Below are 69,800 nucleotides of genomic sequence, written 5' to 3'. Positions count from 1 at the left end.
GAAGGCCGAAGTTCCGTCGTCAAGAAGAAGATCCAGGGGAAGTATTGTTAGAATTGAGTTTCATTGGAGTATTACCCCACTTTGCTAACGATCATCGTGAATTCAAGGTGATTGCCGATACGGGGTCTACAATTAATATCATGTCATACGTGACGTACAAGCAATTATTTCATGACAAATGTTCTTTATGTTCGTTGACTAAATCCAATGCGGTCATCACACTTGGCAACAATACTAAGTGTCTGGCACTTGGTGTACTTCGTGATGTGATGGTTAGTGTGAAAGGTGTTTTCCTTGAAGTACCATTCACCATTTTTGATATGCCTACGGATGAAGATGTTCTATTGTTAGTCGGGAGTGGATTCATTGCAACCGCAGATTGTAAAATAGACCCGGGTGCAGGTTCTATCACTTTTGAAGGAGGAAACGGAACTTTTAGATTTTGTAATTCTGAAAATATGCGTTTTCCTTCGACATATATAGTTGAGAGAGAATTTGATGAGTGTTATTGTATGATGCTTGGGATACAAGAGGTTAACACAAATGAAGTAGTTAGTGAAGAAATGGTAGAGGATACTATAGACATGGACGAAATCTATCAAAGTGTTGAGTGTGGGGGTATTCGCTTCGATTAACGCTTAGACTCCGAGTTAAGCGAAGATGAACGAGCTGAAATTGTGTATGACTCCATGAAATGAAAGTATAAGGAGTTCAAGAAAGCTAGGAGCGACCACAAGTTAACCGAGAAGATGTTGTTTGTGACAACCCGGAAATTTCTGACCAAATTTAAACTTTATCTTTATATTTTTCCGACACGAAAAGCAAAGTTTGTTAAGTTGAATCTCAAGAAGTGTAAACTGTATTCATACATTCATTTAACCTTGACCAAACCCTGACGATTCACGAACCATTATAATTGAATTGGAAAATATACGTATATATATATATATATATATATATATATATATATATATATATATATATATATATATATATATATATGTATATATATATATGTATATATATATATTTTACAAAAATATAATATTAACTTAGTCGTAAAACGTTTTGGATTTAAAATAGTATTATTATAATATATGTTGGTAAATAACGAGACGTCGATTTATAGAAGCAAATGACCAAAACACTCAAATGAATAAGTTACACTTTGAGTGGGATAATTTTTCATTGATTTGAGCCTTGTTATTGATAAAGGTACATTACATGAAACGTAAAGTACCAGTTTTCTAAGCGTACGAAAATAAGTTCGAAAAAACGGAACCGGTACTTAAGTCGAGGGTCAACGTACTACACATCGGTGTAAAAATTACAAACCAACTATGCACGAGAATATAATATAATATTTAATTAATTCTAAAGATTAAATATATTATATATTAAATAATATAAATATATATACTATACTAAATCTAAGAGTGTCGGCAAGGAGAAAATAAAAGATCATGAGCTGTATATGATTGCCATGCGATCGCATGGCCATATAACCTCAAAACCATGCGATCACATGGGAGGGGTAGGTGGCAGAGATGTTATATAACGAAATCGATTGTTGCCCGAATTCATTCATCCATCTCCCTCTGATCTCTATTATACTCTCTAATGTTTATTTAATTTATTATTATTATTATTATTATTATTATTATTATTATTATTATTATTATTATTATTAAAGATTATTATTATTAATCTTATGATATTAATATTAGTAGTATTATTAGTATTAAATATTTTACATAAAATATTACGACGAGGTCATTATTTTAAAACGAGTTTTATGAGCGGGATAGAGCTAAGGAAATTATGGGTTATAACTATGGAGGTTATGGGTATGGTTCATGGGTATTGTTCGTGAGGTCAACCTAGTGTTTATCATCTCCGTTGCGTCTATGTACTTTCCTGCAATATTGAATCACAATATTGATACGTGATCATTCATATCTTATCTTTTATATATTAATAGTGTATCCATGTCTAGTGCTCGAGTATATAAGTTTATGCATGCTTGTATGCTTTAATTTTGTAGTTAGATAGTTTATGATGAATCACGAATTTGATACATATGCTACTGATATAAAGTATATGATATGCATGTTTTTGGAAAGCTGGCGAAAAATTATTAACTTTTCATTTAGAAATCGCGTGATTTCGATGAACGGATTAAAAGATATGGTCAACTGAATTATGGTTAACGTTAATTGAAATTGTGTTTGAAACTGTAAATTAATATTTAAACAACTTGTCTATGAGATTGATAAATTGGATTTTCAAATATTACTAATCGAGTAAATAAGTTTCTATATAAAGCACGTCTCGTTTTGTTGAACAATGCGCAAAGTTGACTGTCTTATCATGTTTTAAAGCTTTATAAACAATATAATCTGATTTTACAAGTATTGAAAAGCTATGTGAAATAATAAAATATTTTTGATTGCCATGATAATTCAAATATAATATAGCTCCTGAAATAAATAATATTTTGAGTTTGATAAACTATAAACTCATCAAGACTTATACTATGATAATAAACATGCATAGATTTAAATATCATATTGGGTCAGGTTGACTGTAGAGATGACTTTTGTTAACTTTTACGTGTCAGTCTCGAGCATTAGGATTGTGATACACTATGATCCGACCTAGCTTGTTAGACATTTATTGACCAACATATGTTCTCTAGGTTGAGATCTATGGTTACTTTGCATTCTGAGTTTCAGTCACATTTCGATGAATGACCTTATGTGCTGCTAAGGTGAGTTTCATTTGCTCCCTTTTTAATTGCTTTTGCAATCAATATTTTTGGGCTGAGAATACATGCAATATATTTAAATGCAATGGATACAAGTACATACTTAATTCTACACTGAGTTTGAACCGCAAATCCCTTAACTTTGGTAACTAGTAGCTGCCAGTACATAGGATGTGAACTGGTGGGCGCGAATAATAGTATATGGATCCATAGGGCTTGACATCCCCGTCCGAGCTAGAGCGCTAGCCTTTTAACTGACGTATGTTATTTGAGTTTATGACACGTTGGTTTGCGTGTATTAAAATGAATAGGGTAATTATCATTATAACGTTAAAATTTAGTTACCAGGGTGCTCTGTTACGTAGAATCTTTTGATAAACATTTCTGGATGAAACAACTGAAATCTTGTGATCCACCTTTATATACAGATTATGTGCAATATTAAAACTATGAACTCACCAACCTTTGTGTTGACACTTTTAAGCATGTTTATTCTCAGGTTCCTAGAAGTGTTCCGATGTTTGCTTATACGTTATACAAGCTATGTGCATGGAGTCATACATGCTTTATTCGAGAAAACTTTGCATTCACAAAATCATCACCATGTATCTTATTTTGACTGCATTGTCAACGGATGTAGTATTGTAAACTATTATTTACGGTGATTGTCTATATGTACAAATCATCAGATGTCAAAGACCTTGGAATTAGATATTCATTTATGGTGTGCCTTTTCAAAAGAATGCAATGTTTACAAAACGTATCATATAGAGGTCAAAACCTCACTATGAAATCAATGAATGATGTATTCCTCCAAATAGATTCGGACAGGTCATCACAGTTGGTATCAGAGCTTGAGGTCATAGGGAACCAGAATTTGCATTAGTGTGTTTAACTGGTAATTGTTAGGATGCATTAGTGAGTCTGGACTATGACCGTATCTGTTTTTACCGAGTTTTGCTTGTCATTTCTTGTCAGAAATTACATGCTTATCATTCTTAAGTCTAGACACGTCTTACTGCATTTACTGCATAGATAGTGTACCGACAAAATTCATATCTTAGCATATCTGTTACTGTAAACTTTTTCTGACATCTTCCAAAAATTTCTCCGTAATTTACGGGATTTTGGTATTATATATACATATGTAAATTATGTATTGAAGAGTACCAATCTAAATTCTATAATCTATTTCATATCAAAAAACATCTCTCTAATTATACAAGATGGATCCCGTATCTAGTTCAAATTCTTTAAACTCTGACAGCTATTCCGATATGGATATTCACCTTAACTCCGAAGACAGTGTAACCGAAATGGATCAACCAATCAGCCATCACCTATTCTGGATGAATTGGGGATGGGTTCGTAGCTTACTTAATCATTGGGGATAAGAAGAAGGCGATCCCTTCCATCCACCACATTGCCCTCTTGGCGAAGAACCTAAAGCACTTACCGGCAAACCTGTTCGTAATATCATTTTCTCTCTCATCTCCAGAGTATCTAGTCATGATTATATACTCTCTCAAATTCTGGATCTTATTCATCCGCTCGTCCGAACTGCCAATCATCCCGGTGTAGTAGAAGAAGTCAACGAGCTTCGCGCTCGAGTATTGGCTTTGGAGAATATGATGCAGAACTTACAAGCATCACAAACCCCACAACCACCAACTGCACCACCAACATCAACACCAACAGTACCATTACCACCACCAACCATAACCGCGTCGTAAACTTCAACTTTACAATCCGTCCCACGAACACCAGTGTCATATGCACCATAGATACCAAGGAGTACCAACAACAATAACCGATGAAGTATTGATTCATAACTTCATTGGAGAAATATTCTGCGGCGATTATGTAATCTCTAAAGTCTTAGAGATTATCTATTCTAGCTGTAACCGTAAATCAGATGAGTGGACTGAAATGATAGAAGGAAGAGTAGAAACCCTGACCGAAATGGTGCACGATTTACAAGCTAGACTTGTTTTACCAGCAGCATCAATAGTACCGTCAGTATCACCAACACCGGCAAAACCTGTAGCACTACAAGTTCCGTCAATTTCATAATCACCAACATCATCACAAATCAACAACGCATATATTGTATCAACGAGTTACGAATTATTAACTCATTCCCTCTGAAGAAATTATATGTATATTTTATATATATATGAATTTTGAGATCAAAATAAATCTTTTTGTACTAAGCTATTACGTGTGAATCTTAACTAGTAGGTACTACTCGGTTAATTCATATTACTAATATGCTATAATGTACATCCTTCGTTAATGACTTAACCATCGTTAACTACAATATCTGTTTCAACTCAATGAATTCCATTTCATAATAAACTTAGTGTATTAATCAACTACATGTTTGATTTTACACTTTTATCTTCGATGTACTTGAAACTTTCTAGAAAACATCATTTATATCTTATGAAGTTCATAAGAATTCCACGAGCACTAACATCATTCACCGAGGAAATATCAATAAAAATGAATAACGAAGTATTGATTCATAATTTCATTTACGTTGAAGAGATAATCCACGAAGATTACGAAATTTCTAAAGTTTTAGAGATTATTCATTTCTAGTTCCAGCTGAAAATTAAATGAACTTAATATGATATTAACTCATTAAATCTGTATTACATTTGAAGAAAATATACATACTAATATTTTCATAAAAATTGTGATAAAATTCTCTTGTACAAAATATTATTTGTGAAACTTTTAACGGGTAGGTAATACCCAAAAGATATATAAATTCACAAATAATATGTTACATTCTTCGAATCTGATTCATCAATCATCAACTATATTCACTACTTTCACAACAATATACATTCTTTCATAGAAATCAAAAAAACCATTCGCATCCAAATTTAATTACATATTCTGATTTTGAAAAATCAGAATCCAAGCCCAGATTTAGCAGAAAACATCGCTCTTAGATTCTTACATCTTTCAAATGCCATACTTTGAATTCAAAACTGTACTAGAACATCATATGTATACATATAACATTCATCTCTTAGAATTATGAGCTTTTATTCTGAAATTCTGAAAAGCAACCAGTCTACGAATCAATACCATGAATGTTGAAAAAGCTGATGAAGCAGCAAAAACTGTAAACGACTTTAACAGCCAAAAGTTTGATGATAAAGAATTGTGTGTTGGCAAAGCTCAGAAAAATAGAAGGTTTAGAACTGGAAAACGGATTGAGCAAACCATGAAGGAGGCTGTGGAAAAATCACAAAGACTAAACCTGCCTTCAAAGAATCCAAATGATTCAGTATCTACTGAAGTCATTAACAAATACCTTACTCCTGACTCTAAACCTTTACGGATAAATCTTCTTTATCATCTTTCGATATTAGAAATTCTAAGATATCATCGTATCTTTCATTATAAATATCCTCGATATTTCTGGAGATATCCTCATAACTATTCTGAAATCATTTATCTCCTCGCGTTATCCGTATTACATCATAAAGGAAACTATTTAGTTTCTATATTCTGTAAACCTTCGAGTTCAAATTATGAATGTTTTTAAAGAAGTGTTGGGAATTGAAGCATGAGTTAGTATAATATAACGACACTTGATCAACGTGGTTATATTACAGTAAGTCATGCTGAGTTTCTAATGAAACATGATGATTCAAAGACTATAACGTCATCATGTGCCATGATACATGACTCTTACATACTATCTAATCTATAAACATATCAAGAACATATTCTTAATAATCATGTATTTCCTTTGAATTCTGGTAATTTGACAAGTCAGATTGTGCTATTACCATTTCTTTCATAGAACATTAGTCATGTTCATCCGAAACTTCATACCTACAAATTCTGAACCATTGCTTGCTTCACACGAGGGTTGAGAAGAGAAGATAAAAGCATGAAGCTTCGAAGTAGCAATGGGGGTATAAATCACAGCAAATTGGAGAGATTATTAACTGTGGATGTCAATGATTATAGAAAGACAGAAGCAGAGACATCGAAATATAAGGGAATATATAAAACCCAACAACAACTCAGAAATTACAAACCGTATATATCGATGCATATAGCAATATAAAGACACGGGAGAACTAAAAACACTATAAAACCAAGAGTATAATAGAAGTAAATAGATTCTTCAGGCGGCAGATGGAAAAGAAGAATGACAGATATGAAAGTTAGGAATATATCAAGAAGCATAACTGGATGAAGCATATTGACGAATGCTTTAAAGTATGAGTTGATAGAGAAAGAATAGAAAGTATGAGTTGTGGAAATATGGAAACGAAGGGGGTGGATTTATAGTAAAATATCCGACAGAGCAATCGAGACAGATTATCGCATTTAATTAAAGAGATTTTAACTTCCTTTTTCACCGAATAATCAAATCTTATAGATTATGAAGATTTTCTTTAAATCCTTTGAACTCCGAAAATCAACACTATCTACGTCAAAAGATATGACGAAATTTTTTTTTCCCATTTCAATTTTCTGTGATAGCTTCACTCGTACTCTTCAACAAATCAAATTGTTTTGTCAATATTATTCAATGATGATAGAACTCTAATTTTCAGCTCGTATGCGTCATGAAAACATACTTATTGTCGGCCATGACCATCCCAATCAAATTTCGGGACAAAATTTCTTTAACGGGTAGGTACTGTGACAACCCGGAAATTTCTGACCAAATTTAAACTTTATCATTATATTTTTCCGACACGATAAGCAAAGTTTGTTAAGTTGAATCTCAAGAAGTGTAAACTGTATTCATACATTCATTTAACCTTGACCAAACCCTGACGATTCACGAAGCATTATAATTGAATTGGAAAATATACGTATATATATATATATATATATATATATATATATATATATATATATATATATATATATATATATATTATTTTTTTTACAAAAATATAATATTAACTTAGTCGTAAAACGTTTTAGATTTAAAATAGTATTATTATAATATATATTGGTAAATAATGAGACGTCGATTTATAGAAGCAAATGACCAAAACACTCAAATGAATAAGTTACACTTTGAGTGGGATAATTTTTCATTGATTTGAGCCTTGTTATTGATAAATGTACATTACACGAAACGTAAAGTACCAGTTTCCTAAGGGTACGAAAATACGTTCGAAAAACCAAAACCGGTACTTAAGTCGAGGGTCAACGTACTACACATCGGTGTAAAAATTACAAACCAACTATGCACGAGAATATAATATAATATTTAATTAATTCTAAAGATTAAATATATTATATATTAAATAATATAAATATATATACTATACTAAATCTAAGAGTGTCGGCAAGGAGAAAATAAAAGATCATGAGCTGTATATGATTGCCATGCGATCGCATGGCCATATAACCTCAAAACCATGCGATCGCATGGGAGGGGTAGGTGGCAGAGATGTTATATAACGAAATCGATTGTTGCCCGAATTCATTCATCCATCTCCCTCTGATCTCTATTATACTCTCTAATGTTTATTTAATTTATTATTATTATTATTATTATTATTATTATTATTATTAAAGATTATTATTATTAATCTTATGATATTAATATTAGTAGTATTATTAGTATTAAATATTTTACATAAAATATTACGACGAGGTCATTATTTCAAAACGAGTTTTATGAGCGGGATAGAGCTAAGGAAATTATGGGTTATAGCTATGGAGGTTATGGGTATGGTTCATGGGTATTGTTCGTGAGGTTAACCTAGTGTTTATCATCTTCGTTGCGTCTACGTACTTTCCTGCAATATTGAATCACAATATTGATACGTTAGCATTTATATCTTATGTTTTATATATTAATAGTGTATCCATGTCTAGTGCTCGAGTATATAGGTTTATGCAGGCTTGTATGCTTTAATTTTGTAATTAGATAGTTTATGATGAATCACGAATTTGATACATATGCTACTGATATAAAGTATATGATATGCATGTTTTTGGAAAGCTGGCGAAAAATTATTAACTTTTCATTTAGAAATCGCGTGATTTCGATGAACGAATTAAAAGATCTGGTCAACTGAATTATAGTTAACGTTAATTGAAATTGTGTTTGAAACTGTAAATTAATATTTAAACAACTTGTCTATGAGATTGATAAATTAGATTTTCAAATATTACTAATCGAGTAAATAAGTTTCTATATAAAGCACGTCTCGTTTTGTTGAACAATGCTCAAAGTTGATTGTCTTATCATGTTTTAAAGCTTTATAAATACTATAATCTGATTTTACAAGTGTTGGAAAGCCATGTGAAATAATAAAATATTTTCGATTGCCATGATAATTCAAATATAATATAGCTCCTGAAATAAATAATATTTTGAGTTTGATAAACTATAAACTCATCAAGACTTATACTATGATAATAAACATGTATAGATTTAAATATCATATTGGGTCAGATTGACTGTAGAGATGACTTTTGTTAACTTTTGCGTGTCAGTCTCGAGCATTATGTGATGACCCGAAAATTTCTGATCAAATTTAAACTTAATCTTTAACGTTTCCGACACGTTAAGCAAAGTCTATGAAGTTGAATCTCAAAATCTTGAACTATTCAATTACCCCTCGATTGTTCTCAATGATTCGCGAACAATTATATGTAAATAGATACATATACTATAACTTGAAAACGTAACAAAGTGTTAAGTAAACGATACTGTGCATTAAACATATTGGTTTGATTATCTGATTGATATATTTAACTATGAAGTTAAAAGATTATGCTAAACGATTGAATTAAAAGATATTTACTGAGTCCCTTAAGGATTATGATATTATTACGGGTCTCTGTTGTAAGGTCCACGTTGATTTGGGAAATCATTCATGTTTAACGGTATTCGGAATTAATGGTAAAGTATTTGTTTAAATGACGTAATTTGGACACATACAATAATAAGGAATATTAACTGTTAGAATTGAATCTATGAACAACTTGCAACGTATATTTAGAACGTGTTTAAGTATATTGAATATATATTTATGAATATATAGCTTCAGGTTATTTGAAAACAATAATAACATTCGGTTATTGATTCAATTGATATTTAGTTATGTTAATTAGAACGTTTGAGAAATAAACGATGACACATAAATGAATTACATGAATTTAAGTTTAAATGTACAAACAATATGCGATATAACAATTTCAAATGATTTTAAAATGTATTTTAATAAATAGCGTGACAATGATTTATAGAAGTAAATGACCAAAACACTCGAAAGTTTAAGATACACTTTGAGTGATATAATTTAGGGATAATTTAAGGCTATATTTTGACAAAGGTACGTGTCCCAAAATATAAATTACAAGTTTTCTCAGCGTACGAAGGGACACTCGAAAAACCGGAACCGGGACATAAGTCGAGTGACGACGTACGACTTATCGGAACAAAAATTTCAAGTCAACTATGCACGAGAATATAATATAATATATAATTAATTAATATAAATTATATATATTATATATTAATAAATAAATATGTCGACAAACAAGAAAACAAAAGTTTGTGAGCTGGATCAGAGGGCCATGCGATCGCATGGCCTTGAAGCACAAATACCATGAGATCGCATGGGGTACTTTTTTAGGCCAAGTCTTTATAAAGCGACCGAATTCAGTTTTTGTGATATATATTTCTTTCATCTTACACTCCGTATAACTTATTTATATTATTATTATTATTATTATTATTATTAAGATTAATATTATTATTAATCTTATTATTATTAGTATTATTAATATTAATTAGTATTAGTATTATACATAAAATACTACGACGAGATTATGAGCGTGTCACTTTCAAAATGGTTTTCAAGCGGGATAGAGCTAAGGAAATTATGGGTTCTTGCCAAGGAGGTTATGGGTAATGTTCGGGGGTATATTTATGAATCAAACCTAGTATTTATCATCTCCGTTACGTCTACGTACTTTCCTACAATATTGAATCTCAATACTGATACGTAAGCACTCATAATTTATCTTTTATATATTAATTGTGTATCCATGTCTAGTGCTCGAGTATATATATTTATACATGCTTGTATGCTAAATTTCGTCGCTAAACAGTTTATAATGAATCACGAATTAAATACATATATTACTGGTAAAAGGTATATGATATACATGTTTTTGGAAAGCTGGCGAAAAATCAATGACTTTTCATTTAGATATCGAATAGTTTCGATGAACGGATTAAAAGATATGATCAACTGAATTATGATTGATGATAATTGAAATTGCTTTTGAATCTGCAATTAAGATTTAAACAACTTGTTTACAAGATTGATAAAATAGATTTTTAAATATTACCAGCCGAGTAAATGAATCCTTATATAAGGTACATCTCGTTTGTTGAACTATTGTCAAAATTGACTTTTTGAAACAACTTTGGATAACTTTTGTATGTCGATATCGAGCATTAGGATTATGATACACTATGACCTGACCTAGCTTGATAGACATTTATTGACCAACATATGTTCTCTAGGTTGAGATCTACGATTATTTGATATTCAGAGTTTCAGTCACATTTGGGTGAACGGCTTTATATTCTACTGAGGTGAGTTCCATTGCTCCCTTTTTAATTGCTTTTGCAATATATTTTTGGGCTGAGAATACATGCAATTTATTTTAAACGCAATGGATACAAGTACATACTTAATTCTACACTGAGTTTAAACCGAAAATCCCTTAGCTTTGGTAACTAGTAACTGCCAGTATATAGGATGTGGACTGGTGGGAGCGAATAACAGTATATGGATCCATAGGGCTTGACATCCCCGTCCGAGCTAGAGCGCTAGCCTTTTAACGGACGTGTGTTATTTGAGTTTAGGACACGTTGGTTTGCGTGTATTAAAACGAATGGGTATTTATCATTATAACGTTAAAGTTTAGTTACCAGGGTGCTCTGTTATGTAGAATCTATTGATAAACGTTTCTGGATGAAACAACTGAAATCTTGTGGTCCACTTTTATATACAGATTATGCGAAACACTAAAACTATGAACTCACCAACCTTTGTGTTGACACTTGTTAGCATGTTTATTCTCAGGTTCCCTAGAAGTCTTTCGCTGTTTGCTTATATGCTAGACAAGCTATGTGCATGGAGTCTTACATGACATATTTTTCAAGGAAACGTTGCATTCACCAAATCATCACTATGTATCTTATTTTGACTGCATTTTCAACGGAAGTACTATTGTAAACTATTATTTACGGTGATTGTCTATATGTAGAAATCATCAGATGTCGAAAACCTTTGATTTAAATATTCATTTATGGTGTGCCTTTTCAAAAGAATGCAACGTTTACAAAACGTATCATATAGAGGTCAAATACCTCGCAATGAAATCAATGAATGACGTGTTCGTCCATATAGATTTGGAGCGATCGTCACAGTTGGTATCAGAGCGTTAGTCCTAGTGAACCAGGTCTTGCATTAGTGTGTCTAACTGATAGTTGTTAGGATACATTCGTAAGTCTGGACTTCGACTGTGTCTGCATGTCAAAAGTTTTGCTTATTATTTCTTGTCGAAAATTACCTGTTTATCAAACTTAAGTCTTGAGACGTGTTTTTGCATTTATTGCATACACGGTGTATAGACAAACCATATCCTATCATATCTACTACAGTGGATCTTATTTGGCGCTTTTCGAATTTCCCTCCGTAAATTACAGAATCTTTTTTACTATATATACGTATGCGAGAAGACGGAGATATCATCCAATATTCAACCCTCAATTCATATCGAGAATCATTTCATAACTTTCTGTGATCACGAAAGATGGCCTCTTCGAATATACCAAGTTCCTCCAGCTCCGAAGACAGCGTGACGGGAGCGCACCGACCGATCAACTACCGTGATTTCTTTAGAAAATGGGGATGGGTTCGCGAAATACTTACCCTATGGAGAAATGAAGAAGGTACTCCATACCATGAGCCGAATTTACCGCCTAACGTCGGAGTACTCAATCCGCTTACCGGCGAACCTGTTCGCAACACCGTTTTCACTCTTTTCGCAAGGATTTTCCGCCTCGAAGGTCGACTCGATGTAGTTAAAGATAGTATTCGTCCTCTACTCCCGAATTCTAATCTGATAGGATTATTGGGCCCGATAGATCTATCTTTAGGATTCGCGTCAATTAGGGTGTCTGTTCCCTAATTCTTAGATTACCATACTAAAAGAGGCATATTCGATTTCGATCATTCAGCCATATAATGTAGTTTCAATTACTTGTGTCTATTTCGTCAAACATTTATAAAAGCGCATGTATTCTCAGTTCCAAAAATATATATTGCAAAAGCATTTAAAAGGGGAGTAATGGAACTCACTATACGATATTTTGTAGTAAAAATATGCATACGACGATACTGAACAATGCATAGTTGGCCTAGGATTCACGAACCTATATCATTTATATATACATTAATACATATACTCGTAATCGAACGAATTTATATTTTATTAGTGATATACTTGTTATTTAAATGATTTATGTTATTCCATTAATAACTTAAATATATTTATTTTATATATTTAAAAAATTAATTTTGTTATGTTATAAGTATTAAATATATTTTCATATATATATATATATATATATATATATATATATATATATATATATATATATATATATATATATATATATATATATATATATATCGTTGGTTTATTAAAATTATAATAATACTAAAATAATATTAGCAATGATAAAAATAATAATAATAATAATGATAATAGAGTTAAAAGTGATACTTTTAATAAAAATTTTAATTTTAATGATAATGAATACTAATAATAATAACTTTAAAAATAATGATTTTACTAATAATAATAATGATACTAATATTTATATTATTAACTATAATGATAATAATACTATCATTACTACTACTAATAATAATAATAATAATAATAATAATAATAATAATAATAATAATAATAATAATAATAATAATAATAATAATAATAATAATAATAATAATAATAATAATAATGAGTAATAAGTAAACTACCTCAAAGAAGTAGCCATAAAAAAAATGCCCAAGTCCGGGTTTAAACCCACGACCTCTCATTACGCCCAATCACCCCTTACCAAAGCACTGCTTCTCCTTTTCTGATTTAATTCCCTTATAATTTTTATTTAACCCATCTTTCCGAATTATTTAAAGCCCAACTCAACAATAGCTTAATTGGCCCAACTAGAATCCGGCGGCCCAACTAAACTGGATTATAGCAGTTCATTTTTAAAATGATCTAGTAGCCCGATAATTAATCCAAGATAATAATTATTCAAGCCCAAGATTGTTGGCCCAAGTTGTTGAGTTAAATAAAAAAAATTACTGCAGGCTGGGATTGAATCTCCGACCTCTCGTTACAAACAACCACCCTGAACCGTCCCTCTGTCTTTGTTTTTCTGATTAACATTACGACATAATTGTATCTAAACCGTATTTTTCTGTTTTCATTTTCTTTCACAACCCACTCGACATCCGTTCTCATCTTCATTATCAATTATCATAATCATCATCATAATCATGATTCATCTTATCATTGAATCACAATCATAACTATAATCATTGAATCATAATCATCATCTTCATCGTGTATCCTCGTCATCATCAAACAATCACCTCCGTCACCATCATCATCTACTTCGTTATCAAACTACTCCATCACTCATCGTTATCACCACACCATTTCGTGATTGTTTTAAACAGAAACAGACGTGTCAACAGCAAACTTTGAATAGTTCACTGTTCATCATCTTCTCAACATCACTTTCTTCGTGTGAGATTTGTAACGGTTCGAAAAGAAAAAAATAACCGAAGCTGAGCTACAGGTTTTGAGGGTTGGTTCAAATAGAAACAAACAATCATCGTTACTGTTTATTGTCATCAACAATGGTCTCGTTTTGTTGCAGGTTGAAAACGAACAAAATAGAAAAAGAATATAGCGAGTGATGTTCGGTTTGTTTACAACAAAAACAGAAAACTAATCGTGGTAATTGTGGTGGTTTGAAAGGAGGACAATGGTGGTTTATTGCAATCAGAAACGAGTAGCAAAAGGTGATCGAGGAAGATGGTGTCGGTTGTATTAATGGAGGTTCACGGTGACAACAAAACAGAAATAGTTTCGAATAAAGGGTGATTGAGGGGGTTTGCGACTGTTTTGTTCATCATACAGGATCATCAAAAAAATATATGTTGATGATGGTGGTTGTTTATGGTGGCAACAATGGTGGTTATGGGGTGGTAGAAGACGGTGGGTGGCGGTGAAGATCAATGGTGATGGAAGGTGGAGTGGAGAGGATTGAAGTTTGTGTGTTTCTTTAACTCTCGCATATAAACATATACATATATGTATATATAATACAGTTTTGTGAATGAAAGCAATCAAACATACACAGTACTCTAAATAGTATAGCAGCCTGCACTTTGGAGTTTTCTACCGACAGTTTATCCCGGATGGCTATATCGTGTCCATTGCTAAACAGTTAGCGTATAAAAGTGTTTCTAAAAATTCCAAAAATTTAAATTAACTATATTTATTTATTTTGGTCATTATGGTGTAAAATTCGATCCTTAATTTGTTAAATAAAAACTACATCAACTGTCCATCTCAATTCTGGGTAAAATATAAAAAGTGCTAAAATTTAATAACTAGATCCTAAATACATTTTAGTAAGCCTAAAATTTATAGAACTCATTTTCGGATCACCGTTTATTTTAAAATAATATAAGTTTGAATTTTAACTTGTGTAATATCTATCGAATGACGATTGAGTGTTACTGTCGTTTACTAAATGAATTAGAAACCATTTATATTCGAATTACATTATATTTAATATGTTTTAATAATAATTTAATTATTTCGTAGATTATAATTAGTTCAAATCATCAATTCATATAACACTTTATTCAATATTTCTAATTATTATTTATATACCTATATATACATATATACATATTCATATTATTCAATATTTCTAATTATTATTTATATACCTATATATACATATATACATATTCATTTACAAACAATTGTTCGTGAATCGTCGCGAATGGTCAAAAGGGCAATGCATTCATGTAAACTGTTCCAAAGTTTTCGAGACTCAACATTACAGACTTTGCTTATCGTGTTGGAAATATATAAAGATTAAGTTTAAATTTGATCGGAAATTTCCGGGTCGTTTTAAATTTGATCAGAAATTTCCGGGTCGTTACAGTGGACTCGCGTAGTTGCTTAGAAGACGTGCTTTTGGATTTGATTAGGATTGGGTAGCGTATCCCCAATCACCATGCTCGGTCTTTATTTTGTGTTAAAACTCACGTGGTCGAAAACTTGTATTTTGTACGAAAGTGGTAAAACGGTCGATGTGGGCCCGGTGTCTTAAAATTCGTTTTATTATTGGAACGTGTTAGTTTTATCTAATATTATATGTTATGAAAAGCGTTTCGTCTAAATGTGTCGGAAAGTGGGAGATCTTTAAATGAAAATTGGAAAATTTGGACAGCAAGCTGTCAGGCCTTGTGCGCGGCGCGCACATAGGGGGCTGCGCGCCGTGCACCCTACTGCTATAAAAAAAAAAAAAATTTGCTGCGTATTCGGTTGGATAACGGGTTGGGTCGTTACGCGCCACTGGATAGATGATCCGGTGTTTAGATTATATATATGCTTACTATAATCTAAATCATAGTAAACTCGTTAATTGTTATAGTCTAGATTATATATAGAGGCCTATTCCTCGCCATAACTGGACAATTCTCTTCTTTTTATGGGAATTAGAGAGTCAGCTAAATGCACATGTAAGCCCTTTTGACCCTTTAGGAGGAAAGCGAGTTAGCTGGTACGGGCGGACCCAGAAAGAAGAGAGGAGGTTTTCACCACCAGTCAAGAAAGGAAAAAGTTGGTTCAGCATGGCAAGCGTAATCTCTCGCCTAGATCGAGATCCTTGGAAAGAAGATCTCAATGCGACCTCTTCGTTATCATATCAAAGCTGCTTTCCACTCTTTTCCCGGGCGGAGCTTCTTTAAACGCAGCAGGCCCCGCGAGTAGTCAAACAAATGAGAGGTTGTCGACGAAGGGGTCAAAGGTTGCGCTTGCGACAATCCGAAGGTTGCGCAAGACCCCTTCAATCTCGCCCGCGTGTTAGCTTGCTTGTACTATCGTTCGCCTGCCTGACCTGCTTTCTGGCTAGCTTCTTTATGGCAAGCAATATAAAGTTATATATATATATATATATATATATATATATATATATATATATATATATATATATATATATATATATATATATATATATATATATATATATATATATATATATATATAGTGGTACGATCAAGAGGGAAGTAACCAATCGGGGGGAAGCGGGGGGAAGCAAAATTTGTTTTTTTTCGTTTTTTGAAAAAACTTTGTTCACGAACATTATAGATTGGATGAAAATAAGAACATTTAGAAAAGACACTTCGTGATAAATGTTATTATTTTGGCGGAAAAACGCTCGAAGAAGTAATATATAACAATTATTGTGTTTTTCGAGCGTATGTTGAGGTTGTAAACATTAGGGTTTAGATATTAGGGTTTATAGGGTTTAAATATTAGGGTTTAGAAATTTAGGGTTTAGGGGGCTAAATTTTACTTCACAAAACATGAAAAAAACGTTAACATTCTTCACGAACAATATTATCTTGAATGTTATTTTTGTCGATCGTTTTCCCGCCAAAATAATAACATTCATCACGAAGTGTCTTTTCTAAATGTTCTTATTTTCATCCAATCTATAATGTTCGTGAACAAAGTTTTTTCAAAAAACGGAAAAAAAAAATTTGCTTCTCCCCGCTTCCCCTCGATTGGTTACTTCCCAATTGATCCTGCCCATATATATATATATATGTATGTATGTATGTATATATATATATATATATATGTATGTATGTATGTATGTATAATATTTTACATATAAATAAATACATATGTTTATATTTATATTTAAATTTATGAGTCAATTTATTAATGAAAATATGTAGTTTTATATTTACAATATTCAATTTTCAATTAATGCTTAACGATAATATGAAAAAAAAAATAAAAAAAAATTCAATGTCCTAATTATTAATAGAAATTAAGATTAAGATTTAAGTACAAATTTCCCTTTAAAATAATCAGATTCAGAAACTTAAACGCATCACTTCCTTTTCCCGTATTCAATAGCTAGCTGCCTAGGTCACTATAAATCTCCGATCACCTTTTCCGGCCTCTTTTTTTTTTTTTTTCATCTAAAAATACGCTTTGTACATCTATATATATCGCCGTTCATAAAAAAAAATATATCTTTATCTATTGCTCCGCATCCTTCAGTTCAATTCACGTATTTGTCTCTATATCTCGACATTCAGCTCTCGAATCGACACATTATTCGCGCAAACGCTTGATTCAACAGTAACGTTATTATCTTCTTCGTGAGTTCGTTTCATATTTATTTAATTAGACTGAATTTGCTTTCAGTTTTCTGTTTCCTAGGGTTTTGATTTGGTTCCGTTAATTGACCTAATATATTGTTCTAGGGTTTTAAAATTCGCCTTGTTGATATAGTTGTGAAAATTAGATAAGTTTTAATATTAATTTAGTACCAAGTACCATAGAGATTGAAATTCGTGACTTCTAATAAACAATTACCTTCAGTGTCCGATTGTATACAATTTATAGATATATTATCTATTATCTATATCTATAAGTTTTTAAGGGTAATAGTGAAACAGTGAAGTGTTCTGTAGTGTGAAATTTTGTAGGGCATGTCATCATACAGACCATTCCCCCCACCACCATTGCCTTCACAATCGAATTTTGGACCGCCACCACCTCCGCTGACTAATCACACGTCAGTTCCACCTCCACCGCTAGCTCCACCGCTACAACCTAATCAGTATTCTCAAAACTGGGGATATTCAAATTCGAGTTTTCAACAGGGTGGTTATGCAGCTCCACCAGGTAATCCTGTTCCCAGTCAACAACAATTTACTTCGTATCCACCGCCACCACCACCACCCGAGTCTGCATATCCGCCACCACCACCTCCTTCCCAGTCTGCACCACCAGGACAAATGTATTTTCCGTCTTCTCAGTATTCTCAGTTACACCAGCCACCTCCACCACCTCCTCCTTCCTCTCCCCCGAGTTCGTCTGTTCCACCCCCACCTCCTCCTCCATCACAACCGTCATCACCGCCTCCTCCTTCGTCTGTTTCAGTAAATAATCAATCAAAGGAAAGCAGACACGATAGCTATAAGAGGTCTTCTAAAGACACTGAGAGTTCTAAATGGCGTAATCCATCACTTTCCCATCATGTGGGCCCTTCTAAACATCATTCTAAGCCTTCTAATTTACCTCCTATGCCAGCTAGAAAATCAAATGGCCCTCCAGGCAGGGTTGAAACCGAAGAAGAAAGAAGGTTGCGTAAGAAGAGAGAAATGGAGAAGCAAAGGCAAGATGAAAAAAACAGACAGCAATTGAAGGAATCTCAGAATAGGATTCTCCAAAAGACCCAAGTGATATCTTCAGGGATCAAGCCACATGGTTCAATTAGTGGCTCCCATATGGGTGATAGGAGGGCTACCCCATTCTTGACTGGTGAAAGGATAGAAAATCGGTTGAAGAAGCCGACTACATTCATTTGCAAGTTGAAGTGAGTATGCCATAATACCAAGTTAGATTATCTATCTATTTATGTCATATGTACTATATTATCTCTTGTTGAGCATTATTGGTGATTTTGGCTATTATAATGTTTTCTCCCAATTAAGGTTTTTTTCTTAACTCTATCTACTTCGTGATAGAACCTGTTTTAGTCTGTGTGTATATGACCCTGAATGTTGTTTAAATTTTCTGTTTCTTGAAGATTCCGGGATGAGTTACCAGATCCAACATCTCAACCGAAACTTATGTCTATAAGGAGAGATAAAGACCGGTATGCGTTCTTTTATTCTGGATTTGTTTTCATTGCTATGTGTTTTAGCATCTAAGTTATATTAGAAAGTATGTGCGTACAACCATAAGCCCCTGACCTGTGTTTTGTACATAACTCTTCCAGCTGTCCATATTGTGATGGTAAAGACTAGATGGTGGATGCCTATGGTTGAGACATGAGACTATCGCATATATAGAACTGAAAAATAATATATTTACTAGCTTTTATTTTTAACTCTCTTTATTGGATGTGAGAAATGTTTGAAATTCAGTTTTTTTGGAAAAGGCTCTTCTTAGGATCGACCCACCCGACAAACTTTCACTTCTATGGGTCTGAAATTGGGGTACTGATGAGAAGCTGAGGCAGTATAACTAAATTGGTGTTTCGAACATTAATCTGACTAAACACCTGTGGATAGTTGGATCATTATTTCTATTGCCATATAGCATTTACTAAACTATGTTGTTATTAGTAGGTCATGTAATAATTTTGATCAAGCGTTATGATATTAGTAGTTTCCGAGGTTGAAAGGTATGTATGTTTGCTTGGAGGGGGAGCGGAAACAAGAGTAATATATACATCATTTGAAATAATGCCACCTATAAAATGTGGTGTTATTGAGTTATAAGTGCCATGATAGTAGACATTTGAAGTATAAATATTACAATAATAAACACTTTACAATGTTCGAACAATACTTGGAAAACTCAGCGGTTCTTGTATTTGCACTACAGCATAGAGCCATAGACGCAACACCACCTTTTAAAATTAGTTGGGTAACTACAAACCATTGCTCACCATACACTTTTCAAGTAACTTGGACATATACCTAAATTTTTCTTTATCTACTTACTTGCCATCTACTGTAACATCTATGGTTTATACTTTAAGTTATTTTAGGTCTTACATATGATAAATTGCAGAGCTGCTAAATATGCTGTCACGTCACTGGAAAAGGTGCACAAGCCTCAATTGCATGTTGAGCCAGACCTTGGGATACCGCTTGACCTACTAGATCTCAGTGTATACAAGTAATAGTTCTTTTATTACTTTTAAATTAGTTTTTCATTGCATTGTAATGTTGATAATTAACACCTGGAACTCTTTTCTGCCTGGTTAGTGCTCCCAAGGGTGAAATGCTACGTATTGCTCCTGAAGACGAGAAATTATTGCAGGAGGATGTTACTTTGACACCAATTAAAAAAGATGGTTTTAAGAGAAAGGAACGTCCCACAGATAAAGGGATGTCTTGGCTGGTCAAGACACAATACATATCTCCTCTTAGCACAGATGCAACAAGACAGGTGAACACAAAGCTTATGTCTTATAGTATTATTTACTCATTTTCATAGGGGACATTCTGGATTCTGGATACCTTTTTATTAACAAATTGATCCTTTCGAATTATGAATACTCTGACATGTCAAATAGGTTAAGTTGCCAAATGGTTGTGCAGCTTGGGTTGGAAGTCATCTATCATATGCAATATATTTAAGTGCATAAGACCTTCTAAATCAATCATTCGAGTTTGGTTTAGCAATTTTATCAGAATAAACCCTAAATATACGGCAATGATATTATTTATATTAAATAATAATAATAATAATAGCATATTTTATGTATGCGTGTAAGTTAACCTCTTTGAAGTTGCGTAAGTTGGCGGTGTCCACCACTGACCACAACACACTAATATTTAACTAATGCTAGTGTAACATTATTAGTTAGATTGTTTAATTGGAAACTGAAAGACTTTGAAGAACTTTACTTGATTTATTAAACGGGAGATTAAAGATTTTCAATTTGTATAATAAATGTTGAAAATGCTTACTATGCTTTACTGTACCACCATATTGGTATGAACCTAAATGAACCTTCCAGAGCAACCCGAAATGAACCTACCCATCATTGTACCAAGTTTTGGAGGTGCCGCTAACTGTGATCACGTACTGAAACGAACCCCCTTCCATGTGACTATTGTCCGTTGCCACCGCTACCGATGTGAAAATGGCAATTATGTGTTTGTTCCGTTGAACTAATAGTCATATTTCTTCAATGCTACTTGCAGTCTTTGACCGAAAAACAAGCAAAAGAACTACGGGAAAAACGTGGAAACGCGCTCCTGGACAACCTCAATAGTAGGTATATATCTGATTCTATCTCTTTGTGAATAAATTGTAGGGTGTATATATTGTGTGACATTTTTTGCCACTTAAATCAGGGAAAAGAAAATTAAGGACATCAAGGCTTCATTTGAGGCTTGCAAGAAACATCCAGTTCATGCAACCAACAAAAATCTGCACCCTGTTGAGATTTTGCCATTATTTCCAGATTTTGAAAGGTATTCACTACAATTTTATGTCAACCCCTAAAGTATTGTGTATGGCATCTAACTGTGTTTAGTATTGAATTTTTGGTAATATGCATCTTCACTATGCATAAACTGAGTGCATCGGTATTGATGTTTTTCTACGTTGATTATTAATATATGTGATTAGTATGACTTTAGGTTCAATTGCTATGAGCAGCTCAAAATATTTGAACATGCAAGTGTTGCACCTTTAGTTGTTTCACTGCAACAGTGTAACTGGACAGTATGTTTTATCAATGCAAGCAGAAGCATTGTATGATTCTATCTCACTAGATGGGATTGGCTAGAAGTGTAATCAACTAAATCATTCAGTTCCTTTTCTGTTTGCTAATAATTGCTGATGTGTGCAGATGGGAAGATCAAATTGTTGTTGCAACCTTTGACGGTCCTCCTACGGTCGATTCAGAAAGCTACAACAAAATGGACAAATCTGTTAGGGATGCTTATGAATCTCAGGTTTGATCTGCTTTGACAATGCTCTGCATATCTGGTACAAGTCGTGTTATAATTAAGTCAAAAGAGGTAGATGTGATGGTTTTGTTTCCTAGTCCTTCTGCATAAAAGGGAAGTAAGGAATCAAAGATTTAGATAGCTGAATCATTGAACTCTTAAAACATTTAGGGTGGTAGTAGAGGTGGAACATCTTCACCCAGTTATTTATAGACAGGTCAATATAGCTAAAAGGTTCAGACATGTTGAAAGTCAACCACCTGGTCAAGTTATAATGTGTGCGGTCTAAAACAGTTTATTTAAAGATTTAGTTTGATATTTTAACAGTATTGTTTTTCTGATGACAATCAACACACAATTATTAAACTGTAAATGCTATTTATCTGAATTATAGAAGGTAAATACCTGCGGGTCAACCTAACTCGGGCTTTACTTTAAATGACCTGCTACATACCTTGTTCACCCTATTTGCCAACCGTAGGTTATAGACATGTAGTCTCTTGCAAATTGGTAGAACCTGAATTTTAAATGTTAATTTTTAATTAGGAGGTAAAAAAACACTTCTGTACCAATGTGTCATTTCTTTCCCCTTTTTCAGCTTTCTGTCTTATATCATTGGATTATTACTGTCATGAAATTGTATATATTAAGGCTCAATCATCTATATCAGTTTCCAGCAATCATCATTAATTTAATTTGAACTCTTGGCTAGTAGTTTTGACTTGAATATCCCATTCCAGGCTGTCATGAAAAGCTTTGTGGCAAGCACCTCAGATTCAGCTAAACCTGACAAATTTTTGGCTTACATGGTCCCTTCGGTTGGTGAGGTAATAATATTTCTGTAAAATTCTTCTCAACATGTATTTGCTTTAGTTCTAATATATCCATTTACTGAACTTTTTGGCAATTATGTAATTTTTTAAGCGTTATTTCATCTCTTTATTGCTTACAATAGGTTTACTAATGTTTTTCAGCTATCGAAGGATATATATGATGATAGTGAAGATGTCTCTTATACGTGGGTTCGCGAGTATCACTGGGATGTATGTTCTGGATATATGTTTACTTTCTGAATTCCAGGGACTCATGTCTAAAATATGATGTGTTATGAACCTAATATGATGTGTTATGAACCTTTCATGTTTCAAACAGGTTCGAGGAGAGGATGTCGATGATCCTACAAATTTCCTTGTGTCATTTGGAGAATCAGAGGCTCGTTACATGGTAATGAATCTGGATTTTGACCCATTTACACATGATATGGTTGGATCGGGTTTTGAATTTCTCTAATGGGTCAAATGGGTAACATCATAATAAAATTATCTTATTAGGAACCAGAATGAAGGTATCCCAAAGCGTACCTTTAATGCATAAAATAAAACTTTTGTATTATTTATCCAAAATATTATATTACTACCAAAAAAGTCGAAAAGTTATAATTGTATCTGAGACACAGATCGTTTATAAAATAATCAAATGTTGGTTAGTAGTCCAATTTAACCCATTTTGGCTTGTACCAGAACTATCTGGTTTACAAACTCTATTTGTTTGTAATGTTATTTATGTTTGAGTTATTTCCGTACTAATTTTTTGTTCTGTATTCAGCCTTTGCCAACGAAACTTATGTTAAGGAAAAAGAGAGCCAGGGAAGGAAAAACAGGCGATGAGGTTGAGCATTTCCCCGTTCCTTCAAGTATCACAGTGAGGCAAAGACCAAACGTTTCAGTTGAAATGAAGGAATCTGAGGTACTTTTATCTCTGAATCTTTCTTAAAATTATCTAATAAAATTCCATTTAATTCATTTGAGCCTAATTACCATCACCAGAGTTGGATATAAAGGTTGAAGGTGGACGGGTCAGGTGGGTTAGATAATAGGTCAAATGGATTTGGGTTGGAATGCACTAGTTTCGTTATGGGCTGGGTTTGGTTGACCCTTTATTTGTGCATTTATAAATTAGCGTGTGACTTTTAACATTGGCCTGACCTGTTTTACATCTGTTATAATCAACTTGTCTTACCTGAATTCGTTTCGACCCGTTATGTTCCCATTCTTTTGGCCACCTCTACTCTGTACAATAAAATTTTTATATGGCGAAAGTTACTATTTCATCATAAAAGACAATTCGTATTTTAACTCCGGCTTGCTATATGAGAATTTGTTGCAGAGTTATGTTGGCTCCAAGGGGAGAAGTTCAAATGCTAGACATGATAGTAGAATGGACATGGAAGATGATGTTAATGAACATCATAATGGCATGGATGATGATGAGATGGACCAATATAGTGGAGCTGAATACGATGTTTCCGATTGATATTACATACGTAAGAAATATGGAAGATAAACAGTGTTAAGGTAGCTGCAAAAGGGGAAAGAAAAAACAGGATATTCATATAATCTTAGTGTACGAGGTAATTTTTTTGTCAGGTTATGTTATCCTCAATTCCCTTTCTTGTGTTTGCATTTCATCCTTACACGCAATTATGTTTGAAGTATGTGTACATTATGTAATGCAGTTTTCAACAAAATCTATTTATAGAAGGAACATTTTTTATTATTAAACAGAAGCAAGCTAAAATGTTGTGATATTTCTTGGTATAGATGAAATTTTGTGATGTTGAATTCTTGATTTTACGTTTTATTGTAATGCCGTTCCGCAACGTGGATCAATCCGGTTAAGCTACGTATACAAGAATATACTGTCATTCTTGAGTAACCCGAACAGATAAAACTTTATCACTTTTAAAATGCCATTCCTAAATAGTTGTATATTGATGATTGAGCTTCAAATTTGTTGTTTAGTCTACAGTACATATTTTGTGCTCTTGACAGCTGACACACTGTCCCGTTGTCTTAGGTGGTATCGATGTAACTCATTCTTCTTGAGTTTGTGAGTTCAAATTTTTGGGTAAGACTACTTTTAAATATTTATGATATGAATATGCATTTATCAAAGATATTTGAGTTCGGAATTCTCGGGTTCGTGTTTCATAGTGTTGTTACTTGTTTTTTGTTATCCCCATTTTGTTTCGATTATTGGTTGAGTATTCTCAAGATGAGGTTCGGTTTAGATACTTTGTATGTTTGCCGGTTTCTAGTTACGAGCCTCATCGGAGTTATCTCTATTGTATCTTTTGTTGAAGGCGTTTTCTATTCGAAAACGTTTTCTGTATTTATATAAGTCTTCGTTATTTTGCCAAAAAAAAAAAAAAAAATTTTATAAAAGCTAATAAATACTGTAACAAACTAAAACTCGAATATCTACTTAAACCTGAAAAACAATTGTCGTTTAACACTAGGATCTTTATCCTAATCTATTTATTGGAAATATATAATATATATTTAGCTAAATAAATTAATGGTTAAAACATAACAACAATACACGAAATTACGAACGCCAATCGGCTCCTAAATGTGAACTTATCATCAACAAATGTTTATATTGACAGTTAAACCCTACAAAGAACTAGAGATTTGCTGATAGGTTAAGACTTATATTTTATGAATGTAAACTTCTAGATAATCATCCATGTTAGTTTGCGACAACACGGAATTATGATCTAAATCCACATATACTACCGTATATACTTTAATCGCAACTAGTATGCACAAATGAGTGGCGATAAAGATTTCTATGATGTCAATTTGGATACGAACTGAAACCAACACATAATAAGTGAGTTAAAAAGTTAGAATCTTCAACTTATCAACAAGGTAACCCAAAACGCGCCAATAAGTTCAGTTTTATATAACTTCAAACCGTCAATTTGTTTTGAACCGTTTCAGTCTAACTAACATGTCAGCTCGAAAACCACCTGCTAACTCGTCAGATTGTTTGATCCAACCTAAATGGGTTATTCGGTTCATGTTACTTTGACAGGCTAAGCTATTTCTCAAATCAGTTCGGGTTCAAGTTCAGTTTGAAACCGTTCACCCGGTTAACACGAATCCACTAACCTGATCTGAATTGCTTTTTTATTCTCCGGCAAATATTTATATTAAAAAAAATCACTAGCAAGAAGCTAGAGGCAAAGAAAAAATTACGTAGCGTTTAGTGAGTCTTATAACCACACCGGCCAATTCACTCTAGTTTTTTTATATCTAGGAGTTTTTATATCTAGGATATAACAAATTAAAACTAGATTCAACAATACTAAACATGACAATTCCGGAATTTTGAAATAAGTGGATTACAGCTACAATGGTGGAGTATTTGGAGATCCAGAAATGAAAACGTTTTAAATACTCATGCTCTTAAAAAGTGTTTTATTCGATTCTAATCATTCTTTTCTTTTTTTCTTTTCTTTTTTTTTCTTAAAAAAATAGGGGTAAATGTGTTTCTTGTTTGAATTCTTGATTATGCAATCCGCTGCAAGTCCCGGTAATTTCTCACTAGTTGGGTCTTTTGTTTCTAATAAAAGTTTGACATTTCAAAAAAAAAAAAAAAAAAAACTAACGAGAACAAAGTTTGTTGTTGAAATGCAAGCAGCTCAATTCTACTTTACACTTCATACCAACTTTACGAAATACATGTTTATTCAGTTATTTTATACTAACATCACCTAAGTTAGGTACTACTGAGTACACAAATAACTTCCTCAAAAATGTTTTCTATAATTATTAGTTGATAGACCCATCCAATGCGCACATACATTTAAACTTTACGATTAATACCCACACTACAAAATTATCACCCAATCAAATCTACCTGACCCGACCATCTAGCCACCACGGCACCACTAGACAGTGGGGTGAAAACCACAGGACAGGATGGTTAATCCTACCAATCAAACTTCACGTACATCTTCTATGGGCCGGACCCAAAATATAAAAATGATATTAAATATTGTAGGGAACAATATTACAAAAAGGCAGCGTAGACTGTAGAGCACGAGCAATCCCATTAAGACTAGATGGAACATTCTACACACCTCCTATATACACACAATTATACAGTAGGTTCTAGCAACATACTGGCAAAAACTGATAAAACTCAACTAATGAAATACATTGAATCTTCAATGGTAAACTAAACAGAGATAGGAAAATAAATGAGCAGAGCAGACAACATTATTTATCTACCTTGAACAAGGCCACTGAATACCTGGCTATTTCCAGCTAGAGTGGCTTCCCATTCAATAGAAGACAAAAGAATATGCGAAAGGGAAATTACAACTTGCTTCATGTCTGGTCTCAAGATTGGATCATCCTCCACACATTGCTTTGCCAACATCGCCATCTGTAACAACGGGTCAAAATGGGTGAATTTATATCGAGGGTCAATAAAAATCTGCTACGGATTTATATTTTGTTACATTTTTCTATAGTTTACATATAATACATGTCTTACATATGGTAACAAAACTATATCATCACAATGATGGACGATGGTTCAAACTTTTTTAATGCAACAGTTTAAAAGAAGCTACGTGTTGTATATTTTGAATGTTAAGATGACTTCCAACATAATTTCCTTTTTAGTTATCCTGTTAATACCTTTAGATACACACTATAAATTCTCACAAGATAAAACCAAGTAGTACCTTGAAAACACAATCATGGGGAAATAAATCCATCAAATTTGGATCGATGTGATCTTTTAAGCTCGGTGTACTTGTAGACCCAGATATATTCTTAAGAGCTGCCAACATCTGCCATTTTCCACAAAAGAATAACAGATTATAGAAATTCATCTACTAACTGTATTAAATACATGACTGTAAGATTTTAACATTCTACTAAACAGGTTAGTTTAATGGATTTTTTAACTTGTGATAGTAGACTTACAACAGATGCCAACGATCGTCTCTCAGAATTTTTTGTAACGGCACCTTCAGTTCTTATTATGGCATCTTTTCCTGATATTATCTCAAAAAGAATAACGCCAAAGGCATATACATCACTTTTAGCTGTGGCAAGACCATCCCTAAGATATCTGTATTAACATAGTGGTCCGTAAGAAGTCAATTATGACATCGTGACATTTGAGCTGCATGCAATTTCGACCAACTTACCTAGAAATGGGTCGATTTAGGTTATATCCTATGGTTGATTTCAGAGAACAGCAACGTCTATAGGTCAATTCCCAATTTGAGCAATGTATTTGTATACACTTCGTTATTTTACTTAAAATAGCAAAATACTACAAAGATTGGTCCACATATAATAGTTTCTATATTCTAAGTGCTGTATTTTACAACAATTATATTGGTCAGGCCAGTTTACAATGAATGTGCTCTTAACAAGTAGTAATATTGTGTAAAAATTAAATTGTCTAAAATAGATAATGGCATCAAGTATACCACTATTGTATGCATTTAACCATACTTTGTCTGAACAAGTCAAATGTACCAAAAATTAAATTCTACATTAATAAGTTGCTGAACAGGACGAATATGTCCAAACTCGAAAAATGTGCAAAACGTATCCATATGCTTATTATCTCCTAATTTCATTTTATTAGAGTGAGATCATAATTATCTTTTCTGTAATTTATGTAACCGTATGTAATGCATCAACCTGACCCAACCTATTTTGACCCAAACCCATCTTGAACTTTTACACGTCCCACTTGAAATCATAAAATAAAAATAAATAGCTGAATAAGAAGAAGGTCTAATGGGTCTAAACAACATGCAAACTATATCCATATGCTTATGATATCCTAAATCCATTTATTATAGCTAGATCATTATTTTCTTATATGTAATATGTGTAACCATATGAGCAAGAAGTATTGGCAGATCAACCACATCCAACATGCTTTGACCCCCAGATCAATCTTGACCTGTTACACATCCCACTTAACCGCCCATTATTCCACATCAAGTTTAAGCTGTGAACTTATGAAGACTTACTCCGGAGCTAAATAACCATAAGTTCCAACTACTCTTGTCACCGAAGCTTCACCATCATTACTTCTTCCAACAAGTTTTGCCAACCCGAAGTCTGAAATCTATATGCCAAATCAATCAGATGTATGAAAATTAGATATAAAGGATCCAATTGTCAGCCTGTGTTAAGTACCTTGGCTTTGAAAGCAGCGTCAAGTAAGATGTTGCTTGTCTTGATATCACGATGAATATAATGAGGTTTAGTGTGTTCATGTATGTATTCAAGCCCCCTTGCGGCGTCAAGTGCGATTTGAACCCTCATAATCCAAGAAAGCGTTGGATGACCTACATTGTCGTCGAGCACAAAATTCGAAAAAAATAGTTATTAATGTGTAACGATCTCAAGTTTGAAGAATAAACATGGCAACACAGTTTGTAATTTATTACCCTTGATTTGAGGATCATGCAAATGACTTTTGAGTGAACCTTTCTGAGCGTATTCATAAATGAGGAAGAGCTCGTCATCACTAGTAGCATAACCAATAAGTTCAACCTTAACATTAAGAAAACCATACACAAGTCAATTCTATGAAGTAAGGAAAAGGTGGTTACTAAGGTGATAAAAATTAAGATAAATAACTAAGTTTAGAAGAAAATAAGCCAGCTGTATCAAAAGTAATCCAAACTGTATTTCAACCCTAATCTCCTCCTAATCCAAAAAGTCATATGCAAAGAATTTAAAGGATCAACTTAACGTCTCATACCAAGCGTCGAGCCTTCGAACCATTTCAACTTGTTGCCAACCCTTAGTGTTGAACTATAATGCAACATAAATAATAATAATTACTGATTTTAATAAATGCCATAAGCCTTACCAAATTTGAATGATGTACTCTGCATAACACTTTCATTTCTGCCATGAACTCCTTAGTCTTCGTTTCGGTCATTCTTTTGATAGCAACTTCCTACAGTTATGTCACAATAAGGTATATAGACTAGGGTAGTTCAGTATATTTTGGAAAAAAAGCAAAAAAACTGCACTAACCTGATCACGAAGCAGCCCATAGTACACAACACCGTACATACCATGACCAAGAAGATTGGATTCAGAAAAACCATCAGTAGCAGCAAAGATTTCCTCATATAAGAAGACAACAGGCTTCTCTATGTCAAACATATCAGCCCCAATAACTGCATGAACAAACTAAAGATGAAAAATCACTTGCAAAAAGTTATTACGAGAGGTGATAAAGCCTACAAGTATTGATAATTGACCTTTTGGAATATTCATATGCCGGTCACTAGATTCCCCAATATTATCTCTCCAATCAACAGAATTTGAACCACAACAATAGCTTGTCGTCCTCAAGATATGAAACTTATGAGAAACTTTTCCGATTTTCGAGTCCTTTACATGACTCCCTTGGGTGTCATCATCAATAATTGATGATCTTGAGCAGACAAAAAAACCTATGACTGCAACGATTAGTGCCAAACCAATCGTCAAACTCCCTATGATCCACTGGTATCGTACATGTCCCTTATGATTGTTCTGATTAGCTACAAATTATAACAATATTAGTCATCCCATCTCCTATAAGTTGTAAGAAAGACTATGATATAATAGAATGGCAGAGGAAAGATTTCATAAAAAAAAAAAAAAAACCTCTAGTCTGGAGGGAACAATGCTCTATGCATAAGCTATAAGAAACAATTAACGAAATTTATAACAGGTAAACAAACATGAACCTACAATACCTGCATAATCGGTAATAAACAGGGGCGCAGGAGCTGGAGCAGGAATTGCAATCTCAATAGGATATGGCTCACCAGGAACTGCAACATGTTTGATAGTAAATTACATCAAAATTTCAAATGGTACAAAGATCCTGATAGTGAAAATGTTAATGCAGCACGAACTGTAGGTTAGTTCGCCGAGATATTAAACTGACATAGATTCCAAAAACTTCTACACTACTCTAGTACATAAAGAAATATGTGGAGAATAAGGATGAACAATCTTTATATGATATATAGATATTGTAAGTAACATCATTGTACATAATTGTTAGTAGGTGTAAATGTAAACTGATCATGAATTCGTAAGTACTCTCTCCATCCTAAATTCATCAATATAAATCTGGAGTCTTATTGATAATTATCCAATTCATTAATTGTTACTCCTAAACTATATTATAACATATATACTCGCAATTTTAATTCAACTGAACATAAACTAACTAAAAAAATTAAACTGATCTAGCAAAAAGGTAACAGTGAAAGAAACTTTGGATAATTAAATCAAGCAAAATTACATGACCTACCAGAATTTAAAGGAATGTAATAAAGTGCACCAACAGTAATATTATCTGAATTATCGATTCCATTGACAGTTTCAATACTATCCATACTAACACCAAACCTACTAGCTAACATTTCAACACTATCCCCTTCCTTGATCACATAACTCATCAAATAATTCCATAATCCACTCGAACATCCACAAAACAACTGCAATTTCACCACCGCACCTACACGCGCCTGCCGCGTAAAATTCGATAAATAACCTAATCCGCCGTAAGCATCTATCACCGTTTCGTACAGTGATCCACCGTTTTTCCTAACTGTATACGTTGTATTCGTTAAGTATTTAGCAGAATTAGCACACGTACAATTCTTCCGTACAAAAACATAATCCCTATCATTACCGTTAACTGTAATATCTTCAGGTAATACATCAAACATGCTCATGATCACACCTAGGGTTTCGTTTTGTGATGGATGGAATGCGAGAAATGAAGTGCATAAACGAGATGATTCCGTACAGTTTAACGGCGTTGTGGAAGAATTACACGGTTTCGATAACTGTGAAGTTAAGGTAATTAGTATAATTAGTATGAACGTTCTGTGAATTTGAAGATGAAATGGCATTGTTAAGTGTAATTAGCGGAAACGGTTAGCTGAAATGATGAACACTGAGCAATTTGAGTGTTTAATATGGACGATTTTAGGGTTTTGATGCTGCAAATCTTTTAGCAATGACTGTATTTTGTTTTTATTACTCCGTATTACAGTAGTGTGTTTTTGGAGTAGAAATAGAAATAGTGATATATTATACTCCCCGGCAAAGTTGTAAAATTCGATTAATTGGTCGGGAATTTAGAAGGATTAATCGTTAATTTGAGGATTAATCGGGGATTAAACGAATTGTACTTTCTACATTTAAATATTAAATTTTAAAAATTATATGTGTAAATATAGTAAAAAATCATAAATATAAAAATAAACTTTAATATAATTGTCTAAAATTTATTCATTTTGCTCAAAAACTATAAAGTTCTAATTTAAATTCATGTTAAAATGTTAACCATTTTTTACTTTGACCGATTTGATTACCAAATTCGATTTTGACCCATCAATTGATGTTGACCGTTTAATTAAACGGATTTTCGTAAATCAGAACGGATTGCTCTTAAAAATTATTATTCGGAGATTAATCGGCGAGTAATCGGGTTTTTTAAAACACTGCTCCCTGGTTCCAAATCTATTGTAGTTGGACAAAAAACACAGTTTAATAAAAAAATACCCACATGTACTTTTCTGTTAACTTTTCAATTTTATTCCTTACTTTTTACCTATATTTTTGTCTTAAATGTATAAAGTAAGGGTACAACAGAACTTTAATACATTATTCTTTACTATTTATGGAAGTGAACAATTAATTTAAAACATCTCAAAAAAAAAATAATGGACAGTAGAATTAGGACGGAGGGAGTAAGCGTATATAAATAATAAATAAAGGTAAGATATTTGTTGATTTTCTGTTTTTTTTCCTAACATTAAACATTAAGTTTTAATCAAATTTAATTTAATAAATTGGTCAAATCAATTGGACTGTAGCATACACTTTTTTTTTTCTCTTTTTTTTTGACAAAAATCAATATATAGTCATATACACCCTCTCGATCTTTGGATCGTTTAAATTTATCTCACGACTTTAGCTGATAAACGGAAACAAAAATACTCTGTAGTATTTCTTTACCACAATTAAGAAAAGTATAAAGATATGAAATTAATTTGATTTAATTATAGAAAAAAAAATGACCAACCCATACATACAATCGTATTAACATATTGAATGCGCTACTAATCAACTTATGATTCTATGTGGTTTGAAATGTACGATAATAAGTTCAAGGAATGTTGAACGTACAAAATAAAATTTAGTAAATACAATTAAAAGGATCATGCAATTAATTCACATGTTATGTCATGTAATTTATGTCTTTCTGCATAAAATTTCCTGTAAGTCTAACATTCTTATACTAAATAGTGTATATAAATCTATAAAAGTATATTTATTAATTTGATCATCCGATGTTTTTGTAGAAGTAATGATAAATTTATCATTCTTTTTGATAAATTTATTTATTAAGTTACGTAATGTAGTTCGGATTTTCGCTCAAAAATACGTGTGTACGTAGAGAATGATCGGGTGAATGGGTTATAATTTATTAATGCACAAATTCAATAAACTTATCAAAAATAAAAAATAAAAACTCTAATGCACCTCTTTAAAATATTAGAACCAACTTTAGCATCTCTACAGCGAACATCTTTAGACTAGCATCTTATCTTTTTCAAAGTTTTTATACGAGTACTTCACATAAACAAACATATTCTTTAATATATAATTATATATTATCTTATATGAGTCATAATAAGAAGGAAACACTTTTTTTAGGGCAGTTGGAGAAGTAATTTAAGTTCGCTTTTTTCCAAAAAAAAAAAATTTCAACCATCAAGTTTAGGTGAAAATATGAACATTTAAAAAAGATACTTTGTGATGAATGTTATTATTTAGGCGGAAAACCGATCGAAGAAATAATTGATAACATTCATCATGAGTAATTTTATTCCTAATAATATTTTTGGAACGTTGTTATCTTTCATCTTATATGAAGTTTTTTTTCTAAAATTTAGCCCGATTTAGAGTTTAGGGTTTAGTGTTTTGGGTTTAGTCCATTAACCCAAAACCCTAAACCCTAAATTCTAAACTGTTCGTGTTAAAAATTCAATATAAACCCTAATTTCTAAACTCTAATAGCTAAACCCTAATTTTTAACCCCCTAATTTTTACACACTAATTTTTAAACCCTAAAAAAAACTAAGAAGCATAATATTACACATGATGCATGTTTTCATTTTTCTCTTCGAGCATTTTTCCGCCAAAATAATAACATTCATCACATAGTATTTTTTTTAAACGTTCATATTTTCATTTGATCTTAATGACTGAAAAAAAAAATCGAAAAAAACGAAAAAAATTTACTTTCCATATTTCGCCTTAAAAAGTGTTTCTCTCCTGATTAATCTATATATTATCATATATACATTGCATTATATAAAATATGGAGTATAATATAGATCTAAATATAGATCTAAATTATAATTATAATTAGAATAGAAATATATTTTTAAAAGGATGGCATATTTTTATAGGGCCTTAAGAAGGATAGGATGCTTTTTTTAGACTTTCATTAAAACTTGCAACTTGCAAGAATCCAAAAAAACAAAAACAGCAATGCAGCAAAAGGATGGGGGAGTGGCAGGCAGTGCCTTAGCAAGAAAAGTGACAGTTGAGTGGGACCTACTATATCTCCCTATTGGCGGCAATATGGCTACGTTGAAAGGACGTTGACTACAAAAAGTCAACATCCACACCGACAACATCGCCCTTACGTTTGTACCGTCTCGGTGCAAAATCAAATATCTTTTTGCTTTTTAGTCCTTATCACACAAATCTTTTTTTATGTACACAACTAACATACTTTACATAATAAAAAAAGATTGTGTACATATCACTCACTTTTTAAAAATTACTTTTACTATGTACTTATCCAAGGACTTATGAATTGTTTTCTTTTATGAAAAATGATAAACTTTTATCATAAAACTAGTGTGTTTAAACGAAATAATTTAATGACATGTTTTAGATATTAAGTAAATATAAATGCTAAAGTCATTTATTTTAATGACCCGTTTGACTAAGAAATTTGTCATTGTTTTTACAAATATATAGAGACATGTATTTTCGCATACATATGTAACATAATTAATTTCATAAAAATAATCCATATTTGAATATTAATAATTATAATTATTATATTAATTATTATATTAAAAGTAAATAATAATAATAAAGTTCGCTCAAAGTTGAATATTTATATTTTTAATAATAATAATTATTATTAGTAATAATAGATGCCTTTTAAATTTTTTCAGAAAATTAAAATTAGATTTTAGGAGAGATTAGTATTTCCTATTATAAAAGATTTCGTATTATTTGTTTAATTAAATTAATATATAATTATGACATCATCATGATGAAAATTAAATGGTAATTAACTTAATGATATCATAATCATTTTAGAGCTTTATATGACTATATAAATATGAGTTTATTAAAAAGATGTAACCCCTAAAACGTACAAACTCATAAAAATATATGAGCTAAACAAACTAATCAATCTAAGGCAAACTCACAACAACAAAGGACTTACAACAGGGGTAGAACATATATAAGACAAAAGGGGATATCCGTCCCGACTCGATTTCGGAGGGAAAAAAATTTTACACTAAAAAAATAAAAAATTTACTAAAAAATAAGGTTTTTTTTTAGTGTTTACCTCCATCAATTAGTTTCGCCCCATCTAACGTCGGGGTCAAGTTCCGCCACTGACTTACGATTTAGTGGTTTTGAGTTAACTTAAGCTATGAATTCGAGTTCTTTCGTGGATCAATTAGTGTTTCTCTTTAGAAGAAAAAAAAACGTGCTCTATTTTTATGCATTAAATTTTGAAAATAAAGGATAAAAAGAAAAAAAAACAATAAAAATAATCGTCTTTTTCTAAACTGAACACTTAATTTAGGCCAAACTAAAATAAAATTAAAATATATAAATTATTAGTTTGAAACAAGGATGCACATTAGATATATAAACTTAAATGTATAGTGATTTAGTTTTTATAAATCTTAAAATATTTCCCTCCGTCACGTATCAAATGTTTTGTTAATATTTGATACGGAGTTTTAATTATAGTATAAGAATTTCTCTTTTTAAAAGTTAAATATTAGTTCATCCTTTAATTTAAGTTTACACTTTTAGAAAGAAAAAAAAGATTATGAAGGATACAAGTATAAAATTCATTGTATATTTTTCGAAGTGAATATTATAGTTATTTTGAAATAAATAAATAATAGAATAGATGATATTTTGCAATTATATTATAAGTCATAGAGATTAAGATGCAAGTGGCTCATAGGAAGTTTGATACTGTATTTTTCAACATATGAAAGTGGGAGGTAAATAACAAAAATTACTCCGTAAAAAGTAAGATTAAAGCGAGGTATTATTAATGTTGGCTCACCTGGCACGCAATGCTATGAATTAAAAGTATCGTGGCCCTGAAATGAGCACGTGCACCACGAGACAAAAAATGTAGTAAATGTATTTTGTCTTGTGTTTTTTTTTAAAGACTTAATTTCACGAATGATGTTTGTCAAATTTTGCAACTTTAGTATTTTTTTTCAAGTTTAATCACTGAAGTTTAAAAAAATTACATATTTAATCACTCACGCTAACAAACATTAATTTAATCCGTTAAGTTCAATCATGTGCCAAATATGTGAGGATAGTTTGATCCTTTAATTATCTCTTCTATTTTTAACTCTTCATTCATCTTCTTGAAGTCCTAAATTAAGAAACAACAATCAAACTCCATGTTTATCTTTATCATTAATAACATCAAATCATATTCATTCATATCAAATATTAACAATATTAACAGTCTGAGATTGTAACTTTTATTATCCACTCAAATGAGCATACAAAATCTTGTACTCAATTCCATCTCATTACCAAGCAAGAATCTAGGTTTTAATTTTCAACCAATGAAGAATTAATCAAACACCTCAACAATTTCTTTAAATCCACAACAATAATTATAAACAAATAAAAGCTCAAATCATCATATCATTCATATATTATAATTAATATCAGAAGGGTTTAACCTCAAGTAATTAACTCATTTACTCAAGTAGATCTGTGGTCAGAATTAATTCGAACGGAGTCACGATTTCAAGCAATAATCTCAGCTGCAGAACTACGGCAGATCCAGATATTCCGTCGGAATTGTACTTCATTTTCAGATCCCAGCTGTAGAGACCCGTCCTAATCCATCCGGACGAAGTCCATATCGATTATAAACGATTCACAACAGTTGATTACATCGCGAGGTACTTGACCTCTATATGATACATTTTACAAACATTGCATTCGTTTTTTAAAAGACAATCTGTCATTACATCGAAAGTTGACGGCAGACATACCATTTCATAATATAACCAACTATAATTGATTTAATAATAATCTTGATGAACTCAACGACTCGAATGCAACGTCTTTTGAAATATACCATGAATGACTCCAAGTAATATTTCTAGAATGAGCAAATGCACAGCGGAAGATTTCTTTCGTACCTGAGAATAAACATGCTTTAAAGTGTCAACCAAAAGGTTGGTGAGTTCATTAGTTTATCATAAATATTCATTTCCATCATTTTAATAGACCACAAGATTTTCATTTTCATTTCTCATAAATATACGTCCCATGCATAGAGACAAAAATAATCATTCATATGGATTGAACACCTGGTAACCGACATTAACAAGATGCATATAAGAATATCCCCTATCATTTCGGGACATCCATCGGACATGATATAAAACAACATCGAAGTACTAAAGCATCCGCTACAACGGATGGTGTTCGTTAGGCCCAATAGATCTATCTTTAGGATTCGCGTCAATTAGTAGACTGGTTTACTAATTCTTAGGCTACCAAGCAAAAAGGGGCATATTCGGCTTCGATCATTCACCCATATAATGTAGTTTCGATTACTTGTGTCTATTTCGTAAAACATTTATAAAAGTAGCGCATGTATTCTCAGTCCCAAAAATATATATTGCAAAAGCATTTAAAAAGGGAGCAAATGAAACTCACCATACTGTATTTTGTAGTAAAAATACATATGAATAAATTGAACAATGTAGGGTTGGCCTCGAATTCACGAACCTATATCATTCATATATATATTAACACATATACTTGTAACCGAATAAATTTATATATTATATCTTAACTTATATATCTTATATATTTAATTTGTATATATTTACAATAGTTAATATTTATATAGCTTACTATTATAATTAAAATCAATAATTTGTTATATGTACATTCTTATATAAATAATCCTAATATATATAATTACATGTGATATTATGGTAGTTGTATTACTTATATAGAAAAATATTTATTTATTTGTTATAATAATATTATTAATATAAAAGTAGGAATCATAATGATAATATTAATAATAATAATAATAATAATAAGAACAATAATAATAATAATAATAATAATAATAATAATAATAATAATAATATAATGTTTATAATAACCATACCTAAATCATAATTACATTTATACTTATATTTATAATTATGTTTCTTATTATCGCCATTAAGCTCATGATCGAGATTGATATCATAATCATACTATTTTTATAACCTTACTTATATCCATAAGCATTTCTATATATTTATTATTTTTATTCTTTTAACCACAATCACATTTATTAATCTCTTAGTGTATTTAATCATACTTAAATCAAAAGCACAACGAGTTTATATTATTCTATTGTCATCCTTATTATTTTTTGTAATAGTATAATAATAATAATAATCCTACTTGTAATTATAATTATGATTATGATACTAGTATTAAAAGGGTAATTACTACTTTTATTGGTAAAAATAATAATAGTAACAACTAATATACTAATAATAATAACAATAACTAATAACAACAATAATATTAACAATAATAATAATAATAATAAAAATGATAATAATAATAATAATAATAATGAAGATAGACTACCTCTTAGGGTTTAACAAAAAATGATAGTCCTTGTAGGGACTCGAACCCGCGATCACTTGCAAACCCGAACCAACACTTAACCATCCGTCTGTTCCTTCTTTTCTGATTTATACTCGTATCCCTTACATATATCTCATCTTTCTGTTTCTTAATTTATTCCCCTTCTTCTTCAAACATAATTCGACCAGGAGACACTTTAAAATCACAGAAGTGAATTCATTGTTTTATTTAAAACTTAAATTTTTTTTAACAGAGTTATTTGACTTTGAGACTATGATTGACAGAAAAGGAGAAAAAAATTATAAACAGCAACATATCTTCGAAAAAAAAATAATACGAAGAACACATAAAAATGGATTTTAAAATTGGGATGTTTTAGGACTTTGATACCTTCATGAAAAACGTTTCTTGTCATTATAAAAACACTCGACAATTTTTCTTTTGACCTGCATCCAACTGTAGCTTACGAATTTGAGGAATTTAAAGTCGTTTGACTTTTTTTGTTTGAACCTTTGACTCCAAAATTGTAGCTCGATATGTGGAATTGGATTATGAAATTTCGCAGTTAGTTTACATAACTGGTTCCTAACAAGATTGTATTAATAGATTTTGATATTTAGCTCGAATTTAATTTATGAGCAAAAAGCTATGGCGTACAGGGTATCGAGGAGATATTGGGGTTTTTCTGTCAACATAATTTATAAAGTGTAAAGGAAATAGATTTGCTGCTGTATTATGAATCGATTTGGGATGGATTGTAGCGAGCCAAGGTATCGACGTTTAATAATATCACAGACAAGAAGTACACAAGTAACAATCAAAAGAAGAAAAAAAAAATCAGATAGGTACGTTCGAACAGATTTTATCTGTATGTGATTTTTATATTGATGTAATTTATTTTAATGAATATTTATTATTTTAATCATAATAATACTAACTAATAATAATCTTAATAATAATAATAATAATTTTTATTGGTAAAGATACTAATAATAATAAATAATATTTTTTTTGATAATTTTAATAAGAATAATAAGTTTAATACTAATCAATAATGAAGCGTCCCGTTCATATCGAATATAAACGTCACGTATTCATTGGTGTCATGCGAGGTATTGACCTCTATATGTGACATTTTTTTTAAAAAATCTGCATACGTTTTTATGATACAAACCATAATTTTTATTATAAACAAAGGCTTAAACCACATAATAATGATTATCGTTTAGCGATAATCTTAGTCTTACAAACTTTACATTTGATAATAACAATACGATTTTCAACATATTTCACATTACAAATCTTCCGGTATGCAGTTTTATTTTTGACACAAATATGCATACTCCAAATCTTGCTTAAATTCGGCATAATGCAGCGGAAGCTTTTAATTATCACATGAGAATAAACATGCTTAAAACGTCAACATAAAGTTGGTGAGATATAGGTTTAATGCTAGCAGCGTTATAAATATAGACCACAAGATTTCATATACATAAACGTTTTAATAAAAATATTCTAAGTGGTTGAGCACTTGATAACCATACTTAACATTTAATCAACGTTGCATATTCCCTTTATTATGAAATCTCACTACACCGTACCAAGTATAGTTACCAAAACGAAGTACTGTGCAACCGTTGAATACTGGTCGTCCAGTCCGGTTGGGGTTGTCAGGCCCGATAGATCTATCAACAGGATTCGCGTTTACAATACCGCATGTAAATAGTAGTTACCAAGTTACAGGGAAGTATGCCAGTGGTACAACTCAACGTAGAATATATATTTTTAATCACTTGTGTCCATAACGTAAATCATAAAATGCATGTATTCTCATCCCGAAATATTTAGAGTTTAAAAGTGGGACTATATACTCACTTTTACCTTGAAGATATTTAATACGACTTGGTCTCCGATAGATATCACGAACCTAACCATATATAATATATCAACATGTTTTCTTTTCAAATAATCGTTACATGTATACTTATAATACTTTTAATATCTAATTGTCTGTAGTTAGCAGTCCGATATTAGTGGTCCACAATTAGTTGTTCAATAAAATAAATAAAGACCCCATCGTATTCGTATTGATCGGAATTAATCTCAACCCATGGTACCATGTTGTCAAATGACGTGTTGCGTACATAAAGTACCGTGTTGTCAAATGACGTGTTGCGTACAATCATGAGGTCTTATGATTAATCTTCTCGTGTTGTTTACGGGTGGTCCTGAAATATATAAAATCAAATCATAAGTAAATATATATAAAATATCATATTAATTAGCAAAGACATGGTTAGTTTTAGTTTTACTCCAATTAATTTCGTAGCTAAACTAGCTTCGGATACCCAATTTTGTTTTAGCCGTAGTTTCTTCAATACAACTCCGTTTTTGTTGGTTCAACTTGCCACTTCCTTGGATCGAGTCATTATTTATGAATATGAACTGTAATTACCTTAGTTTGTATTCGAAATCACAGGTTATAGGTCAAACTTTGGTGAATCTTATGAAAGTCATCATTTCCGTTGTAAAAACAACACCTAGATGATCATTTTTACAAAAACACTTACACTTTGAGTTACACCATGAGATTTTTATATATTAACATATTCATAAGAAATATCATTTTTCCATAATATAAACTTTCAATTCAAAATTTAAGATGGTTTTTAATTATCCAACCCAAAACAGCCCCCGGTTGCACTCCAACGATGTAGATCCAGTTTTAAGGTGTTCTTTGTAAAATCAAGTTGTATCTTGTTAAGTTAGCATATCATTATGATATATTACAGGTCTTGAAGTGTTTTAAAAGTCAAGTTAGAAGGATCTATTTAGTTTGCAAACAAGTTTGAAATCATTCAAACTATGTTCTTGTTGTTATGATTTGTATATTCTTAATAAGATAGTTATAATTGAACAAGATGATGAACAAAGGTTATACCTCAAGTATGATGAAGAAAGTTACTGAATAAACAAGATATGAACTTGTTCTTGATGACTTGGAAGATTAAGAAGTGAAATCATGAAAGAAACAAAGGTTGTAAGTAAGTTTATATCTTGATTTAAGATAATTAACTTACATGAATTGAATCAAAGTTTAAACATAGTTTTACCTTGATTATGGAGCTAGAAACTTATGAAGACTTTGAAGAACTCTTGAAGGTTGGAGATAAGAGAGTTTAGAAGATAATCTAGCTTGAAGAAAATTGATATGAAAGTGTATGTATGTGTATATATGGCGTGATATATGCATGTATATATATAGATTTTATGTTTTGATTTTTAGTTCATAAGTCTTGATTAATGACAAAGGATGGTTCCCACAAGTTGCTATCATATCTTTTAATCATTCATGGCTGATCATTGGTATTTTCTATTGGTATATATGTAGTGACCCGAACTTTTCCATGTTTATATATATTAATTGAGATTGATATTTACATGATTAAATGTTTCCAACATGTTAAGCAATCAAACTTGTTAAGACTTGATTAATTGAAATATGTTTCATATAGACAATTGACCACCCAAGTTGATCGGTGATTCACGAACGTTAAAACTTGTAAAAACTATATGATGACATATATATGGATATATATATATATAGTTAACATGATACTATGATAAGAAAACATATCATAAAGTATATTAACAATGAACTACATATGTAAAAACAAGACTACTAACTTAATGATTTTTAAACGAGACATATATGTAACGATTATCGTTGTAAAGACATTTAATGTATATATATCATATTAAGAGATATTCATACATGATAATATCATGATAATATAATAATTTAAAATCTAATTTGATATTATAAACATTGAGTTAACAACATTTAACAAGATCGTTAACCTAAAGGTTTCAAAACAACACTTACATGTAACGACTAACGATGACTTAACGACTCAGTTAAAATGTATATACATGTAGTGTTTTAATATGTATTTATACACTTTTAAAAGACTTCAATACACTTATCAAAATACTTCTACTTAACAAAAATGCTTACAATTACATCCTCGTTCAGTTTCATCAACAATTCTACTCGTATGCACCCGTATTCGTACTCGTACAATACACAGCTTTTAGATGTATGTACTATTGGTATATACACTCCAATGATCAGCTCTTAGCAGCCCATGTGAGTCACCTAACACATGTGGGAACCATCATTTGGCAACTAGCATGAAATATCTCATAAAATTACAAAAATATGAGTAATCATTCATGACTTATTTACATGAAAACAAAATTACATATCCTTTATATCTAATCCATACACCAACGACCAAAAACACCTACAAACACTTTCATTCTTCAATTTTCTTCATCTAATTGATCTCTCTCAAGTTCTATCTTCAAGTTCTAAGTGTTCTTCATAAATTCCAAAAGTTCTAGTTTCATAAAATCAAGAATACTTTCAAGTTTGCTAGCTCACTTCCAATCTTGTAAGGTGATCATCTAACCTCAAGAAATCTTTGTTTCTTACAGTAGGTTATCATTCTAATACAAGGTAATAATCATATTCAAACTTTGGTTCAATTTCTATAACTATAACAATCTTATTTCAAGTGATGATCTTACTTGAACTTGTTTTCGTGTCATGATTCTGCTTCAAGAACTTCGAGCCATCCAAGGATCCATTGAAGCTAGATCCATTTTTCTCTTTTCCAGTAGGTTTATCCAAGGAAATTAAGGTAGTAATGATGTTCATAACATCATTCGATTCATACATATAAAGCTATCTTATTCGAAGGTTTAAACTTGTAATCACTAGAACATAGTTTAGTTAATTCTAAACTTGTTCGCAAACAAAAGTTAATCCTTCTAACTTGACTTTTAAAATCAACTAAACACATGTTCTATATCTATATGATATGCTAACTTAATGATTTAAAACCTGGAAACACGAAAAACACCGTAAAACCGGATTTACGCCGTCGTAGTAACACCGCGGGCTGTTTTGGGTTAGTTAATTAAAAACTATGATAAACTTTGATTTAAAAGTTGTTATTCTGAGAAAATGATTTTTATTATGAACATGAAACTATATCCAAAAATTATGGTTAAACTCAAAGTGGAAGTATGTTTTCTAAAATGGTCATCTAGACGTCGTTCTTTCGACTGAAATGACTACCTTTACAAAAACGACTTGTAACTTATTTTTCCGACTATAAACCTATACTTTTTCTGTTTAGATTCATAAAATAGAGTTCAATATGAAATCATAGCAATTTGATTCACTCAAAACGGATTTAAAATGAAGAAGTTATGGGTAAAACAAGATTGGATAATTTTTCTCATTTTAGCTACGTGAAAATTGGTAACAAATCTATTCCAACCATAACTTAATCAACTTGTATTGTATATTATGTAATCTTGAGATACCATAGACACGTATACAATGTTTCGACCTATCATGTCGACACATCTATATATATTTCGGAACAACCATAGACACTCTATATGTGAATGTTGGAGTTAGCTATACAGGGTTGAGGTTGATTCCAAAATATATATAGTTTGAGTTGTGATCAATACTGAGATACGTATACACTGGGTCGTGGATTGATTCAAGATAATATTTATCGATTTATTTCTGTACATCTAACTGTGGACAACTAGTTATAGGTTACTAACGAGGACAGCTGACTTAATAAACTTAAAACATCAAAATATATTAAAAGTGTTGTAAATATATTTTGAACATACTTTAATATATATGTATATATTGTTATAGGTTCGTGAATCAACAGTGGCCAAGTCTTACTTCCCGACGAAGTAAAAATCTGTGAAAGTGAGTTATAGTCCCACTTTTAAAATCTAATATTTTTGGGATGAGAATACATGCAGGTTTTATAAATGATTTACAAAATAGACACAAGTACGTGAAATTACATTCTATGGTTGAATTATCAAAATCGAATATGCCCCTTTTTATTAAGTCTGGTAATCTAAGAATTAGGGAACAGACACCCTAATTGACGCGAATCCTAAAGATAGATCTATTGGGCCTAACAAACCCCATCCAAAGTACCGGATGCTTTAGTACTTCGAAATTTATATCATATCCGAAGGGTGTCCCGGAATGATGGGGATATTCTTATATATGCATCTTGTTATTGTCGGTTACCAGGTGTTCACCATATGAATGATTTTTATCTCTATGTATGGGATGTGTATTGAAATATGAAATCTTGTGGTCTATTGTTACGATTTGATATATATAGGTTAAACCTATAACTCACCAACATTTTTGTTGACGTTTAAAGCATGTTTATTCTCAGGTGAATATTAAGAGCTTCCGCTGTTGCATACTAAAATAAGGACAAGATTTGGAGTCCATGTTTGTATGATATTGTGTAAAAACTGCATTCAAGAAACTGATTTCGATGTAACATATTTGTATTGTAAACCATTATGTAATGGTCGTGTGTAAACAGGATATTTTAGATTATCATTATTTGATAATCTACGTAAAGCTTTTTAAACCTTTATTTATGAAATAAAGGTTATGGTTTGTTTTAAAAATGAATGCAGTCTTTGAAAAACGTCTCATATAGAGGTCAAAACCTCGCAACGAAATCAATTAATATGGAACGTTTTTAATCAATAAGAACGGGACATTTCAGTTGGTATCCGAGCGTTGGTCTTAGAGAACCAGAATTTTGCATTAGTGTGTCTTATCGAGTTTGTTAGGATGCATTAGTGAGTCTGGACTTCGACCGTGTTTACTTGAAAAATGATTGCTTAACAAATTTTGTTGGAAACTATATATTTTTAACATGTGAATATTATGTGATATATTAATCTCTTAACGCGTTTGATATTATGTGATAGATGTCTACCTCTAGAACAAGTCCCATTGACTCACCTAATAATAATGAAGAGTCAAATGTAAATTGGAATGATTCGTGGACTGATTCACAAGTTCCCGAAGAGGAACCGGAAGAAGAGTCGGAACCGGAAGAAGAATCGGAACCGGAAGAAGAATCGGAACCGGATGAAGAAATAGAACCGGTGGGGGAAATAATAAAACGGTTAAGTAAAAGAAAATCCTCAACCAACCGACCAAAGTTAATTATGGTCAATGGTGTTTCCGCCAAGGAAGCAAAATATTGGGAGGATTACCAATTCTCCGATGAATCGGATTCCGACGAGAATTCCGATGATGTTATAGAAATTACCCCAACTGAATTTAAAAAGGCAAAAGAAAATAATAAGGGAAAGGGCATAAAAATAGAGAAATCTAATTCCAACCCCGATGAACTTTATATGTATCATCAACCCCCGAAGTCCTTAAGTTGTAACAATGACCCGGGAACCTCTAAACCACCAGGTTTTTCTAAACCAATGTGGACAACGACGGCTCGTATTAGGGGAACATCATATATCCCTAGAAACTTGGCAAAACGAACCAAAACCAAAGAAGAAGAAACGAGCGAGTCGGAATAAGATAGTTGTATTCGTGTGGTGTAATATATGTAATATAGTGTTCTTATGCTTTATGATATATGTAAAAATTGCTTGTATTAATAAGTATTTTTTTATGAAACTAACTCTTGTCTATTTTACAGTTTAAAAACACAAAATGGATAGACAACCCAATATTTTAAGAGACCTACCCGGAGACATGATTGATGAAATCTTGTCTAGAGTCGGCCAGAATTCTTCGGCACAACTATTTAAGGCGAGATCAGTTTGTAAGACATTCGAAGAACGTTCCAAGAATGTCTTGGTTTATAAGAGACTTTCGTTTGAAAGATGGGGGATATCACATTGGGAAACCCATAAGTTACGATGTGTTTACTTTGACGCATATATTGCGGGGAACCCAAATGCTATTTTACGCAACGGGTTAAGAAATTATTTTGACTCAATATATCCGAATATTGGACTTCGTGATTTAGAAAAAGCGGCTAACATGCAACATAAAGAAGCATGTTATGCTTATGGATTAGTAATGTTCGCTTCTCACCAAAGTGAGAACAAGAACATCGGGCTACAACTATTAAACAAAACGTTTCCACAAGTGACGGAGTCGGTAATTGGGGTAAGAAATGAGGTTTTTAGATTATTAAGGGACTGTTGGACATTACGTAACCCTCGTCCCTTTGACGACGTTACAACACGCTGTCTTATCAACGTCCATAACGGTTATGTTGCACAAGACCAAGGATGGGAAGTAGTTCTAGTAAAACCAGAATGCATGACTTGTTTCTGGACGTATGAATTACGTGTCTTTATTGCCTTTGCTGAACGACTTGTGTACTAGCTAGAATTATCTTCACAACTATCTTGTATCAAAGTTATTGTGTGCTATATTTCATGCTTTATGTAAAATAAGCGGTATTGTAAGTTTGTAAAATATTGTATAAAAGTTTGAACGCGAAATATTATTATAATCAGTTTTTCATATAGAATTTTAGTAGTTGAATTGTATATTAGCTACTAAGTATGAACTTAACGGGTAGGTACTACCCGAATTTAAACTTATAAAACGCTAATATGAAGAAAAAGCTTTTATAAATAAGTTCATATTATGCTACGAAATACTATTAACTACTCTTAATATTCTGTATGATTAACTTGTTCCATTTGACTATTTTGAAGGAAATGGCACCGACTACTCGACACACCGTGAATATGAATGAAGAGGAATTCCGTACTTTTCTAGCTTCAAACATAGCCGCAGTACAGGCTGCGCTACATACCAACAATAACCTTGGATCTAGCAGTACAGGAAATCGTGTAGGATGCACCTACAAAGAATTCACTGCCTGCAAACCTTTGGAATTTGATGGAACCGAAGGACCGATCGGATTGAAACGGTGGACCGAGAAGGTCGAATCGGTGTTTGCCATAAGTAAGTGTACTGAAGAGGACAAAGTGAAGTATGCTACGCATACCTTCACAGGTTCTGCGTTAACATGGTGGAATACCTATCTAGAGCAGGTAGGACAAGACGATGCGTACGCACTACCGTGGTCAGCATTCAAGCACTTGATGAACGAGAAGTACCGTCCCAGAACCGAGGTCAATAAGCTCAAGACAGAACTTAGAGGGTTACGAACCCAAGGATTTGATATTACCACGTATGAAAGACGATTCACAGAATTGTGCCTATTGTGTCCGGGAGCGTTCGAAGATGAGGAAGAGAAGATCGATGCGTTTGTGAAAGGATTACCGGAAAGAATCCAAGAAGATATAAGTTCACACGAGCCAGCCTCCATACAACAGGCATGTAGAATGGCTCACAAACTAGTGAACCAGATTGAAGAAAGAATTAAAGAACAGACTGCTGAAGAGGCCAATGTGAAGCAAGTCAAAAGAAAGTGGGAGGAAAACGGTGATAAGAATCACCAATACAACAACAACAGCAATTACAACAATAATCGCAACAATTATCCCAACAATCGCAACATCAATCGCAACTACAACAAACGACCCAACAACAACAACAACAACAACAACAGCAACTACAACAATCATCCCAACAACAATAATAACCGCAACAACAACAACAACAATCAGAAGCAGCTATGCCAAAGGTGTGAAAAGAATCACTCGGGGTTCTGCACCAAATTTTGCAACAAGTGTAAAAGAAATGGTCATAGCGCGGCGAAGTGTGAGGTCTACGGACCAGGGGTTAATAGAACGAAAGGAACAAATAGTGTCGGAACGAGTAATGGCGGAGCAAGTAGTGTCGGAGCAAGTTATGCCAATGTAGTTTGTTATAAATGTGGAAAACCAGGCCACATTATTAGAAATTGCCCGAACCAGGAGAACACGAATGGACAAGGCCGTGGAAGAGTTTTCAATATTAATGCGGTAGAGGCACAGGAAGACCCGGAGCTTGTTACGGGTACGTTTCTTATTGACAATAAATCTGCTTACGTTTTATTTGATTCGGGTGCGGATAGAAGCTATATGAGTAGAGATTTTTGTGCTAAATTAAGTTGTCCATTGACGCCTTTGGATAGTAAATTTTTACTCGAATTAGCAAATGGTAAATTAATTTCAGCAGATAATATATGTCGGAATCGAGAAATTAAACTGGTTAGCGAAACATTTAAGATTGATTTGATACCAGTAGAGTTAGGGAGTTTTGATGTGATAATCGGTATGGACTGGTTGAAAGAAGTGAAAGCGGAGATCGTTTGTTACAAAAATGCAATTCGCATTATACGAGAAAAAGGAAAACCCTTAATGGTGTACGGAGAAAAGGGCAACACGAAGCTACATCTTATTAGTAATTTGAAGGCACAAAAACTAATAAGAAAAGGTTGCTATGCTGTTCTAGCACACGTCGAGAAAGTACAAACTGAAGAAAAGAGCATCAATGATGTTCCCATTGCAAAAGAATTTCCCGGTGTATTTCCGAAAGAATTACCGGGATTACCCCCACATCGATCCGTTGAATTTCAAATAGATCTTGTACCAGGAGCTGCACCAATAGCTCGTGCTCCTTACAGACTCGCACCCAGCGAGATGAAAGAACTGCAAAGCCAATTACAAGAACTTTTAGAGCGTGGTTTCATTCGACCAAGCACATCACCGTGGGGAGCTCCTGTTTTGTTTGTCAAGAAGAAAGATGGTACATTCAGGTTGTGTATCGACTACCGAGAGTTGAACAAACTTACCATCAAGAACCGCTACCCACTACCGAGAATCGACGACTTATTTGATCAACTACAAGGCTCGTCTGTTTATTCAAAGATTGACTTACGTTCCGGGTATCATCAAATGCGGGTGAAAGAAGATGATATTCCAAAGACTGCTTTCAGAACACGTTACGGTCATTACGAGTTTATGGTCATGCCGTTTGGTTTAACTAATGCACCAGCTGTGTTCATGGACCTTATGAACCGAGTGTGTGGACCATACCTTGACAAGTTTGTCATTGTTTTCATTGATGACATACTTATTTACTCAAAGAATGACCAAGAACACGGTGAACATTTGAGAAAGGTGTTAGAAGTATTGAGGAAGGAAGAATTGTACGCTAAGTTTTCAAAGTGTGCATTTTGGTTGGAAGAAGTTCAATTCCTCGGTCACATAGTGAACAAAGAAGGTATTAAGGTGGATCCGGCAAAGATAGAAACTGTTGAAAAGTGGGAAACCCCGAAAACTCCGAAACACATACGCCAGTTTTTAGGACTAGCTGGTTACTACAGAAGGTTCATCCAAGACTTTTCCAGAATAGCAAAACCCTTGACTGCATTAACGCATAAAGGGAAGAAATTTGAATGGAATGATGAACAAGAGAAAGCGTTTCAGTTATTGAAGAAAAAGCTAACTACGGCACCTATATTGTCATTGCCTGAAGGGAATGATGATTTTGTGATTTATTGTGATGCATCAAAGCAAGGTCTCGGTTGTGTATTAATGCAACGAATGAAGGTGATTGCTTATGCGTCTAGACAATTGAAGATTCACGAACAAAATTATACGACGCATGATTTGGAATTAGGCGCGGTTGTTTTTGCATTAAAGACTTGGAGGCACTACTTATATGGGGTCAAAAGTATTATATATACCGACCACAAAAGTCTTCAACACATATTTAATCAGAAACAATTGAATATGAGGCAGCGTAGGTGGATTGAATTATTGAATGATTATGACTTTGAGATTCGTTACCACCCGGGGAAGGCAAATGTGGTAGCCGATGCCTTGAGCAGGAAGGACAGAGAACCCATTCGAGTAAAATCTATGAATATAATGATTCATAATAAAATTACTACTCAAATAAAGGAGGCGCAACAAGGAGTTTTAAAAGAGGGAAATTTAAAGGATGAAATACCCAAAGGATCGGAGAAGCATCTTAATATTCGGGAAGACGGAACCCGGTATAGGGCTGAAAGGATTTGGGTACCAAAATTTGGAGATATGAGAGAAATGGTACTTAGAGAAGCTCATAAAACCAGATACTCAATACATCCTGGAACGGGGAAGATGTACAAGGATCTCAAGAAACATTTTTGGTGGCCGGGTATGAAAGCCGATGTTGCTAAATACGTAGGAGAATGTTTGACGTGTTCTAAGGTCAAAGCTGAGCATCAGAAACCATCAGGTCTACTTCAACAACCTGAAATCCCGGAATGGAAATGGGAAAACATTACCATGGATTTCATCACTAAATTGCCAAGGACTGCAAGTGGTTTTGATACTATTTGGGTAATAGTTGATCGTCTCACCAAATCAGCACACTTCTTGCCAATAAGAGAAGATGACAAGATGGAGAAGTTAGCACGACTGTATTTGAAGGAAGTCATCTCCAGACATGGAATACCAATCTCTATTATCTCTGATAGGGATGGCAGATTTATTTCAAGATTCTGGCAGACATTACAGCAAGCATTAGGAACTCGTCTAGACATGAGTACTGCCTATCATCCACAAACTGATGGGCAGAGCGAAAGGACGATACAAACGCTTGAAGACATGCTACGAGCATGTGTTATTGATTTCGGAAACAGTTGGGATCGACATCTACCATTAGCAGAATTTTCCTACAACAACAGCTACCATTCAAGCATTGAGATGGCGCCGTTTGAAGCACTTTATGGTAGAAAGTGCAGGTCTCCGATTTGTTGGAGTGAAGTGGGGGATAGACAGATTACGGGTCCGGAGATTATACAAGAAACTACCGAGAAGATCATCCAAATTCAACAACGGTTGAAAACCGCCCAAAGTCGACAAAAGAGCTACGCTGACATTAAAAGAAAAGATATAGAATTTGAAATTGGAGAGATGGTCATGCTTAAAGTTGCACCTTGGAAAGGCGTTGTTCGATTTGGTAAACGAGGGAAATTAAATCCAAAGTATATTGGACCATTCAAGATTATTGATCGTGTCGGACCAGTAGCTTACCGACTAGAGTTACCTCAACAACTCGCGGCTGTACATAACACTTTCCACGTCTCGAATTTAAAGAAATGTTTTGCTAAAGAAGATCTCACTATTCCGTTAGATGAAATCCAAATCAACGAAAAACTTCAATTCATCGAAGAACCCGTCGAAATAATGGATCGTGAGGTTAAAAGACTTAAGCAAAACAAGATACCAATTGTTAAGGTTCGATGGAATGCTCGTAGAGGACCCGAGTTCACCTGGGAGCGTGAAGATCAGATGAAGAAGAAATACCCGCATCTATTTCCAGAAGATTCGTCAACACCTTCAACAGCTTAAAATTTCGGGACGAAATTTATTTAACGGGTAGGTACTGTAGTGACCCGAACTTTTCCATGTTTATATATATTAATTGAGATTGATATTTACATGATTAAATGTTTCCAACATGTTAAGCAATCAAACTTGTTAAGACTTGATTAATTGAAATATGTTTCATATAGACAATTGACCACCCAAGTTGATCGGTGAATCACGAACGTTAAAACTTGTAAAAACTATATGATGACATATATATGGATATATATATATATATAGTTAACATGATACTATGATAAGAAAACATATCATAAAGTATATTAACAATGAACTACATATGTAAAAACAAGACTACTAACTTAATGATTTTTAAACGAGACATATATGTAACGATTATCGTTGTAAAGACATTTAATGTATATATATCATATTAAGAGATATTCATACATGATAATATCATGATAATATAATAATTTAAAATCTAATTTGATATTATAAACATTGAGTTAACAACATTTAACAAGATCGTTAACCTAAAGGTTTCAAAACAACACTTACATGTAACGACTAACGATGACTTAACGACTCAGTTAAAATGTATATACATGTAGTGTTTTAATATGTATTTATACACTTTTGAAAGACTTCAATACACTTATCAAAATACTTCTACTTAACAAAAATGCTTACAATTACATCCTCGTTCAGTTTCATCAACAATTCTACTCGTATGCACCCGTATTCGTACTCGTACAATACACAGCTTTTAGATGTATGTACTATTGGTATATACACTCCAATGATCAGCTCTTAGCAGCCCATGTGAGTCACCTAACACATGTGGGAACCATCATTTGGCAACTAGCATGAAATATCTCATAAAATTACAAAAATATGAGTAATCATTCATGACTTATTTACATGAAAACAAAATTACATATCCTTTATATCTAATCCATACACCAACGACCAAAAACACCTACAAACACTTTCATTCTTCAATTTTCTTCATCTAATTGATCTCTCTCAAGTTCTATCTTCAAGTTCTAAGTGTTCTTCATAAATTCCAAAAGTTCTAGTTTCATAAAATCAAGAATACTTTCAAGTTTGCTAGCTCACTTCCAATCTTGTAAGGTGATCATCCAACCTCAAGAAATCTTTGTTTCTTACAGTAGGTTATCATTCTAATACAAGGTAATAATCATATTCAAACTTTGGTTCAATTTCTATAACTATAACAATCTTATTTCAAGTGATGATCTTACTTGAACTTGTTTTCGTGTCATGATTCTGCTTCAAGAACTTCGAGCCATCCAACGATCCATTGAAGCTAGATCCATTTTTCTCTTTTCCAGTAGGTTTATCCAAGGAAATTAAGGTAGTAATGATGTTCATAACATCATTCGATTCATACATATAAAGCTATCTTATTCGAAGGTTTAAACTTGTAATCACTAGAACATAGTTTAGTTAATTCTAAACTTGTTCGCAAACAAAAGTTAATCCTTCTAACTTGACTTTTAAAATCAACTAAACACATGTTCTATATCTATATGATATGCTAACTTAATGATTTAAAACCTGGAAACATGAAAAACACCGTAAAACCGGATTTACGCCGTCGTAGTAACACCGCGGGCTGTTTTGGGTTAGTTAATTAAAAACTATGATAAACTTTGATTTAAAAGTTGTTATTCTGAGAAAATGATTTTTATTATGAACATGAAACTATATCCAAAAATTATGGTTAAACTCAAAGTGGAAGTATGTTTTCTAAAATGGTCATCTAGACGTCGTTCTTTCGACTGAAATGACTACCTTTACAAAAACGACTTGTAACTTATTTTTCCGACTATAAACCTATACTTTTTCTGTTTAGATTCATAAAATAGAGTTCAATATGAAATCATAGCAATTTGATTCACTCAAAACGGATTTAAAATGAAGAAGTTATGCGTAAAACAAGATTGGATAATTTTTCTCATTTTAGCTACGTGAAAATTGGTAACAAATCTATTCCAACCATAACTTAATCAACTTGTATTGTATATTATGTAATCTTGAGATACCATAGACACGTATACAATGTTTCGACCTATCATGTCGACACATCTATATATATTTCGGAACAACCATAGACACTCTATATGTGAATGTTGGAGTTAGCTATACAGGGTTGAGGTTGATTCCAAAATATATATAGTTTGAGTTGTGATCAATACTGAGATACGTATACACTGGGTCGTGGATTGATTCAAGATAATATTTATCGATTTATTTCTGTACATCTAACTGTGGACAACTAGTTATAGGTTACTAACGAGGACAGCTGACTTAATAAACTTAAAACATCAAAATATATTAAAAGTGTTGTAAATATATTTTGAACATACTTTAATATATATGTATATATTGTTATAGGTTCGTGAATCAACAGTGGCCAAGTCTTACTTCCCGACGAAGTAAAAATCTGTGAAAGTGAGTTATAGTCCCACTTTTAAAATCTAATATTTTTGGGATGAGAATACATGCAGGTTTTATAAATGATTTACAAAATAGACACAAGTACGTGAAATTACATTCTATGGTTGAATTATCAAAATCGAATATGCCCCTTTTTATTAAGTCTGGTAATCTAAGAATTAGGGAACAAACACCCTAATTGACGCGAATCCTAAAGATAGATCTATTGGGCCTAACAAACCCCATCCAAAGTACCGGATGCTTTAGTACTTCGAAATTTATATCATATCCGAAGGGTGTCCCGGAATGATGGGGATATTCTTATATATGCATCTTGTTATTGTCGGTTACCAGGTGTTCACCATATGAATGATTTTTATCTCTATGTATGGGATGTGTATTGAAATATGAAATCTTGTGGTCTATTGTTACGATTTGATATATATAGGTTAAACCTATAACTCACCAACATTTTTGTTGACGTTTAAAGCATGTTTATTCTCAGGTGAATATTAAGAGCTTCCGCTGTTGCATACTAAAATAAGGACAAGATTTGGAGTCCATGTTTGTATGATATTCTGTAAAAACTGCATTCAAGAAACTGATTTCGATGTAACATATTTGTATTGTAAACCATTATGTAATGGTCGTGTGTAAACAGGATATTTTAGATTATCATTATTTGATAATCTACGTAAAGCTTTTTAAACCTTTATTTATGAAATAAAGGTTATGGTTTGTTTTAAAAATGAATGCAGTCTTTGAAAAACGTCTCATATAGAGGTCAAAACCTCGCAACGAAATCAATTAATATGGAACGTTTTTAATCAATAAGAATGGGACATTTCAATATACCAATACTAAATACATCTAGAAGCTGCGTATAATACGGGTACATATACCCTAAGTATACGTGTAGAAATCTTGAGGAAATGGAACGAGAATTAAAATATAACTATCTTTTGTGAATATACTTATATTATTTTATGTATTTAAGCCCTTTAAAAGTGATTAAATACGTATCCTTATGATACTTGTATAAGCATTATAGGTTATAGGTATATATGTCAAAGAATGTTACGTATAGTTACCGTTTTGAAAACTCAAGTTAGTAGTCTCAAAGTATACTTATAACTCATTGTTATTAGTACACAATGATATGTTAAACCATCCTTAGATCATGTTAAATATGTATAAATACGTATATGTACACAATCATATAATTATCGTATGTTATATAGTTCGTGATATCATCGGTCAAATTGGACGGTCAAACGTTGTGTAAAACTCTTTTCAAAAACACAAGACTCAACAATTTGAATTGCTTATTATGTTGGTAATGTTTAATTTATGTAAATATTAATCTCATATGTATAAAACGATCGGAAAAATCCGGGTCGTTACAGTACCTACCCGTTAAATAAATTTCGTCCCGAAATTTTAAAGTTGTACCTATTTTGCGTTCTCGGGAAACAAATGTGGGTACTTTTGTTTCATCTGATCCTCTCGTTCCCAAGTAAACTCGGGACCCCTTCGAGCATTCCAACGAACCTTAACGATTGGTATGTTGCTCTGCTTGAGTTGTTTAACTTCACAGTCCATGATTTCGACTGGTTCTTCTATGAATTGTAGTTTCTCGTCGAATTGGATTTCTTCAAGAGGAATGGTGAGGTCTTCCTTTGCAAGACACTTCTTAAGATTTGAAATGTAAAACGTATTATGTACTCTGGCGAGTTGTTGTGGTAACTCGAGTCGATAAGCTACCGGTCCAATGCGTTCGATGATCTTGAACGGGCCTACATACCTTGGGTTCAGTTTACCCCTTTTTCCGAAACGTATTACACCTTTCTAAGGTGACACCTTTAGCATAACCATGTCACCGATCTGAAACTCTAATGGTTTCCTTCGAACATCGACGTAGCTCTTTTGGCGACTACTGGCTGTTTTCAATCTCTCCTTGATTAGTACTATATTCTCAGTAGTTTCGTGTATGATCTCGGGACCAGTTAATCGTCGATCTCCTATTTCATTCCAACAGATAGGGGATCTACACTTCCTTCCATACAGTGCTTCAAATGGTGCAGCTTTAATGCTCGCATGATAACTATTATTATACGAGAATTCTGCTAATGGTAGATATTTATCCCATCCATTTCCAAAATTGATCACACATGCCCTGAGCATGTCTTCAAGAGTCTGAATTGTTCTTTCACTCTGCCCGTCAGTTTGTGGATGATATGCGGTGCTCATATCCAAACGAGTTCCTAGGGCCTCCTGTAGTGATTTCTAGAACTTTGATGTAAATCTACTATCACGATCGGATATAATGGAAATAGGTATTCCATGCCTTGAAACAATTTCCTTTATGTATAGTCGTAATAGTTTCTCCATTTTATCCGTTTCCTTTATAGGCAAGAAATGTGCATATTTGGTGAGACGATCAACTATTACCCAAATGGTGTCATAACCCCATGCAGTCCTGGGCAACTTTGTGATAAAATCCATGGTAATATCATCCCATTTCCATTCTGGGATTTCTGGTTGTTGAAGTAACCCTGACGGCTTCTGGTGTTCTGCTTTGACTTTAGAACAAGTTAAACATTCCCCGACATATGTTGTAACGTCTGTATTTAAATTAGGCCACCAATAATGCATCTTAAGATCTTGATACATCTTTCCAACTCCAGGATGTATCGAGTATCTTGTCTTATGTGCCTCGTTCAATATCAACTTCCTTAATCCACCCAACTTTGGTACCCAAATACGTTTTGCAAAATATCGAATTCCATCTTCTTGTATAACGAGTTGCTTCTCATACTTCTTCATTATTTTATTTCCTATGTTTTCCTTAGTAAGAGCTTCTCGTTGAGCCTCTTTGATTTGTGAGTTGAGATTCATGCAAATTTTTATGTTCATCGCTCGTACTCGAATTGGCTCTCGTTCCTTTCTACTTAGAGCGTTGGCCACTACATTCGCTTTTCCGGGATAATAGCGAATCTCACAATCATAGTCGTTTATCAGCTCGACCCACCTACGTTGCCTCATGTTCAGCTGTTTCTGATCGAAAATATGTTGAAGGATTTTATGATCGATAAACACAGTGCATTTAACCCCATATAAGTAGTATCTCCATATCTTCAATGCAAACACTACTGCTCCCAGTTCTAGATCATGCGTCGTATAATTTTGCTTGTGAATCTTCAATTGTCGGGATGCATACGCAATAACTTTCTTTCGTTGCATAAGGACGCAACCAAAACTTGTCGTGAAGCATCACAATATATCTCAAAATCATCGTTCCCTTCAGGTAACGATAAAATAGGCGCCGTAGTCAACTTCTTCTTTAGTAATTGAAATGCACTCTCCTGCTCAGAGGTCCATTCGTACTTCTTCCCTTTTTGTGTTAACGCTGTCAATGGTTTAGCTATTCGGGAAAAATCTTGAATAAACCTTCTATAATAACCGGCTAGGCCCAAAAATTGACGTATTTGTGTTGGTGTCTTAGGAGTCTCCCATTTTTCAATGGCCTCAATTTTAGCTGGATCAACCTGAATTCCTTTGCTACTAACAACGTGGCCAAGAAATTGCACTTCTTTCAACCAAAAATCACATTTAGAAAAATTTGGCGTATAACTGTTCTTTTCTTAACAATTCTAATACCAACCTTAAATGCTGCTCATGCTCTTGCTCATTTTTGGAATAGATGATAATATCGTCAATGAAAACGATAACAAACTTATCTAAATACGGACTACAAACTCGATTCATGAGGTCCATGAATACAGCTGGCGCATTCGTCAATCCAAACGGCATGACCAAAATTTCGTAATGACCGTAACGTGTCCGGAAAGCAGTTTTCAGAATATCTTCTTCTTTGACGCGTAGTTGATGATAGCCCGATCTTAGGTCGATTTTCGAATAAACACATGATCCTTGCAGTTGATCAAATAATTCGTCAATTCTCGGTAGTGGATACCGATTCTTGATAGTTAACTTATTTAATTCACGGTAATCTATACACATTCGGAAGGATCCATCTTTCTTCTTGATGAATAAAATCGGAGCTCCCCACGGTGAAGTGCTCGGTCGAATGAAACCACGGTCCAGTAATTCTTGTAACTGGCTCTGTAACTCTTTCATTTCAGACGGTGCAAGTTTGTATGGAGCACGAGCCACTGGTGCAGCTCCTGGTACTAGATCTATTTGAAATTCTACATATCTAAATGGAGGTAATCGTGGCAACTCTTCCGGAAAGACTTCAGGAAAATCTCTTGCCACAGGCATGTCGTTGATGCACTTCTCTTTTTCCTTCGTTTTGACTTTATTAACATGTGCTAAGGTAGCATAGCACCCTTTCTTCAAGCACTTTTGGGCTTTCAAACAGCTAATGAGTTTTAGCTTTGAGTTACCCTTCTCTCCATAAATCATTACCGGCGTTTTATCCTTACGAGGAATGCGAATTGCCTTCTTGGCACACACAACTTCAGCTCCTATTTTGGACATCCAGTCCATGCCGACTATTACATCAAAACTTCCTAATTCTACGGGTATCAAATCAATTTTAAACATTTCTTCGGCTAAATTTATTTTACAATCACGGCAAATTTTATCGGCTTTAATTAGTTTACCATTAGCAAACTCAATCATGTACTTAGCATCTAGAGGTAATGATGAACAATTCAATTTAGTGTAAAAGTCTCTACACATATAACTTCTATCGGCACCAGTATCAAATATAATAGATACTGATAAGTTATTAATGGTAAACGTACCCGTAACAAGCTCCGGGTCTTCACACGCCTCTCTAGCATTAATAATAAATGCTCTTCCATGTGCAGATCCGTTATTCTTCTCTGGATTCGGGCATTGGCTCTTATAATGACCTTGTTTCCCACACCCATAACAAGTAACAGTGGGCAAGGCAGTTCTATTTGCATTGGTGGCAGGAGTCTTGGTGCCATTTGTATTTGTAACAGGAATCCTACAATCTTCAGCAAGATGACCCCTTCGATTACAATTATCGCACACCACATTACAATAACCAGAGTGATGTTTGTGACATCTGTTACATAAAGGATTTCGTCCTTTGTAACCTGAGCTTGAACCACTACCCGCACCTTGCGTGGTTTCTTGTTTCTTGTTGGATTGTTGATTACCTTTCCACTTTCTTTTGTTTTCCGATGTCTTAACATCCGTGTTCTTATCCAGAATAATCTGGTCCATCAACTCGTTTGCCATAGTGATGGCTTCATGAATAGTCTTGGGTTTCGATGCTGTAACATTTGCCTTGACATTTTTAGGCAAACCATCTTTGTACAGTTCTATCTTCGGTTCTTTGGTTGGTACCAATTCGGGACATAGCAAAGCTAATTTCATGAATCGCTGATTGTAGTTGGTGAGTTCAGTACCAACAACTTTCAGGTTTCGTAGTTTAGCTTCCAACTTCCTAACCTCGTTCCTTGGACAATACTCGTTGATTAGCATTGTTTTGAATTCTTCCCATGGAGTATCATAAGCTACATCTCCTTCTACGGCCTTTACATAGTTTTTCCACCACGTGAGTGCACTATCTTGTAAGGTGCACGATGCATACTTGGTCATGTCCTTCTCAATACAACCACAGATTTTAAACACAGACTCAATCTTTTTGATCCACCGAGTTAAACCGACCGGTCCTTCTGTTCCACTGAATGATGAGGGCTTGCAACCTTGAAAAGTTTTGTAAGTACATCCCACACGAGGATTTGGGTTATCTGCAGCACCTCTCGCAGCATCGACCCATAACATTCTGTCGTTCACTCGCTGATTGATGAGTTTCTCGATTTATTGTTCAGTCATTCGGTTCAATCGCGCCATGAAAAAAATAATAATTATTCACATAGAATATTATGGATGTAGTGTGTATTTACAGTACATCGTCGCTTATTAATAATATGAACCGGTTATTATTATAAAAGCCTTTTCTTCCTATTAACATTTTATAATTATATCTAGGGTAGTACCTACCCGTTAAAGTTCATACTTAATAGCTTAGTACAGAAATTAATTACTACCATCTAAATAATACTCCACCATGGAAAATTATTGCATTTCACACTTCACTATTTTACATATGCTTATCATACATCAAACATTAAGCAAACCACACTAGTAATATTATACAACACGTTATATGATCCCATGGTTTAAAACAACAGCGCATCATTTAACCCAAAATGTTTGTGTTCAAAGAAATCGCTTAAAGCTTATCCTGGCTGTCTCCCTGCGTTTTGGCTGAGGGACCGAAGAACTGGATGTCGGGATAGAACTAATAGGAATAGCGGGAATAGGGGTGGAAGTGTCTGGTGGATTTGGTGCCACAACATCCTCACTAAACTCGGGATTTGGATTTTCCAATTCAGTAGCCTTTCATTTCTTTCCTCATTCGAACTTGTCTTTCGTAATTTCCTGTATTTCTTCCTCCTCAGGATCACTTTCCAGTTCCTCTTCAATTGATTCATCCGGAAATTGTGAGTCTTCTCCAAAGGTGTCATTTTCATCATCGGATAGGTTAATGACTGGAACACTATCTGAGGATTCTGGTTTGGAGTCGCTGAATGTGATAACAAGTTCTAAGCCAGACATCTATCACATAACAACTAGCACGTTAGTACCACATAATATTTACATATTAATTTTTAACCAACAAGGATAAGTAATAGTTTTCTAAACACGGTCAAAGTCTAGACTCACTAATGCATCCTAACAAACTCGATAAGACACACCAATGCAAATTTTCTGGTTCTCTAAGACCAACGCTCTGATACCACCTGAAGCGTCCCGTTCATATCGAATATAAACGTCACGTATTCATTGGTGTCATTGCGAGGTATTGACATCTATATGTGACATTTTGTTTTAAAAATCTGCATACGTTTTTATGATACAAACCATAATCTTTATTATAACCAAAGGCTTAAACCACATAATAATGATTATCGTTTAGCGATAATCTTAGTCTTACAAACTTTACATTTGATAATAACAATACGATTTCTAACATATTTCACATTACAAATCTTCCGGTATGCAGTTTTATTTTTGACACAAATATGCATACTCCAAATCTTGCTTAAATTCGGCATAATGCAGCGGAAGCTTTTAATTATCACCTGAGAATAAACATGCTTAAAACGTCAACATAAAGTTGGTGAGATATAGGTTTATTGCTAGCAGCGTTATAAATATAGACCACAAGATTTCATATACATAAACGTTTTAATAAAAATATTCTAAGTGGTTGAGCACTTGATAACCATACTTAACATTTAATCAACGTCGCATATTCCCTTTATTATGAAATCTCACTACACCGTACCAAGTATAGTTACCGAAACGAAGTACTGTGCAACCGTTGAATACTGGTCATCCAGTCCGGTTGGGGTTGTCAGGCCCGATAGATCTATCAACAGGATTCGCGTTTACAATACCGCATGTAAATAGTAGTTACCAAGTTACAGGAAAGTATGCCAGTGGTACAACTCAACGTAGAATATATATTTTTAATCACTTGTGTCCATAACATAAATCATAAAATGCATGTATTCTCATCCCGGAATATTTAGAGTTTAAAAGTGGGACTATATACTCACTTTTGCCTTGAAGATATTTAATACGACTTGGTCTCCGATAGATATCACGAACCTAACCATATATAATATATTAACATGTTTTCTTTTCAAATAATCATTACATGTATACTTATAATACTTTTAATATCTAATTGTCCGTAGTTAGAAGTCCGATATTAGTGGTCCACAATTAGTTGTTCAATAAAATAAATAAAGACCCCATCGTATTCATATTGATCGGAATTAATCTCGACCCATGGTACCGTGTTGTCAAATGACGTGTTGCGTACATAAAGTACCGTGTTGTCAAATGACGTGTTGCGTACAATCATGAGGTCTTATGATTAATCTTCTCGTGTTGTTTACGGGTGGTCCTGAAATATATAAAATCAAATCATAAGTAAATATATATAAAATATCATATTAATTAGCAAAGACATGATTAGTTTTAGTTTTACTCCAATTAATTTCGTAGCTAAACTAGCTTCGGATACCCAATTTTGTTTTAGCCGTAGTTTCTTCAATACAACTCTGTTTTTGTTGGTTCAACTTGTCACTTCCTTAGATCGAGTCATTATTTATGAATATGAACTGTAATTACCTTAGTTTGTATTCAAAATCACAGGTTATAGGTCAAACTTTGGTGAATCTTATGAAAGTCATCATTTCCGTTGTAAAAACAACACCTAGATGATCATTTTTACAAAAACACTTACACTTTGAGTTACACCATGAGATTTTTATATATTAACATATTCATAAGAAATATCATTTTTCCATAATATAAACTTCCAATTCAAAATTTAAGATGGTTTTTAATTATCCAACCCAAAACAGCCCCCGGTTGCACTTCAACGATGTAGATTCAGTTTTAAGGTGTTCTTTGTAAAATCAAGTTGTATCTTGTTAAGTTAGCATATCATTATGATATATTACAGGTCTTGAAGTGTTTTAAAAGTCAATTTATAAGGATCTATTTAGTTTGCAAACAAGTTTGAAATCATTCAAACTATGTTCTTGTTGTTATGATTTGTATATTCTTAATAAGATAGTTATAATTGAACAAGATGATGAACAAAGGTTATACCTCAAGTATGATGAAGAAAGTTACTGAATAAACAAGATATGAACTTGTTCTTGATGACTTGGAAGATTAAGAAGTGAAATCATGAAAGAAATAAAGGTTGTAAGTAAGTTTATATTTTGATTTAAGATAATTAACTTACATGAATTGAATCAAAGTTTAAACATAGTTTTACCTTGATTATGGAGCTAGAAACTTATGAAGACTTTGAAGAACTCTTGAAGGTTGAAGATAAGAGAGTTTAGAAGATAATCTAGCTTGAAGAAAATTGATATGAAAGTGTATATATGGCGTGATATATGCATGTATATATATAGATTTTATGTTTTGATTTTTAGTTCATAAGTCTTGATTAATGACAAAGGATGGTTCCCACAAGTTGCTATCATGTCTTTTAATCATTCATGGCTGATCATTGGTATTTTCTATTGGTATATACTAATAGTAAATACATCTAGAAGCTGCGTATAATACGGGTACATATACCCTAAGTATACGTGTAGAAATCTTGAGGAAACGGAACGAGAATTCAAATATAACTATCTTTTGTGAATATACTTATATTGTTTTATGTACTTAAGCCCTTTAAAAGTGATTAAATACGTATCCATACGATACTTGTATAAGCATTATAGCTTATAGGTATATATGTCAAAGAATGTTACGTATAGTTACCGTTTTGAAAACTCAAGTTAGTAGTCTCAAAGTATACTTATAACTCATTGTTATTAGTACACAATGATATGTTAAACCATCCTTAGATCATGTTAAATATGTATAAATACGTATATGTACACAATCGTATAATTATCGTATGTTATATAGTTCGTGATATCATCGGTTAAATTGGACGGTCAAACGTTGTGTAAAACTCTTTTCAAAAACACAAGACTCAACAATTTGGATTGCTTATCATGTTGGTAATGTTTAATTTATGTAAATATTAATCTCATATGTATAAAACAATCGGAAAAATCCGGGTCGTTACAAATAATAATGGTAACTATACTAATATTAATTTTTTATAGTAGTAAAAATTCTAATAACAATAACTAATAATAATACCGATAATAAATAATAATTTTGTATTATTTTTATAATAATACGTATAATAATAATAATGTCTTTATTGATTATAACATCATAATATTAATCACAATTTCACTACTAATTATATTAATAATGTTATTAATAATGATGACAATAATATTAGCAATAATAATATTATAACAAGTTAAATGTATCTTATTTCATATATTTATATTATATATAGTAATAGTATTAATATTGATATTTATATTTATGTTGATTTTAATAAAAGTAATGATAATATTAATGTAGTAATTATTATTTATCTTGTAAGTAAGTTTAATATGTTGATTTTATTAACTATGTGATATTTATTAACTATTTAATATATAATAACACATATTGCTTATTTAGTTTTTATATATTTTATATACAGTACAATATACATATAATATTAATCATGTATAGAAATCATATATATTTATATATATATGGATTTACATAATATCAACATTATTATCTTGCATATTATTTTACATACTTAATTCTAAGGTTACAGTTATATTTTATTTTTTCTAATTATTATATATATTTACATTTATATATACATATTTATTTACAACAATTGTTCGTGAATCGTCGACCACAGTCTGAGGTTAAATGACTTCATGAAAATAGTTCACAAGTTTTGAGACTCAACATTACAGATTTTTCTTATCGTATCGGAAACATATAAAGATTAAGTTTAAATTTGGTCGGAAATCTCCGGGTCATCACAGTACCTACCCGTTAAAGAAATTTCGTCCCAAAATTTGAGTGTGGTTGTCATGGTTAACAATAAAAATGTTTTCATGACGAATATGAATTGATAAATAGAGTTTTATCATTATTGATTAATATAGATAAAACGGTTCGATTATGCGGAGCGTACGAGTGAAGCTATCACAAAATAGTGAAATGAAAGGATAAAGATTTGCCTTAGCTTTTGACAGAGTCAGGGTTGAATTAGGTGCGTCTTAGCTTATGATGTTGTCTTGGTTGAATTCCGGAATTCAAGGGATTTAGAAGAAAATCTTTCGAAATCTTAAAAGATTTGATTCTTCGGCGAATAAGGAAATTAAGATCTCTATAATTAATTACGATGATCTGCCTCGATTACCCTGTCTGATATTCCCATTATAAATTAAATTTTTTCCATTCCATTATTTTCACCATTCCTACACTTTCTTTCTTAATTCATACACCCAAAAGATTGTGAAAATGCTTAATCCCGTTCTAATTCTTGATATTTTCCTAATTATCATTTCTGTCATCCTTCTTTTCAATCTTCCGCCAGAAGAATCTGTTTACTTCTACTATTACCTCGGGGTGATACTATTCTTAATTATACCGTGTCTTTATATTGCTATTCGTATTAATATTCACGGTTTGTAATCTCCGTGTTGTTATTGGGCTTTATATTTTCTCTTATATTTTGGAGCTCTTTTGCCTTTTTATTCTCTTCTCAACCTCTAGTAAAGCGAGTAATGGTCCAGAATTCGTAAGTATGGAGTTTCAAATGAACGTAATGTTCTAAACAAGAATAAACGTAATAGCACCATTTGATTTGTCAAATTACCAGAATCACTGAGAATAGAACTATCAAGAATATATTTTCTTGATATGTTCAGAAGTTAATCAGAATGAAAGAGTTATGTAACATGACACATGATAACGTTATAATCTGTGAATCATCATGTTCCATTTAGAAACTCAGCATGACTTACTGTAAAATAATCACGTTGATCAAGTGTCATTATATTATACTAACTCATGCATCAGTTCCCAACATTACTTCAATAACATTCATATTTTAAGCTCGAAAGTTTACAGAATATAGAAACTAACAGTTTCTATATGATGTAACACTGATAGCATGAAGAGAATAATGATTTCAGATAAGAATAGTTATGAAAATATCTTCAGAAATATGGAGGATATTTATAATGAAAGATACGATGATATCTTGGAATTTCTAATATCGAAGGATGGTGAAGAAAATTTGTTCGCAAGAGTTTTGGAGTCAGAAGCAAGGTATTCGCTAAAGATTTCATCAGAAACAGAATCATCAGAATTCTTAATGTACAAGTTTAGTCCTTGTGATTTGTTCAGAGACTCCTTCGTAGTATGCTCAATCAGTTTTTCAGTTTCAAACTTTTTCTGAGCTTTGCCAACATACTATTCTTTATCATCAAACTTCCATTGATTAAGGTCGTTTACAGTTGTCTACAGTTTTCTGCTGCTTCATTCAGCTTTTTCAAAGTTCAATGTATTGATTCGTGGGCTGGGTGCTTTTCAAAATTTCAGAATTGAAGATCGTAATTGTAACGACCTCGAATCGGGCCTAGCAGTAAATGACTTTTACCCTTAATGAATATTAATTATTAATATTAGTGATTTTAATAATTATGGGTTAATAATTATTTGATTGGTTAGTTATGTGCGCTTTGTGACAAGGGTCACAGAACAGGTTTCGTTATGTGAATTGGACCTCGTTAGGGCTACCTAATGAGGTACATTATGTTTTAGATAACTGGTAAATACCCGTGTGTAGTGGGGAATGGGGTTTCCTCACTATGAAGAAACCCCAATTGAATATATACTCCTGTACGTTCCTTATTCTACCTATTTTAGAAACTAAGAACCCTAAAACACTCCATGCTCTCTAAATCCTTAAAATCAAAAGTGCAAATTGAAGGCTAGTGATTTCTCTTATCTGATTCTAGTGATTACAAGGATCAAGACAAGGTAAACATCTTTGAATTTGATGAATTTAAAAGTGGGTTTTGGGTAAAATGGGTTTTGATAAATTTTGAGCTTGATTCTTGTGTATATGTGTTTTTTAGGCTTGATTGATGTTAGAAATAGTTTATATAAGTGTTATGTGATATTCTTGAGCCTTTGAATCGACCAAAACAAGCAAAAATCGAGTTTTTGGGCCAAAAACGCGAAAAACAGCGTGCTGGAGCTGTTCTTCAGCTCCCACACGAGTGACAGATCAACCGCATGAGTGACTACACTTTTGAGGGTCACCCACACGTGTGAGGACTCACTCGTATGAGTGAGGCCTCAGCCACATGTGTGAGCAGCAGGTCAGAATTTTGGAAACTTGTTTCGGTCATAACTTTCAAATCGTAACTCCGTTTTTGACAAGTAAACTATCGTTGGAATCATCTTGAAGTCGTTACAATGATAAGGTTTTAAAATACTAAATCAAACTTAATGTTGGGTGGAAAAAGCTAAAATTCCAATTGGGCTGCTGTTCCTGCTCAACCGTGCGAGTGAGGCACTCACCCGTACGGGTGAGGTGTTCAACCGCACGTGTGAGCTTCTAAATCATGTGAGTGGACTTGAAAGTCACTCGTGGGGGGTAGTTTGTCAGTCGTACGAGTGAGGATACTCACCCATACGAGTGATCTGGTCAGTCGCATGAGTGGGACTCCACCCGTGCGAGTGATGGAGTTTGTATGTTTGGGTCAAGTGCTATTCTGACTCATTTACTATATTGTCGTGTTTATTTCTTCTAATGTATAATCTGGTTGAAATGGTTACTAACTAGAGAAATGATATTCTCAGGTGATAAAGGAAAAGGTGAAGGCTCAGTGAAATAAGACTACTGAGTTCTTGTATTTCCAGGTGAGTGGGACTATCCTAATGTTTATAAGTATTTAGTAGCGAGTTATGCTACTGTTACCTTGGCTTACTCACCTGAATAATTAGTATATGATATATTGTGCTTTATTATGTGACTTGTTGTGGCCACCCTGGATGCCGACTACGGGTTAGTAGTCTGGTAGTGATATTGCCGATTGCGGGTTTTGTAGCGGCAACTGGCTTACATGTGGGGCAGCTATGGTTTTGTAGTTATGCCAAATTTGTAAGTTGGGCAAGAGGCAGGAATGAGCCTTTCTGGTTCAGGAGTTACTATTCGCGTAGTATAGTTGAACGATGCACCCCCTGCATCTGGATACTATGCGAGGGAGACAGTAACTGGAATTATCGGTATACTCTAACTTGATCGATTGGAGTTAAGGGCCCGGCCAGGCTGCCGATCCTCTTGTTATCAAGACCTTGTTTGTGTATTAGCTAGCTTGATGCTATATGCTTATACCTGTTAGGACTGCGCTGTTCACTTAGCCTTGTGCTAACCCCTCACTTCCTCCCATGCAGGTAGACTTGTATGGTAGGGTTTTTGGGAGGAGCTTGCTGTTTTGATGGATATGTTTGAAGAACAAACTCTGATGTCTTTTGTATAACCTAAAATTAGTTGTTTAACGTAACACCAGATAGATTATAATAATCGTGTGGTATTGTAAAACTTAAGTATTATATGTATAAAGTTTCCGCTGTGTATTTAAAAAAAAAAATGGACGGTGTTACAACTTGGTATCAGAGCGTAGGTTTGGCAACATGTATACATGGATGTCATGTTCCCAGACCTTAGATAGTGTGTCAAACATATCCTTGGGAGACAAGCTAAGTGAATGTAGAGAATGGTATGATAGTCTGTAGGTACTAACGGATTATCCACTAAGCTTTTGTGAGATGATGTGTAGTACAGGTGAAAGATGACTGACAAAAGGCAGGATGCCCGAGCTCCACCTACCCCCGGAATCTTTAGAGCTCCACCTGAAGAGGAAGACTCAGATACTGATCAGCAAGAGTACATCCAACGATTGGAGAGTCGATTGAAAGAATCCCGAGACAGGATAACTGAGCTAGAAGGTATTGTTTCTGCGGGTACCACGACGGGTAATGATGATACTGCACTTCCAGGGTTTTCCGTACCTCAGTTTGGGTCTGCATCAGGGGGAACTTCATCACAACCACAACAGTTCCAAACTCCGTTGCCATTTCCACAGTTTCAAACGCCGCCTCAGCAACAGTCACAACCTCAACAGGGATACCAAAACCCGGGTCAAGTTATGTATCCCTACG

The 69,800-nt window shown here is 32.9% G+C and overlaps 2 protein-coding genes across 2 annotated transcripts; one reads left to right on the top strand and one right to left on the bottom strand.

Moving 5' to 3' along the window:
* Positions 1 to 18,099: 18,099 nt before the first annotated feature.
* LOC139894186 (protein PAF1 homolog) lies at positions 18,100 to 25,204 on the top strand. The gene is made up of 12 exons (XM_071877393.1): positions 18,100 to 19,517; positions 19,731 to 19,799; positions 20,723 to 20,830; positions 20,920 to 21,103; positions 21,865 to 21,938; positions 22,018 to 22,137; positions 22,518 to 22,623; positions 23,358 to 23,444; positions 23,592 to 23,660; positions 23,770 to 23,841; positions 24,223 to 24,363; positions 24,784 to 25,204. Exons 1-12 carry the CDS (start codon positions 18,628 to 18,630, stop codon positions 24,928 to 24,930), a joined length of 2,067 nt encoding a protein of 688 aa, XP_071733494.1. The 5' UTR covers positions 18,100 to 18,627; the 3' UTR covers positions 24,931 to 25,204.
* Positions 25,205 to 27,492: 2,288 nt separating this feature from the next.
* On the bottom strand, positions 27,493 to 32,507 carry LOC139894185 (lysM domain receptor-like kinase 3). Its single transcript, XM_071877392.1, has 11 exons — positions 31,774 to 32,507; positions 31,208 to 31,285; positions 30,725 to 31,009; positions 30,495 to 30,640; positions 30,325 to 30,414; positions 29,897 to 30,002; positions 29,643 to 29,794; positions 29,474 to 29,571; positions 28,404 to 28,551; positions 28,160 to 28,267; positions 27,493 to 27,855 (listed from the first exon to the last, which is right to left on the bottom strand). The coding sequence occupies exons 1-11, from the start codon at positions 32,378 to 32,380 to the stop codon at positions 27,691 to 27,693; spliced, it is 1,983 nt and encodes a 660-aa protein (XP_071733493.1). The 5' UTR covers positions 32,381 to 32,507; the 3' UTR covers positions 27,493 to 27,690.
* Positions 32,508 to 69,800: the final 37,293 nt, after the last annotated feature.

Source organism: Rutidosis leptorrhynchoides, chromosome 2, assembly GCF_046630445.1.
Source record: "Rutidosis leptorrhynchoides isolate AG116_Rl617_1_P2 chromosome 2, CSIRO_AGI_Rlap_v1, whole genome shotgun sequence".
Lineage (NCBI taxonomy): Eukaryota > Viridiplantae > Streptophyta > Magnoliopsida > Asterales > Asteraceae > Rutidosis > Rutidosis leptorrhynchoides.
The sequence above is the reverse complement of the archived record's forward strand: the minus strand, read 5'-3'. Positions and strand labels throughout refer to the sequence as shown.

What these genes read in the sequence shown, in the direction of transcription:
- LOC139894186 (XM_071877393.1), top strand. Translation starts at nt 18,628, where the DNA reads ATGTCATCATACAGACCATTCCCCCCACCACCATTGCCTTCACAATCG. An exon ending in ATAAGGAGAGATAAAGACCG is followed by an intron (nt 19,800 to 20,722) that starts GTATGCGTTCTT and finishes GATAAATTGCAG; the next exon opens with AGCTGCTAAATATGCTGTCA. An exon ending in AATCAGAGGCTCGTTACATG is followed by an intron (nt 23,842 to 24,222) that starts GTAATGAATCTG and finishes TTCTGTATTCAG; the next exon opens with CCTTTGCCAACGAAACTTAT.
- LOC139894185 (XM_071877392.1), bottom strand. Translation starts at nt 32,380, where the DNA reads ATGCCATTTCATCTTCAAATTCACAGAACGTTCATACTAATTATACTA. An exon ending in ACGCTGCTTTCAAAGCCAAG is followed by an intron (nt 29,572 to 29,642) that starts GTACTTAACACA and finishes TTTGGCATATAG; the next exon opens with ATTTCAGACTTCGGGTTGGC. An exon ending in GACGATCGTTGGCATCTGTT is followed by an intron (nt 28,268 to 28,403) that starts GTAAGTCTACTA and finishes GGAAAATGGCAG; the next exon opens with ATGTTGGCAGCTCTTAAGAA.